The following is a 72,089-nucleotide window of genomic DNA, read 5'->3' as shown; positions in this document are numbered from 1 at the left end:
CTAAAGAATAGTACCAATGCACTAATTCAGGTTTTTTGCATACCTGCAATATTAGTCTTGTGTTAAAAATGATGTTATAAATGGGGTTATGCCCCACGGTGGGCGCCAAAAATGCGTGTTGGAAAAGTGGGGGGATGAAATGGAAAATGTGATTTCAAAATACTCCACATACCAATGGGACTCTTGGTGCAATTTATGGAGTTATATTGAATAAATCAACTTCCCAAGGGGTGTTCCATTGTTCTCTATCTCACAAGACCCCTCAAGCCAATGCCTTTTCTCTCAAATCACTGAGCAAAGTGACTTAGGGATGACAATCATGAAAACGAGGGATATTGATCAATCTAGCATGGATGCATTCCTAGCTATGCATGATACTAAGTCTAACATGATTTAAAATAGCATGTATATGATAACAAGATGAAAGGATTAGTAACAAAATTATCCTAGCATGCTATACTAGTCTACCATGATTATTATGTGATAATGCAATGCCTATTTAAGATGCTATGAAGATTATTTCTATCAAAGAGAGGCTAAATGCTTGATTAAAATGATTTAGATTAGATGCTTAGTAAAATATCTATAAGTTTGATACTAAAGCCTTGGATATGAAAATGGAGGAATGAGGGCTCCATTTATAGGAAAAACAGGGCAATGAAGGGTCAATATTGGATAATCTTAACGAGGGCCAGGATTGAAAGTTATCAATCCATGTTTTTAATTCTCACCAATGAAATGGTGACAATTGTCAACACAAGACTGCTTGAGAGGAGATGTAAGAAGAATTAAATTCTTGAGAAGACCTCATGTTTACCTTAGGAGGTAAGGGTTAAGGTTTGGTTAGGGTTATCCATTGGATAAAGCTTTTACCCAAAGGATAAACCCTTGTGCAAGGGTTAAAGGAATAACCATGGTCAAAGCAATGAATGCTTGATGAGACCCTTGGGTTAGATGAGGGTTGAGTTAGAGAGAAAGTCTCTAATCATGCAAGAGGCTTGAGTTAACCATTAATGGTTTGGAAGACTTTCAAGGTTAACATGTTGAAGACATAAAGCCTTTAATGGTTTTCAAAGAATTTGAGGGTTTGAGAAGTAACTTCCCTTTGTTTAGGGATGTGGCAATATTTAGGAGATGGGTTAGGCTAAATTAGAAGTGATTAGAAGAATCTAGAAGGGGGTTTAGAGAGGCAAGTGGGAGATGCAGAATTTTGCAAGTGGATGGAGGGTAATTTTAATTAAAATAAATTACTTTATTTCAAAATAGATGCAACTTGCATAAATACAAGTCAGAGATTTAAATAAATAAATTAGATTTATTTAATTGCATTGAATAATTTAATTAAATGTAAATTTAATTAAAAGGGGAAATAGGGAATTAATTACATAAAGTGTTTTATTTAATGAAAGGGGTAGAAAAGGCTTAGGGGAACTTAACTAAATAAATTGAGTAATTCATTTAATCAAATAGATGAATGTGAATAATTTAATTAAAATAGAATTTAATTAAATAGAGGAATGGCGTTAAAATGAATATTAAATATTCACTTAGGAAAGTGGTCATTTTATATGTCTACAGAAAGAAATTCTCATGTGATGGCATCACTAGGAACAAGATTCTGATTGTCATCATATAGATAACAAGGAATGTCAACAATTTTGGAAGAAATGAGATCAATCTAATCATCACCTTCCTTCCTTTCTCGGTCCAGATCTGCAATCATCAACCTTATTGTCTCTCTCTTGTGGGACAAGAATGATAAGATTTGGATATACTTCTCTCTTGTTGGAACTACTTTATTTTCTATGAGGATGTTTATCCTGAAGTCCTCCATTTTGTTTGAAAGAGTTGCACTTCTCTCAATATCTTCAATTTCTTGAGACAAGGAAGTCTTAATATTTTGCATTTGACTTTGAATTACTTTAAAATCAGTCAATAAATTAATTGTTGAACTTAAAAGATGAGATCTTTCTGATTTCAATCGTGCAATCCACTCATCTACTACTTGGACCTTGACTCCCACCTATTCAACCTTCTTTAGAGCTTTAGTATGTATCGAGGAACCAATAGACTCGACTTCTTGGGAGGATTGTGTAACCTTGAGAAGAACACTGGTTAATTTCTCACACTTTTGTTTTAACTCATTCTTCTCATCTCTTTCCTAATCAAATCTCTGCAACAAAGAATCAAATGGATTTGTATTTGTATTTTGGTTTTCCTAGCATAGGTTCTTGAGGTTCTTTTTTTATTTGAGTTAATTGTGCCAACAACACATGATCATCTTTGGCCGACTTGAACCTTGCCAGAAACAACGTTCTAAGAGTTGCCCAATTTGGGATACAATTATTTGGAAGATGATAGAACCAATCAGTAGTGGCTCCATGAAAATTTTCAATGAACAATCTCACTGAAAAATCTTCATGCTCAACACCCAGAACCCAATACGTGATGTACAAGACATCAATGTGTTTGTCCAGATGTTGAGAACCATCCCCCAAAAACTTAGGCAAATTTTTCCGTGTACCTTTGGGAAGTTCATGTAAAGGCACAATCAGGCTCAACGGACCAAAAGCAGTACCCCAAGTGCCAACAACAACCATCCTTAAGGGATTATATGGTGGTATTAGAAAACCATTTGCAAGTGGAACAACTAAAACTTGCAAACTTGACGCCTCACTTGGTATGGGAGATCTCTGTGCAGAAGGAGGCAAACTTTGTGTCTGTTGCAAAGGAGAACACGTCCATGGAGGTGTCACAAAGGGAAAATTATGTCGCTAAAAAAATCAAAAGTAGGATCAACAACTCCTTCTTATCATTGCCCACGAGTGTAACTTCGATCACCTAGATTAGGATTTTTGAGAAAATCAACAATATGGATATTACAATGAAAAGCGCATTGCAACTTAAAAGGAAAGTACCGGTTGCACATCGCTCCCTAGAAGAGTCGTCAAAAAATAGTTGGGTGAATATTTTGTCACTAACATACCAATGACAAATTATATGATTCACACATAGCTATGTTGAGAAATTAATCTCTTCTCTCATCAAGGAGAGGTTCCCTTTGAAATTTCTTCTCTAATTAACAAGAAATTAAAATCTGTGGGTTAGTTTCAGGCATATAACTCTCTTTTTTCAGAGTCTATGTATTCTCCCTCCACTTTTTTACAATTCCCTATCATTGTTGATACTTAAAGAAATGAACGAATTAATCCAACAAACTATACCAAAATTTACAAGCAAGAAGAACAAAGTCTTTCTTGAATGTAATACTAACTTAAACTAATTATCTCAAATGGTAAGAAATCCAACTTGCAACTCAAAGTCTTCAATTGTAGTTACCCAATCATTAAAACTACAAGTAATAGTAGCAATAAAAGCCTACCACTAATAACTTAACATTATAAAATTTCCCAAATATGCAAGGAGCACAAAGTCTCCTTCCACAATTTAAGAGCTCTCTTACCCACAAAACAATATCTCCAATATCAAGGAATTAAAGAGCATATATGAGCAATGAACATAGGAACATTAACTCATATAAACAATTTTTGACACAACAAAGTTTGAGATCAAATAGAAATGCTTTCTTTATTTTATTAATTGAATCTTCACAATAAAAGCTCAAAGTCTTAGTTGAGGAAAAAATTCGGCAAAGTTTTTCTTAGCATAATAAAAGATTAAAATATACAAATGAGGGGGCTCCTTATATATGAATAGAGTGGAGATAAATGTGGGCACAATTGACTAATTCAACTGCACAGTCCCACTTGATTAGAACTATAGCAGAAACAAATTATGCAGCTGCAAGAAAACTTGAAGCATCTAACAATGCAACTACATGAAAAGAAAATGTCAAAAGGGGACACTTTATTCATCTTTCTCCTTCTCGTTAGATTTGTGGAATTCTTCAAACTTGGTCAGGATGGACTCCATCTTAGCTTTGTCCGACATTGCACTAGAATCTATGATAATAGGAACACGAGAAATTGCATCCTCAGCCTTCACATATTTCTTTTTCCCATCTTTCAATATGGATGCATGGTCCTCAAAACTGACTTGAATCTCCAGCAACTTATCAAATGCACTTAGAGAGAAATCCTATTCTATATAGTGATCCATTAAGGAAAGAAATTCCTATGTGATGGCATTAGTAGTAACAAGATTCTGATTGTCATCATATAGATAATAAGGAATGCCAACAATTTTGGTAGAAATGAGATCAATCTCATCATCATCTTCCTTCTTTTCTCGATCCAGCTCTGCAATCATCAACCTTATTTTCTCTCTCTTGTGGGACAACAATGATAATATTTGGATATACTTCTCTCTTGTTGGGACTACTTTATTTTCCACAAGGATGTCTATCCTGAAGTCCTCCATTTTGTTCCAAAGAGTTGCACTTCTCTCAATATCTTCAATTTCTTGAGACAAGGAAGTCTTAATACTTTGCATTTGACTTTGAATTACTTCAAAATCAGTCAACAAATTAATTATTGAACTTAAAAGATGAGATCCTTCTTATTTCAATCATGCAATCCACTCATCTACTACTTGGCCCTTGACTCCCACCTGTTCAACCTTCTTTAGAGCTTCAGTATCTATTGAAGAACCAATAGGCTCGATTTCTTGGGAGGATTGTGTAACCTTGAGAATAACACTAGTTAATTGCTCACACTTTTGTTTTAACTCATTCTCCTCATCTCTTGTTGATCAAATCTCCACAAAAAAGAGTAAAAAGAATTTTGGGAATCCAGCTTAATGCTCTCATGCGTTTCCACTCCAAGCTCTACGGTTTGCATGGTATAGTCCTCAGGTTGTATATTATCTTTACTCTTATCTGATGACAACACCATGACCTCAACATATTTCCTCTTAGTAGCTGGATCTACTACTACTTGAGAAACAATCTTTGGCTTTTTTGTACCTTTGGGCTTTGGGGGAACCAACTGCTCAAAATCAAACTCATCCGGTGAAATTTCCTATTTCTTTCTCTTGGTTGCTACTACCTCCATCCAAGGTGGTAATTTTGGGTTGGTGGGTGGAGTAGTAGCTTCTTGCTGACTATCAATTGTTATTTTAGTAGAAAACTGACTTGAACTTGCAGCGGTTATGGATGTTGTTATTGGTACCAAAGTGGAAGTATCCAGTGTGATGCCAACTGATGTAGTAACAATAGTTGCTAGTGACACCCCTTTAGTTACAACCATAGATGGGAGAGTGGAAGGTGCAGTAGAAATAATCTTAGTACTTACCAGAGGTGGAACTTCTATTATGACCGTTGTAGAAGGTAAAGTCATCATCTACTATTCTGCAAATGCTTGCTCCATAGTTTCAGGAAAATCCAACATTGAGGATTCAATAGTGGTTGAAGGAATATCATCCAAACTAGAAAAATTGGATAATGTGAAAAACTATTGAGTAGCTTCTGACTATGTCATGTCCATATCTAATTCCTCATCCTCTCAATTTGAGTCAGATTCGAAAGAATGAATAACAACTCTTGAATGCGTTGGCACCTGTGAGGTGACAGGGATATTAATCTCACCATGATGTGCTGGCTCTTCAACCTATGCTTCCTCTTGATGAGGAATTTAACCTTCTTCTGGTTCCTTTTCTTTCTCAATCTCCTTAGTAGACTACTTCTCTAACTCTTTTTTGGTTGTCTCCTAAGTTGTTGAAGACAACTCATCTTGTTTAGACCCCTTAACTATGAATTTGATTTTGGGTCCTTTTCCTTTAGATTGTGTTGCATGAGCTAAGGATGGTGCTGGCTGATTTGCTTTGCTCTTGGTTCTTGTTTCAGTGATAGATGTCTTACTAACTGGACCATCACTATTGTCATCATCTCCAGAACTAGCAGGAAGTTGTTTCATTCTAAGATTCTTCTTCAACAACCATGCATTGGTATTTTCCAAAATGGGGGAAATTATTTGAGTAATAGATTTACTCTCATTTTTTGACCATTGCACTGGTGGGAGTGGAGAATCAACAATCTTCTTTTCATAACAGACTGGGTCTACTATGTCATCAGTATCCTCCATGGTCATTGGCATTTTTGCCAGATCCAGATTTTCAATCTGCTCTAGGGTAAGATTTCTGAAATCCATTCTTCTTATGTCTTCTTCATCTTGCCAATCTGCCCATACATCTTCAAACCTAAAAACATGGGTGTAGTTTCTTTTGAGCTTACTCTTCATGCCACAAAAATCAAAATTATTTTGTGCTTTGAACCTCATAGTATTCCATTGCATTTCCTCTTCCATGTTCTTAGCCTTGGGATTAGTCAAAACTGATTACTGGCCAATAAATTTTGGGGGAACTTCAATCTAGTCTTATGGTCTTGTGATTTATTTTCATGCACATAAATCAGTTGCTAACACAACTCCATGAGCATAATCTTGTCAGACAGATATCTTGGTAGAATAAAAGGTTCTCTTGAGAAACATCCAATCCAGATGTAAGTGAATGTTTGAAATTGAAGAAAAACACATCCAAAATGAGAAACCCTGTTATATGCCACCTCCAATAGCCTTTTCTTCTGCAAGTCTTTGTCAAACATACACTTCCATATAGCAAAGAATGCGCCATTGACTCTTCTGAAATGGTTCCCTTGATTATTGATCATGGGTTGATCATAATAATTCTGGATAGACATTAATCTCCTGTCACCTTTTGTAGATAAACCTGGTTATTGCCTCATGAAAGATGTTGTATATACTAGGTATGAGGTCATATAGAATTTCAATATTACTCAAATCCTAGCAACTCCTTTCCTGATTATATTCATATATTAACACATCTAGTTTTGGATATAATGAGAGTCTTTCAAACCTTTCACCCATGCCAACATGGTGACCATATCATTGTATTCCTCATTGAAGTCACTTCTACATAAATATTTAGGCCATCTGGAAGTAGTAGAATTTGTTGCAGCAGAGAGGTAAACTGTATTAATTACTTTCTTGCATTTTGCCTCATTTTTCTCATACTATTCCTGAGCACTTTCTTGAGAAATATCGACCACTTCCTCGACTGAAGAACCCTTGAATACACTGTTAAAGAAAACATTGTCCAATGTCATAACCACATTTTGATGAGCATCCTTAACCTATCTTTTATTTGGATCAAAATGATCTGCCACTGCAAGTACAAACTCTGGATCATGAGCTGCGATGGGGAAGGAAGCATATTTGTGCAACTCAGATCTGGTCAAGTTTGTCAGGTAGGTAGGAGCTTTCTCAACTTGATCAATAAACTGCTGCATATTAACATTACCAATCTCTCGTATCCTTTATTTCCTTGATGTTGGAATCTACTGGGCTTTTCGAGTACATATTCAAGTATTTATCATAATTGAACTTCATTTTCTTTGCTGATGACTTGCCTGGTGAGGATTCCAATTGACTGGAAGAAGGCTCTGATTTATTGTGAGTGGGTCTTGACATTTGCAAATTACTGCATTCAACACCAAAGATTTGTTTCTTCGACAATCATCATCATCAAAAAACCAAATTTTATCAACTGGATCAAACATTCGGAGTTAGAACGGGCTTGGGAATAAAATTTGTGAAAACTGGTAGGTCGAAGAAAAAAGTCCGACCTGCACCTTAGGAGTCAAAATTTTCACATCAGACTTTAAAGTCTGACATGCAAGGGTAAAACATATTACTTGCATATTAGACTTTAAAGTCCAATGTGCAAGTTGGAGAAAAACCATCAGCACATCGGACTTTAAAGTTCGATGTGCAAGTGAGGAAAATGCTATTAGTACATCAGACTTTAAAGTCTAATATGCAGGGAAGGGTCGTTCAGAGGATAAGAACATCAAAAAGTCCGATGTGCCTGGGGAAGATCAATGATTGACATGTTAGGTTTTGAAACCTAACATGTCAGTCAAACAAACCCATCCTACATATCGGACTTTAAAGTTTGATATGTAGGAGATATCTCAATCCGTTAGCTTGCATGTGGGGATTCAAAACCCAACAAGCAGGTGAAGGATAGGATGGACCAAGAGATCAAAAGGGCAATCAAACATTAAAGTCCGATGTACCCTTGACCTCAAAGAAAAGGGAAAAAATGTGAATGAAGAACAAAGGGAAAACAAACAACATAAAAAATAGAAAAGAACAAAAAGCTACCTCAATCCAAGCGATTGATGAAAATCTGATGAATCCACGAGTTGATCGGGAGCAAAAATGGAAGAGAGGAGCAGGAGAGCATGCGAGAAGGAGAGATTTTCAAAATGAAATGAGGAATAAAAACCTAAATTTTAATAAATAACCCAAAAATTAACAATTAATGCCCTCATTAATTGTTAAGCGCGCCATGCATGTCAGACTTTAAAGTCTGACATGCATGATTAAATCTCTTGCAAGTCAAACTTTAAAGTTTGACATGCAAGCCACAACAAACAACTTGCACATCGAACTTTAAAGTTTGACATGCATGATTAAACCTCTTGCAAGTCGGACTTTAAAGTCCGACATGCAAGCCACATCGAACAACCTGCACATTGGACTTTAAAGTCTGATTTGCAGCGGCAAAGACCCTGCAGGTTAGACTTTAAAGTCTGATCTATAGAAGAAATACTACCTATAGGTTGGACTTTAAAGTCCGATCTACAAAATAAAAACCAAAACATTGCACATTGGGCTTTAAAGTCTGATGTGCAATTCCTTCAAAAGGAAAAACCAGTCCGACCTGCAAGCAAAACTGTAAAAATAAAAGAACTTAAAAACAATAAAAACAAAAAGCAAAAAGCCAAAGGAGCTAACCGACGTAGTTAGTCAAGCTCTCCTGGAGGACATGAGGTATGAAATGGACTAGTTTTGTAGGTTTTCCTCATGATTTTAGCCACACTGAAATTGAGGACAACAGGTGGCTCTAACTGGGGAACAAGCTACACCACTTGAAGCTTGTAGAATCCAGAACTCTGAGTGCCTATATCCATTGGGCCATAGAGTCAAGTGACAAAAGGACTAAAAAGAAAAAACTATACAAATTTTACAATAAGTACAACTTCCTTTTACATTGCTCTTAATTGAGTAAAGAACTTCAAATGTTCTCAACTGTGAGGTAGCGAGAATGGGGTACCATCCGCATATGCAAGCAAGAAACTATACTCACCACATATTTCATGAATAGTGAAGGGACCTCTCCATAAGGAGTCAAACTTTCCATGCAAACCCTTTGGTTCCCTCCTCTTGTCCCATAACAAGACTTCAATCACCAACTAAGAACTAACGAGAAGTTGTTTTGTTATCAAATAACACCTTCACTTGGCTTTGGTGTGCAACAATCCTATCCACCACTTCTTCTCTTGTTTCTTCCAATTGAGAAAGAAACATAATTTGCTTATGAAGAAAATCTTGATAGGTTTCATCTTCAACGGCCTTAGCGAGCTTCAATGCTAGAAGTTCCACAGTGATAAGAATCTTGACATTCAACCCATATAGAAGTTGAAAAGATGACATACCGATTTCTCTTTTTGGAGTTATACGATCTGCCCATAGCACATCATAAAGAGCTTTATGCCAAGTCCATTGTCTCTCATCAACAAGCTTCCTTATAATAGTAACTAGATTCTTGTTTCTTCACTCGGCCTGACCATTTCCTTGCGGATAATAGTCAAATGAGTGAGAAAGAGTAATACCATAATTGAAGCGAAAGTCAATGATCTTATAAGATGAAAAACATGAAGTATTATCAGTTACTATCTTATGAGGATCACCAAACCTTGAAATGATGTTTTCCTTCAAAAATTGACAAACCACCACCAAAGTAGCTTGCTTTGTTGGAATTGCCTCCACCCATTTAGTAAAGTAATATGTTGCTATGAGAATGTACATGTGACGTGCACTATATGTTGGATTGATAGGTCCAATGAAATCCAATCCCCACTATTCAAAGGGCTCTTAAATTATCATTGGATTAAGAGGGAGTGCAACTAAGTTAGGCTTACCCACAAATTGCTGACATTGCTCACATTTGTGAACCCAACTATATGTGTCCTTAAACAATGTTGGCCAATAGTATATAGCATGCAAAATTTTATGTGTAATGATAGGGGCAGAAAAATGTCCACCACAAGAAAGATCATGAAAAGCTTGAAGTAACCTTACTTGTTGTTGTTTGTCCATGCAACACAAGAAATTACCATCTAAACCCTTCTTATACAAACCATTGTCCCATAGGAAAAAATTCACCTCTTTAAGCTTCAGGGTTTGCCTTTCATTACCTGACAAGTACGTAGGACAGTCTCCATATGTTAAGAGATATGCCAAGTCAGAATACCACTCATCAGTGGTGCTGACAAATAGAACCTTGGGAAGATCTTGATTCGTGCCTTCATTTTCTAGCACCACTTAATCAATTGATTTGTTGTCAGCTATTAACTAACATAGACCTTTCCCATGAACCAACTTAGTGGGCTTGATTTCCATGTCATACTACTAAATCTTAGCAACCCAGTTGCCCCTTTTAGTTCCAAACTCTTGTTGCGTTAAAATTGACTTGACAACAACATCAAGAACAAGAGAGATGACATGTGAATTTAGAATATAAAACTTGAAATGTTTCACCACTTTAACCACAAAAAAAGCATGCTTGTCCATTTCTGAGTACTTCAATTCATGAGCTTTTAGCAGATAACTCATGAATGCAATGGGTGATTCCATACCTTAATTATTTTTCCGCATCAGTATGGCTGAATAGGTATGATCTAATGCATAGCTATACATGATAAAATCTTTGGTATAATTAGGGCATACCAAGACTGGGGTGTTTTCCATGGCCTCCTTAATCTGATGGAAATATTTCTTTCCATCATGAGGCCACTTGAAAAGAGAATTACCTTTCATCATGTCAACTATGTGATGAGTCTGTTCTGCAAATTCTGGAATAAATCTTCATAAGAAATTTACTTTGCCAAAGAAAGAGTGGACAACAGTCTTGTTGGCATAGAATGATCACAGATAGCTTTTATGCTTTCAGCATCAATTTTTATACCCTCTTTTGAAACAAAATGCCCAAGTAACTTACCTTTGGTGACCCCAAAAATAAATTTATTGGGATTAAGGAAAACTCCATGCTGATGACACTTCCCCAATACTTGTTGCAAATGATAGAAATGATCTTGACATTTCTTAGAATAAATAGTCAAATCATCCAAATAGATTACAATGAACTTACCAGGGAAAATTTGAAAGGCCAAGTCCATTGTATGTTGGAAATTCGCTTATGCATTTATCAACCTAAAAGGCATTTTGTGATATTTAAAAGTGCTCCAAGGTGTGGTAAATGCAGTTTTGTGTTGATCTTGTTCAAGAACCTCCACTTGGTTGTAACCCGAAAATCTATCCAACATGGACATCATCTCTAATCTAGTAACAACTTGTAGGACGTGATCCATGACAGGTAAAGGGTAGTTATCTTTTAAGGATGCCTGATTCAAATTCCAAAAATCAACACATATCCGGATCTCACCATTCTTCTTATGTATAGGTACAATATTGGCTATCTAAGAAGAATGATGAATGGGGAAGATTATCCTTGCTTTCAACATCTTTTTAACTTCAACAAAGATAGTATCAAAGATCTTTGGTTTGTATTGCCTTTTCTTCTGATGGAAAGACATGATACCCGACTTTAATGGAATGTCATGATGAATCTCTTCGGGTTGAAAAGACTTTAGATCTTCATAGGAGTAGGCCAAGACATCAACATATTGTTGCAATATTGCAACAAATTTTTGCCTTTCTTCTTGTGAACAACACTTTCCAATGTTGATAATATTTGGATTGACTTCAGTCCTGATATTTACTTGCTCAAATTCCATTGAGCCTGTAGTTGATTTTTGTTTCTTTTTTACATAGTGGTCATGCTTGTCAAAAAGATTTTCTATATAAACTAGACCCTTAGGGATCTTGTTTCCTTTTAATTGTAGAAATTTCTCACTAGTTTCTGCATCAATAATTTCAATTGCATCCTTTGAAGGGTAGTGACTACCTTCAAAATACAGATCATCAAAATTGTTAGCAGTCTACAAGAAATTGATTACATGACAATTGTCATTAAACACTTGCCAATGATCGGAATTGTTAGGAACACTTGGTCGAAAGACCATTTTGATAATGTACATTGAACCTGAAAAAATATTTGTGTGGAACCAAAGAGGTTGTTGATACTGCTAATGAGTCTTCCCTGTCATTAAATTCATGGGAAACAACAGATATATCAAAGGCATCAAATACCTCAATCAAGTACCATACAAGATTACGATAATGTCATAGCCTATCGCTCCTTATTTGATATATGTTTTCCTGACTTGACAAACTATCAACTTAGCATCTCCTTGAGCATGTAAATTTTTAATCCCCTTCTTTTGGGCAACATTCATCCCCAAAAGAAGAGATTCATACTCAACAGTGTTATTTGTGTTGTCAAACTATAATTTGAAGGAGAAAGGGAAAAAAATTCCATCAAGAGACACCAAAACAATATTGGCTCTTGATCCAGTAGAAGAACAAATGCAATCAAATTCTTATGTCCAAACATCATTTGGACTACCAATATGGATAGTATCAAAATCGAGAATTTTTTGTTATGAAGTAGAAAATGCCTTGGATTCCACAACAATACTCTCACAATCAGATGAAACCTCATTGAGTGTAATGATATCTTCAATCTTAGGAACAACCTCTAACCCATCATCAACATGCAGGAAATAATTACCCATAGCTGATGACTCAAAAAGAATCTGAGCCCGCTGATCATCAGATTTGACAGTGATTTATTTTGATTCTTTTTTCGGAAGTAACTTTTGGATAACTCCCTTAAAAGGAATACGAGCTTCAGTCATATCCATGTTTAACTCTCCTCCCACATCTCTATAGAAATTTTGCCCCAACAATAGGCCATAGGAAGCCAACACATCAGCTACCAATATCGTCATCTTAATTTTCTTTTCCGGAAATGCAGCGAACACAAATTGTGCATCCTTGATCTGACCTATCAGCAGATCAACATAATTCATTGAATAAAAAGATGAATCGGCAATATGATTATTCCTAACCTTGTTAGGATCTCTCATCTTACCAGCGAGGGTAAGATCATCTTCAACCAATATGGCCATCTGTTGCATAGCGGCCAAATCTCTAGGATTATCCCTTCACAAAAGAAAACTCACCTCTGGCAATTGAGCATTAATAAAGAAGCATTTCAAATTTCCAGCAGTAGGTTGTGAAGCTACTGGAATGCAATTGTACAATTTGTTGAACTTTTCTATGAACTCACACATAGGTTCCTGAGGTTCTTTTTTCATTTGAGCTAATTGCCCCAACATCGCATGATCATCTTCAGCCGACTTGAACCTTGCCTCAAACAACATTCTAGGAGTTGCCCAATTTAAGATACAATTGGCTAGAAGATGACAGAACCAATCAACAACGGCTCCATGCAAAGTTTCAATGAACAATCTCACTGAAACATCTTCATGCTCAACACCCATAACCCCACATGCGATGTAGAAGACAACAATGTGTTCATTCGGATGTTGAGAACCATCCCCCAGGAACTTAGGAAAATTTTTCTGTGTGCCTTTGGGAAGTTCATGTAATGGCACAATCAAGCTCAATGGACCAAAAGAAGTACCCCAAGGGCCAACAACAACCATCCTTAACGGATTATATGGTGGTATTTTAAAATGATTTGCAAGTGGAACAACTGAAACTTGCAAACTTGAAGCCTCACTTGGTATGGGAGATCTCTGTGCAAAAGGAGGAAAACTTCATGTCCACTACAAAGGAGAACACATCCATGAAGGTGTCACAAAGGGAAAATTATGTTGCTGCAAAAACTCAAAATTCGGATCAACAACTCCTACTAATTGTTTCCCACGAGTGTAACTTCGATCAGCCAGATTAGGATTTATGAGAAAATCAACAATATGGATATTACAATGAAAAGCGCACTGCAACCCAAAATGAACGTACTGGTTGCACATCGCTCCCTAGTAGAGTCGCCAAATTTTTTTTAGGTAAATATTTTGTCACTAGCATACCAATGATGAAATATATGATTCACACACAACTATGTTGAGAAATTAATCTCTCCTATCATCAAGGGGAGGTTCCCTTTGAAATTTCTTCTCTAATTAACAAGAAATTAAAATTTGTGGGTTAGTTTCGGGAATATAACTCTCTTTTTTCAGAGTCTATGTATTCTCCCTCCACTTTGTTACAATTCCCTATCACTTTTGATGGTTAAAGAAGTGAAAAAATTAATCCCACAAACTATACCAAAATTTATAGGAAAGAAGCACAAAGTCTTTCTTGAATATAACACTAACTTAAACTAATTATCACAAATGGTAAGAAATCCAACTTGCAACTCAAAGTCTTCAAGTGTACTTCCCCAATCCTTAAAACTACAAGTAACAACAACAGTACAAAGCCTACCACTAATCACTTAACTTTAGAAAATTTCCCAAATATGCGAGGAGCACAAAGTCTACTTCCACAATTCAAGAGCTCTCTTACCCACATAACAATATCTCCAATATCAAGGAATTAAAGAACATATATAAGCAATGAACATAGGAAAATTAACTCATATAAACAATTTTTGACAAAAAACAAAGTTTGAGATCAAATAGAATTGCTTTCTTTATTTGCTTGATTGAATGTTCACAATAAAAGCTCAAAGTCTTAGTTGAGGCAAAAATTTGGCAAAGTTTTTCTTAGCATAATAAAAGATAAAACAATATACAAATGAGGGTCCTCCTTATATATGAAAAGAGAAAAGAAAATAGTGGGAACAATTGACTAATTTGACTGCATAGTCCCACTTGACTATAGCCACAACATAAACAAATTATGTAGCTGCAAGAAAACTTGCAGCATCTAACAATGCAACTACATGAAAAGAAAATGTCGAAAGGGGACACTTTATTCATATTTCTCCTCCTCATTAGATTTGTGGAATTCTTCAAACTTGGTCAGGATGGATTCCATCTCATCTTTGTTCGGCATTGGGGTAGAATCTATGATAATACAAACATGGGAAATTGCATCCTCAACCTTCACATATTTCTTTTTTCTATCTTTCAACATGGATGCAAGGACCTCAAAACTGATCTGAATCTCCAACAACTTATCAAATGCACTTATAGAGAAATCCTGTTCTATGCAATGATCCATTAAGGAAAGAAATTCCTGTGTGATGGTGTCACTAGTAAAAAGATTATGATTGTCATCATATAGATAAAAAAGGAATATCAGCAATTCTGGCAGAAATGAGATCAATCTCATCATCACCTTCCTTCCTTTCTTGATCCAACTCTGCAATCATCAGCCTTATTGTCTCTCTCTTGTGGGACAACAATGATAAGATATGGATATACTTCTCTCTTGTTGGAACTACTTTATTTTCCCCCAGGGCATCTATCCTAAAGTCCTCCATTTTATTCCAAAGAGTTGCACTTCTCTCAATATCTTCAATTTCTTGAGACAAGGAAGTCTTAATACTTTGCATTTGACTTTGAATTACTTCAAAATCAATCAAAAAATTAATTGTTGAACTTAGAAGATGAGATCCTTCTAATTTCAATCATGCAATCCACTCATTTGATATCTCACATACTAGCCTCATCATCAGAGGATAGACACACTGAAACAGGATATGTGGCAATCGAACCTGCAAAAATCAAACAATAGAGCATCAACAAGTCATCCAAATTGTTCTATGAAACATGTTAAACATCACACAAATCCAAATACACTAAATTCCAAATGAAAATTTCATGTTTTGACCCTTACAAATGCTCACTGTTTTCCATATGATTTTTCACAGTGTAAGCAAAAACTCGTACGAGTCAGGAACATATGCGGAACGATAAAAGATTCTCATACGACATATGGTATACTATCACACAATAATATAGGCTATGAAGAAAACTCTCGTATGATACATGGGACGAGTCCACATGACAAAATATATAGGCTAAAATGACAAACCACAAGACAGACAGTTTGTCGTACGATAGACAATGTCTTATTGCATGACAAAATGACATTGAAATATTTTCAACGACTTTAAAATAAGCAAAAAACTCAAAAAAAATTCAAATTTGATGAAATTAAAAGGCTTAAGATTGATTACTTACCCCTGGCTCGTAGTTCTGTGGTCGGTTATGTCATCTCTGGCACTCAAATCGATGCTTCTAGATCAGAATGGCCATTTTTCTTTGCAGAAGGCTTTTTAGATTTCAAACTTGGAGAGGTTAAAATGAATTGAAAATGACACTTGGACCCCTTATATAGCCAAAACCCTAATTTTTCAACTTGCTCCGATGAACATGAAAACTGTACCCTAGGCTAATTTGCCTGTCCTGATTCTATTTTTGGGATCAAAATCAAAATTCAAGATCATTCTCCTAGTCAATTTTGCACAACTTGAACCACTTAACACTTTAATCAAATGCTCATTCCTCAAATCAACTTAATGCTCAATTTCTCATCAACCATTCCTAAATCTTCAAATATTCCTTTGAATCTTTCTTGGTGCTGAAGTCATTTTCATCACCAAAAATTGCCTTACATTATCATGTACCCTCGCTATCTTTCGATTTCACTCCTGAGGGGGCATACTCATGACCTCATGACCTCTCATCTCCAATCTTGAGAAAAATTTTAAATCTTCATCAAAAGTTGAGCAAAAAATATTTTCAACTAAGTAAAATCAAACAAATCCTTATCACTAAGGGCATGTTGGGACTAATTAAAACTAAGTCAAGTTTGTAGGCCTATTTCAAATTTTTGTTCTGTATGTCAGAAAGGCACCCAAATAAGTCATTTTGAATGGCCTAGTTAGCAAGGGGGTAAAATGGAGCCGGTTGATTTTCAGAGGGTAAGGCTCGGGATTCATGTCCCACACCTTTCATTTGGCCTATTTAGTGTGTTGCAACTTTCAGAATTCAGTTTGGAGAAGTTTATCAAGTACCCATTTTGAGGGGTGAGCTGAAAGTGCATTCTAGGCACAAGTGCAAATTTTATTAAGTAGCCTACTTTGGGTGTTTATATCTTTTGCCATGTTTATTATCATGAATAATTTAAAAATGGATTGAATTTTATGCATAAATGTGAGTCAACATTCAAAATTTCAAGGTCTTATGAATCCGTTTGCTCAGTTTTCAAAGCTCAATCCGTTTGTAGTTTGTGATGTTTGCACAAGTGTAAAAATGTCCCGGTGAGCGTCATGTCAGAATGTTTGTTCCGGGATAATGTTGGTATAAATGGTGAGCTACATTTCAAATTTCAAGGCTCTACCAATCCGTTTGATCGGTTTTCAAAAGAGCTCATTTTGCCATAAAATTCAGTTATTCGCACTCCAGTGTTATATCAGTTAATGTAGCCGTTTTGGTGAGCGCACCATTTGCATCTTGTCAGTCTGATGATCGAACTAAGAATTCAAAGATTTAATATGTACTTTAAGGTACCTATTTTTCAAATTTGAGGACCCACGGAGGTCGTTTGATATTTTTGAGAAAGGCATCATGTGTTGCCAGAACATTGACTTCATCAGGTCCGTAGTGTCGACAAAGCCAGTTGGCCATTTTCGGAAATTAATATCTCTTCGCTCGGGACTCATCTTGAGAAACCATTTGGTAGATGTCATCCTTGTATATCAAAGTACATGCCTTTCAGATGGCGAGCTCCAGAAAGGTGTTTTGACAGGTTTGAAAATTACGTCTTCGCGATTAAATGCGAAAATTGTGGCGTAATTGCCTGAAGGTTGTAAAATGCAGATTAATAATCTGAAAGCGATGCTGATCATTTCCAGAGGTGTGTTTGAGGTTCCTGAAGCATTCCAAAGGTCAGTTGCACGAAAAAAAAAAAAATTTAGTCAGACCCACTTTGGGGCCCGACCTGGCTTGCCACTTCATGCATCTTTTCAGGAAAAGTTAAATTGTTATTTTCGCAATCATATGTTTATATGATTTAAATATGAAGGAATGGTATTTATATTGTTGAAAAGAAGAGATTTGCGGAGTTTGGGAAGTTTTAAAACTTCAAACAAGTGTATGTTGACAATTTAGGACCAGCCTCTTCCCCCAATGTGGTAGTTGAACAAGAAGCTTAAAAGCTTTTTAGCAAGATGAAATGGTAGCTACCAAAAGAGCTCAGCAAGGCTTAGTGGTTTTTTGTACCGAGCAGCGAGAACAAATATTGGTATACGAATAAATGTCAAATGGAACTCCAACAAAAAATCTCATTGGTGTAAATTTAATTCCACAACCTTTGCCAGTTCCTAGCCATGAAATGGAGGGCGATGGTTTAAAGAAAACTTTCAGCAAAGTGCACAATGTAAAGTTGTTAATAATGCATTTAGAAACCCTCAGGCAAATGCCAATTGATATGTGTATTGCACCAATCCTCCTAATGGCAGATGGAGTGATAATTGAAAGAGAATAAGAGTTTAAACTATGCAATTTTGTGCCTTTAAAAGAAAATATAATGGCAACCCTCCCTGTGGGTTACCATTTGAGCAAAAAATGAAATGAAACAGGTAGCATGGAGTGTAGAAGAGTGCTGGTTGGGAGGTAGCATCTACAACAGCAACAACAAACTCCAATCAATGCACATTGGCAGGTTGAAGGCACATCTCCAGTGCTCACATGGTGCGTTGGAAAGTTTGAAGCAACAAAGTAGAATTTGAAACATAAAATACACATTGGTAGGTGTAAATCAAATCCATGTTCTTCCCAAGTCTTCCCCTACATGGTGGATAAGGAACAACAAGCAATGTGTTTATTGAAGGAAGCTTTAGATAAATCTAAAATGAATGCAGCTCCTCGTGTAGTCTCCTTTTGGTAGCAGCTACAACAGCATGAAAAACTTTTAAACAAATGCACAGGGCAGCCTTCTCCATGACGTGGTGGATGGGGAAAGAAGTTTAATGCAAATTAATGTATATGGAAAATACAAATTCGACCCTGGTAGCAGTCTCTTTGTGTTTGGTATGAAGCAAAGGCCATCGAATTCCAAGCAAATGCAAAGAAATTGCCATGAAAGCACTCAGAAATTGCTTCAAAATCGCAGTCCCAGGCATAATGCATTATCCCACATTGGCTGGGAAGTGCACTATTTTGATGTTTATAAGCAAGAACACATAGTAATATAATGTCTAAGCCATAAAGGCTTTTGACAGATGGTGCCTATGGGCGCCCAAGGTGGGCCCACGCATGAGCACGGATCTCGAGGTGACAGAGGAGTTGACTAGATGGCGACCAGGTGGACCCCACATGGGCATGCTTCCGGAGGTAGACAGGCAAAATTTTGCAGAGAAAGGTCGGGTTAACGAGTGAGCAGGTTCGAGAGAGATCAACGGCTCGCGCTATTTCGTGAGAGGAAGATGCACGTTGTTTAAAACCAGCGAAATAGCGAAAGTGAACAAGAGTCATCCACGTGTCGTGATAGGTGGCAGTTCAGCAGGTGGGTCCCAGTGAGGTGGCACACAGTTGGTGCACAGGTGGCAGTCTAGTGGCGATGATGTGGCGGCCAGGTGGTAGCGATGAAGCAGATGACGTGGCGGTGATGAGGTGTCATCCCAGGTGGCGTCTGATCAACCCCATCGACCAATCAGAGGCCACCACATGGCAAGGCATCAGAGCACAAATGGAGGCAAAAATCAAAATTAAAATGAATAAATGATATAGTTCTGACTATATTAAAATTCAAAATATTTAAATGACTGAGCACAAATGGGAATTAATTCGCCCAGGGTTTAAATTTTGGCCAAAATATAAAGTATTATATATCGCCGGAAAGCTATCGGAGTGAGGAATCTGATTATGAGGTTAATTTTGATAAATGTGGGATATTTTGGAGGCAGTTTCCATGGGAACAAAATTCAGTTAGAGAGAAGACACTTGGCAATTCAGTTGCAGATTTGATTTTCTTCCCTCCTCTTTTTATTCCAAATTCTTCTTAGTTGTAAGGGTTCCAAAAATTTGGAAAATGCTCTAGATTTGATGTCTTCCATTTTCTGAAGATCTTGATCCAAGTTTGTAAATGCTTATGTTTGGTTTCAGGGTATAGAGATTGCAGTGCACTATTGTAAATATGGTTTTAATTGCAGGTCTTACTTGTGTCAGGCATGAGTAATTTCCCACAAGATTGTCTCTGTGATTTGTTTTTTCATTACTATGAATTCAATCCTCAAGGAGGATGAAATCTGTCATCTCAAGGAGATTGTCTAATTGTTTGTAGGCATTCTTCAATGAAGAGTTTAAATTCTATAGTCAGTCATAAATGATGAAATATGTATCCAGATCTGATGAATTTGTGAATGAATCAAATAGTGCATTAATATAAGGTATTGATGCATGAATATCTTGTTCAAGGAAAACAAACTTGCATCTATGATTCATATTTGTAGTTCTGTGAGTGACTCTGCTGCCCAATGGACAAGGCACTAGTCTTTGACAGATTTGGGAATGGTCTCAGATATACATTTTAAAAGACAAATCTATTTCCCTTTATGTTTAGGGGTTAATGTTCTATCCTTCCAAAGCTCTATTTCACCTATTATTTGTATAAGATCTAGCCCATCTGTACATGTTACCTGATTTGGTGAGCTTGTGGAATGGTTTGTCTGCTCATTGTTGATGCAGTCTTATGTTTGTGATCGTTGTATTCAATACATCAAAAGGGTGTCCCCCCCTAGGTCTAGCAGAACCTGAAGTGCAGGAGGATCATTAGGATCCTATGTTATGTTGTCCAAGCCCTGAGGTGTTTCATTGATTGAGATCGGCTATCTCATAGATAGATTTGCAGGTGTCTTGGGTTATCACTTTTGGTGAACAACAGAGCATCTTAGCTTCATCGCTTCATATCAAGTTGAGATCTCTCGATCATCTAAATCGAATCAATCACTAGGGGCATATCGGTATCATCACTTCAAATCAAGCCGATATTGTCTTCATCTAAATCAGTCTTTTAACGTTAATCAATTTCATCAATTTTCATCAAGCTGATTATTCGTTTAAACTCAATCAAAAGTTTAAAAAGTGTCTTTGATCGCACTCTCAATCTAAGCAGGTGTTCAGTTTCATCACATTGAATCAAGCTGGATAGTTTATCTTTGCTCATCGTGTCTTGATCCATGAAGTTCAAGATCAATTTGATCTTCGCTCACTGTTTCTAGTTCAATCAAGTCCTAGATCAATAAGATCCTCTTCTTGATTAATCAAGTTCAAGTTCAGTATGTTTTCTCTTAATCGGTCCTAGTTCAATAAAGTTTGGGATCTATATCACTTTAATCAACTCTATTTAGTTTCATTGCTCCAAAATAAGCTAAACACCTCTCTCTTCATCTGGTTCATGATCAATCAAGTTCAGAAATGGTATCTCCTAGACATCAACTATTATTTGAACCAATGCACTTCTCGCACATTAATTCAAAGAGGGGAAAATGTAATACCCAAAAAATGGTCATCTAAACCATGGGCCACTAATCTCGACAACATCACCAAGGTCCTAACCAAAGGCAATTAAATCAACCTTGAGCACACAATTAATTAATTCTTCAATCATTAAATGTCACATGGCAAGTGAATTATTCAATATTAATTCAATATTTATTTAATTAATTAAATCATTCCAAGTAAATCATTTTGATTAATTATCATATTTAATTTATTAAATATCCTAGCATATTTAATTAATTAATAAATTTGCCATTTAATCATCAAAAAGGAATTAATTTATTACAAAAGAGGAATTAATTACAAAGAAAGAGTTAAATTGAAAATAATATAAAAGAATTAAATTGAGAGAGAAATCAAACTTGAGATATTATTTCTTCTTCTAAATTGAGATAACATGAAATCAGAAAAGTAATTAAATTGAAATATTAATCTTCTCTAAAATTGGAACTCAAAGCTTTTGAGAAAAGAAGTTCAGTTGCATTGAAAATACTTTTTTCTTGAATAAATCAAAGAAATCGCATGGAATCACCTATTTTTATCTCAAGTGCATGGAATTAATTGAATTTTATCTCCAATACAAACTCAAACTTATAATCTAAATGCATTTCAATCAAGCTATAATTGGAATCTATCTCAAGGTTAACTGAATCTGATCCCTCAATTATTTCAAATATCCTCAATTGTGCTTGTTTTTGAATAATCTCAATCGATCATTGCTAATTGATCTTGACCGCTTTTCTCTCTTTTGAGTTTCTATAAATTCAGCCTTCGTCTCTCATTCAAAGCACCCTGGAGATTTATTGTTATTATGCAGTTTTTGCTTGGAGTCATTGAAGATATTGTGCTTTTTTGAGACTATTGCATTTTAGTTTAGCTTTTTGCATATTTAGTTCAATTATGATTGCTTGAATTCATTTAGCTTACTATTCATCCATCTAGCTTAAATCTTGCATCCATCTTGCATCCATTTAGCCTAATATCATGCTCATATAGATTAAATCCTTCAACTTGGTGTAGTCTAGTCACTGGTATTGCTTATACAAATCTGAGAGCAAGTCTATACTTGCATCTTTTAGAAGGCAATGGGTCAATTTGCTATGGTTTTATTATTCATGCTTATATCTGTCTAACCATACATGCAATGAATTAATTGAAGTGTTGTGTCTTACAGCTTGCCGATACTCATTCCACTTTTCACACACACATTTTCTGGCACCCACCATGGGGTAGAAGACTACATCTTTTGGCTTCGAAGAATAATTTTTTCTTATTTTTCAGATTTTTTGTCCATATAGTTACTGCAAAATCTCGTACGAGTTTTCCTACATGCTCGCACGACAAACTACAGGTATTTTATGGTGATGTACGAATTATCATATGGTTCAATGAGAATTGTCGTACGATATTCTATTTTTTTGTGCTAAAAGGAGACTACAATCTTCAGGTTCTTTATTGAATTTTTTTTTCTTCTAATCATACTAATGTTGACCCTGGCTAGTTGTCTGTTTGTGTGAGGAATTTTCACAGCCTAATCAATTTTTGCAGAACGCTTGTCGAAAAATATGCTTGTCAAACAGAGACAATATGATTATTGATTTGTTGTCTTTGCAGGTTGCCTAAGGAGATTCAAGTAAACATCGTGTATTCTTTAAATTCATTTTTAGGCACCTAAATTGCTATCCGGTTAATGAAAAAAAATTTCTTTTGTGTTTTAAGAAAATTCTAAGAGGTAGGAGAGTATGCTCTTGTCTACATAGACAACCAGAAATCCAGACCCCCTAGGCTTTTTCTAAGTTTGAGATTTGTGTACCTTTAGCAGGCCTGTCACTATGGGAAAAAGTAATCACCCTATGAGAATGACCCAAGTGAGTACAACCGGACTTGGGCATTCCAACTCACTATAATAAATAGGCCTCTGGTTGATTAAAGTTTCAGAGGATGGGATTATTTGAGTTTTCTCTTTGAGATCTCTCACATCGAGCATTTTGTAGGGCCTCTCAGTCTCAATCATGTTTATATGACTACAACTTATTTCGGTACCTTGTCGGGCTATAGGCCTCAATCATGCTTGCGTGACTTCAAGGGGTAATTTTGAACAAAATTCCTGACTAAGAACTATAAGATAGAGGCTACCCCATTCACCTCCGAAAGGGGGGATAATCTTTGTGCAAGAGAGATAGTAACTCTCCCAAGATACTTGTCATTTCATGCACCTATTAGCATTTGGAGTCAGCTAATACAATGTTGAGAATCCATTGCGTGAGACTCAATGACCATATTCTGATTAGCTATTGGGTGTGTACCCGAGTCTGCAAGCAAATATTTTCTTCTCTCACCAAATTCCATAGGGTTAGCATGCTATGATTGAAGTCATTATACATATTGTGTGTTTACTATGTTTTCATCCCTGAAATTGAAATTGGAATACTAAATATGGAGAAAACAATAAACAACTCAGTGATCAAAACTCTATCCGTATCAAAAACTAGTCTACCTCAATCATCAAAACTTTGTCTGTATCAAAAATTAGTCCACCTTAGTCATCAAAAATCTATCCGTATCAAAAACTCATCTACATCAGCCATCAAAAACTCAGTCCATCTCAAAACTAGTCATCATCAATCATTGAAAACTTTGTCTATCAGAATCTTGTCTTTGTCCAATAAACTTTCATACGAGCCTACTGAAATATCATCCTACCACATATATGTTGTGTTACAAAACTTCCTTAATCATCACAATTTGTGGTCTAACCCCTTATCAATTGTCGTATGAGTTCTGAGAAATTGTCGTCCTGGTCAAGGAAGTGTTGTCTGAGCCTATTTCTTGTGTTGTACGAAAAATATTCATATCCATCAATTTATCATCTAAGTCTACCCACTTGTCGTACGAACCTAGGTAGCAACTCATATGAAATACTTTTTTCATCCTCCATAAATCATTAAACTTTCGTCTGGTTCTGTAAACCCTGTCGTATGAATTCCTGATTTTGTCAGTCCAAAATAGTCAAACTTGCCTAAAATAGTCCACAGTGAGCATAAAAATGGTTATCATCATCCTGAGCATAAACAAATCTAAACAGTGTACCTTTGTTGTTGTGTTACACGATTTTGTCGATCATTTTTTAGCTAGTTAAATCAACTACTTATCAAACTTAAGTCACTTAGACCACACGATAGATCATTCCTAAAACCAAACTGAGTCTTAGTCACTTCTCTCAAATCAAACTAGGTAACTTAGATAAATGTCTTATACAGGATAGATCATTCTTGAAACCAAACTAAATCTTAGTTTCTTCTCTAAAACAATACGTTAAATGAACAACTAGCTCCAAATTTGATCTTGACTTCTACATCACATACAACTCTAGGTCAGATCAATCATAAAAATGCCTACTCAAACTAGAAGTTCTCGTAAGAAATATGATAGAGGCAAAGGACCATCCTTTTATATCAATATAATCCATTTTACATAGAGGACCCTGTCAGTAATAAACCTTCATCATCAAGTATACCAGTTTTTGATTAACCCTTGTCTCCCAGCATATCTAGAGCAAGGCGAGAAAGACAAGTTGCTAAACATAAAGATTTTGATAATCTCAATATTCATATCATTGACAATGATTCCTTGTCTGGTGATTCTGAAGCCTCTGAACCTACAGAAACTATTATAAATAAATGTATAAATGATAAACATTTCCAAAATGTGATGAAGAATATCATGTCTAGAGAGAAAGAAGACTATTTTCTAGAACTAGAAAAACAAGGTTCTAAACTTCCTACTGATTATAGCATTGAGACCCTCATCACTAAAGAGGAAGAGACACCCTTAGAAATGGTAAACAAACAATTACAAGCATTATAGAATGAGATCATTGAACTGAAAAACAAGGATAAATCATCAAAACAATATTCTCTAGATATGATATGCCCATTTCTATTTGACAAAGACCTTTACATGCCTCCATTTCCTTCATGAGTGGAGATTCCAAAATTTGACAAATATGATGGCAACTCAGATCCTCAAGACTATGTCCGAGAATTTTGTGCTTTATGTATGGAATTCATGCATGAACAAACATATCTCATGCACCTTTTCTCGAGAAGTTTAGGAGGGCAAGTTATGGAACAGTTCTCAAGCCTACCTATGGGAATCAAAATTTTTGAAGAATTAATCCAATTGTTTCTACAATAGTACTCCTATAACATTTTTCATCCGGTCACTATGACTGAGCTTTGCAATACCAAACAGAAAATAAGAGAGCCCTTTCTCACTTTCCTTCAATGTTGGAGAAAGATGTTCTCTAGATATTCACGACCTATTCCATATTTTGAGAAGATGGATATCTTCGTCAACAACTTGATCCCTGAATTGAAATACAGTATCCAAATGCAAGTGTACCCTTCATTCAACAAAATGGTTGATAGTATCATCAGAATGGAAGATATGCTTATAAAGAAAGGAGATATATCACTTTGGAAAGAAACACAACAAGGTTATAGTTCCAAAGAAAAGAACAAATATTGGAAATATGGCAAAGACAACAACATAAACATTGTTAATGATGGATTGGTAGACACTGTTAATGCAAAATCAAAATCCACAATATTTAAATTGGCTAGCGGCACACAAGAACTCAAAGTAGCTAAAACTGTAGTAGAAAATCCTCTAAAGAAATTAAAAGAGTGGTTTAAAGAGAAACCTTGGCTTTTGAAACCTAAATGTGACTTTACTCCTCTGGAAGAATCATATGAATCCACTTTTAAAACATTATTGGCAAATGACCTGATAACATTACCAGACAATTATAGGCCATATGATCCAGAAGTTAAACCAAAATGGTGGAGAGAAAATAAATACTATGAATACCATCAAAACAAAGGTCATAACACAAACAACTACATGAAGCTCAAACATGAGATTCAAAATCTCATCGGCACTGGCAAAATAGTCATTAGAAATCACACAACTAATGCTGATCACAAAGCTTTTAAAGATCCCTTACCTTTTTACGAACAAGGTGGTTCCTCAAAATCAAAACGAGGTGCCAAAGTTAATTACACCTATACCAACAATGACAATGTGATCAACATGATTGAGTCTTCCCATCCTAAATATTGCAATGTGATCATAATCAAAGATAAACAAAATGAATCATAAACTGCAAATGCTATGACCCATGCTCAAAGGAAGGTTACACTCCAAGGAGCTAGTTCCTCAACTCCTTCTCAAACAATGTCAAACCTACCAACTTCTTCAAATAGACAAACATATACAACCATGGCTAAATCTAAATAGCTAGCTTCATCATTCTCTCCTGGTTATAACATTATCGAACAATTGAAAAGAACGAATGCTCAAATCTCCATCTTCGAATTGCTTAAAATATCTTCTTCTCATAAAGAGATCATGGAAAAATCTTTGCTCACCACTAATGTCCCAAAATATTTAGATTTTGATTGGTTTCAATCTATGGTGGGTCACCTGACTTTGCTTCATTATCTCACTTTCTCTGAAGAAGATGATAACTCACCAAATCACCCACATAACTAGCCATTATACATTGAAGCTATGATCCATAAACACCAAGTTAAATGTGTTTTGATAGATGGAGGTGTTGGGTTGAATATTTGTACCTATAATTTGCTTACACAATTGGGCTTTTCTAAAAATGTCATTGATCTGACCAAGAAAATAACAATCAAAGCCTATAATAAAGAAGAAAGAACCTCTAAAGGTCTAGTACTATTACCAATCAGGGTAGGACCTGTAGAAAAAGATGTTATTTTTTAGGTGCTTGATCTCCCTCTTTCATACAACATCTTACTAGGTAGTCCATGGATTCATGAAATGAAGGCAGTTCCATCTACATATCATCAATGCTTAAAATATCCTTATAATGGAGTTGAAGTCAGTATTCTTGCTGATACAAAATCCCCCTATAATGCATTGACAAAGAGTGCTGACACTTTTGTGCCTCATAATAGAGAAGCCTCTCTAGATGAAAGTTCAAAAACCTTGATGAAGGATTTAGAAAGGAAATTGAAAATCACAGATACTGGCATGGATGGATACAAGATAGAACCAGTACTTTCACTAATCTCTCTTCCTCCGTCACCAAGATAGTTGAGAAAACCATCAGAGGCTATGAAGCCACAAACTTCAACTCCAAATGTCATATGTGATGGTCTCTTTGTACAATCCTCTACTTCCATTGCAAATGAAATAGAAGAGGATGTTGTTCTCAAATGGCTTTTCAAAGAAGATAGTGAAAACAAAGAAGTATGCCATTGTGAGATTTCTCTGACATAGTATGGTCTAGGCTATAAGATGATTCAATGCATGGGATATTCAGGTTCCGATCCTCTGGAAAAACATCACGAAGGTATTGTTGAACCTATTTAGCTACAAACTAAGTCTACAAATGATAAGGCTGGACTGAGATACAATCCAAGAAAGACATCATACCAGAAACATAATTCTATCATCACTCTAAGTGGAGGAAAAAGATACTACCTTCAACATCACAAGAAGTAAACACTCAACAGACTCAAGAAGAGCATGAAAAAGAACAAGAAGAACTAGAAATCAAGAGAGAGGAAACAACCACTAATCAAGTTCCAATGGTATCAGCTACAACACTACAAGGAGTAGAAATCCTAGAGGATATGAGAGAAGAGGTAGAAAGAATCAGAGAATTGTTTGCACCATTGAAAATTCCAGTCACATACACTGGTAGACAACAAGTAGATGATTCAGAAACTGACTCGAATGAGTATGAATGGGGTCCAGATCATCTCTCAGATACATCTACTACAAAAACTCCAGAAGATTATAATGATCTCATAGATGATGCACAAGAGCTGATACACTTAAAGATGCAAAAGGATATAAAATAGATCAGACTAAAAAGACAAGAAGACTATGAACAAAAGATGAAAGAAGGAAGAACATAAGAAAATTCTCCACCTACTATATCTCCCTCTAATAAGATAGAACAAATCAGGTATGGAACTACACAAGAAGAATTGGAAGCTACCAAAACAGAATCAGTAATTAGTCCAAAAGAAGTTGAATGGAGTAGAAGATAAAAATTAACAAAGCCATCAAGGTTATGTCAACATGTATGTCAGATACAAGCGATCAATGAACCAAATCACAAAGGAACTTGCAGCATCAAAGATGTAGGTATTGAGACTATACATACTTTTACCCAATCACTTGAAAAGAGTCAGAAACTTCATCCTATGACTTTGATGACTCCGACAATAGTTCTATTTATGACAATACCTATTCAACATCAAACTCTAACTCCTATCGAGAATCTATCTATTGATCCTGTTACTATCAAACCATGATATGTAGTCCAGTCTAGCATAGAGAACGATGCTAGGAGTAGGTCTTTTGGATTTGGTCAATTAAATATTAACGTGCACTTCAATGATCATGGTGTAACTCTTCCTGGTCTCGAGAAATTTATGCAAGGTAGTCTTCTGGAACTCGACTTGTCAGTCCAAAGTTATGATGATAATATTGTGAACTCCCTCGAACCTATTCAAACTTTATCCTTGGTACATCCTAAACTAATTGACTATAGTCTACAAAACCAACCTATGAATGTACCTATCTTTGCCAATGACTACACGCTAGCCTACTATCTTAATGCAGTTGAACCAATGGACTATTCCACTAGTGAGAAAAGTGGGGACATGATTGAAATAGCTATCAAGTATCTTAGTCGCAAAAATAAAAAAAAGAAAAATAAAAGAGCTGATGGCAAAAACCACATTGTGGCGGTGTTAGAATCAAAAATAGAGAAAAAAAGGACGTACCTAAGGGTGAAAACCTCTCTGAGGCACCTGAAGGTGAGATACTTGATATACTACCAAGTCACTTCCAAGAAAGCTCTTCTATATTGATTGAGCCAAATCAGCCAGTAAATATTCAGAGTCAAGGGACACCACATATCATCCACTTAGCTCAATCAATATCAGCAGAAGAGTTAAAATATTTCAGCAATCTCTTTTTAGAAAATAAGATCAACTTTGCATGGACATACTCTGATATGCCAAGCCTAGATCCTAATCTTATCATGCACCATCTTTCTATTACACTAGTAATTAAATCAGTCAAGGAAAAACTCTATAAGATGCACCCTCATGTGGCACTGCTAGTCAAGGATGAGCTAGAAAAATTGCTAAAAGATGGATTTTTCAGAGCTATAGACTATGACAAATGGATATCAAACATAGTACCTGTATCAAAGGTAGACAAATCTATTAGGGTTTGCATAGACTTCAGAGATCTCAACAAAGCTTGTCCGAAGGAAGATTTTCCATTTCCTAACATTGATATGATAGTGGATATGACTTCGAAGTATGAGATGTACTCATTAATGGATGGATTCTCCAGTTATAATCAGATCAAAATAGGTCCCGAGGATCAAGAAAAGACAACTTTCACCTGTGCATGGGGAACCTTTTGTTGGAACATCATGCCATTTGGGCTAAAGAATGCATGAGCAACTTACCAAAGAACTATAACTACTATCTTCCATGATATGATGCATAAAAATATGGAAGACTATGTTGATGACACCTTAGTAAAGACCATGAAGAGATCCAAACATATTCAAAGCTAGGCCTCATACTAGATAGAATGGAAAAATTCAAGCTCCGGCTAAATCCTAAAAAGTGTGCATTCAAAGTGACATCAAAGAAATTACTTGGTTACATTATCTCAAAGAAAGGAATTGAGGTTGATCCTGAGAAGGTCCAAGCTATAATGGAAATGCCACCTCCAAAGAATATTATTCAAATGAGAAGTTTACAAGGACATGTCCAGTCAATAAGATGCTTTATTTCTCAGCTAGCAGATAAAGCTCAACCCTTCACAAAAGTATTAAGGAAATTAGTAACATAAAACTAGGATCAGGAATGTGAACAACACCTTCAACGAATCAAAGGATACCTATCCAATCCACCAATATTTATTCCACCAATTCAAGGAAAACCATTGATTCTATACATATCATCTACCGATTCATCATTAGGGGCACTTTTGGCACAACAGGATGAGAATAAAAAGGAAAGAGCTATATATTATATAAGCATAACTTTGGTGTCTTATGAAATGAACTATACTATAATAGAAAAAGCATATTTGGCATTAGTCTTTGCATCACAAAAATTGAGACAGTACATGTTAGCACATTCATTCAAGCTGGTAGCTAAGATTGATCCACTCAAATATCTTCTCAGCAAAGCAACACATACAGGAAGATTGGGTAAATGGGTCATGGTTCTTATAGAATTTGATATTGAATATGTAGAACACAAATCCATCAAAGGATAGGTCTTTGCAGATCAACTTGTTGATGCTCCACTTGAAGACAGTCAACCTCTGCACATAGAATTTTTGGATGAATACATCATGCACCTTACTCAATAATCATGGAAGATGTTCTTTGATGGGTCTTTCACTCAACATGGTTCTGGTGCTGGAATAATTTTTATTACTCATAAAAAATATTCAATCCCAAAATCTTACAAGATTCTCTTTCCTTGGACAAATAACATTGCAAAATATGACGCTTTGGTAAATGGGATCAAGTTGGCTATTGAAAGGAAGGTTTTGGAATTACACATCTATGGAGATTCTCAGCTAATCATTAATCAAATCATGGATACATATCAGAGTCAAGATGAGAAACTGATGCCTTAGAAGAGAATGGTTGATGATCTCAAGAAATATTTTACTTTTGTATCATTTCAACAAATTCCCAAATCAGCAAATAGAGCAGAAGATGCTATGGCCACCTTGGCATCTATACCAGAGTTACAAGATGTTAGCATTATGTGAACCGGCATGAAGACATAATGACATTGTATGTTGTCATTGATGTCAATATGTGACATGGTGTGAAAGGGAACATGTGATAGGTGAAAAGAGAGAGGAACTGACATATGTATGAACCAGTTTATATGCCAAAGTAAAGTGGTATATTTGTTCAAGATGAATTGGCATGCAGTTACGGGAACCAGCACATGGAAGCATTGTGTTACTACCAGTTGGTAGATAGTTTACATGTCAGGATTTCTGGTTGGAGTACCTCAAGCCTCTATGACTCAATCGGTGCTCTTGGTGTGATGAGTTAGCAGTATAATGGAGAATAGATCATGTTGCCACGTAAGCTCTATGCGCGTGAAGGATCTTGCATGAAGAAGACTATTCCTATCTACCTCGGGAATGTGCGAAGTCTATCAAATGGTGATAACGCGTGATGGGTTATCAGCCGCCATGAAATTGGTGGATAATGGATGATGGAGAATGTCTTGAGATCGATTCAAGATTGTTGCATTTAATGTAGTATGATTCAATAGTCAGGATTGAACCACTTGAATTGCTTAACCCAACAGGTTTAGGATTTAGGGTTTTTTCTATCGACTTGTCTATTTCCTATAAGGTCAATGTTGTGTTTCTTTAAAAGGTTGTTGGAAAAAGTTGTGAGTGTGTATCCAAGGGAAGTGATACATGATTCTAGCCAGACCAAAGGAGAGAAGAGATACTTGCAAAGTGAATGTGCAGAAGGAGAAGAGGAGCCAAAATGGATCCGCATTAGCATTGAGTGCTATTATCAGATCATTGTAATTCCTGTTGATCTTTAACCACTTCAATAGTTGTAAAATCCCCTAGCAGGGTAGCCTTAACTGGCTTGATGAAAAATCCCCTAACAGGGTAGTCTTAACCAGTTTGATTCAAATCCCTTAACCAGGTAACTCAAGGTTAATGAGGTATGAGAAGCTATAGAGCTCAGGAGATCCTTTAGCTATTGAGTTCTTGAAATCCTCTAACAAGGTAACCCCAACCGGGTTTAACCCTTAACTAGGTATTATAGCCATCCCTTAACCAGGTGATCCCTAACAGGATTAGTTCCTAGCAGAACCTATTGTAATGTCTTTAATCGGACAAGGCTCCTAACAAAGTAGACTTCTAAAGAGTTCAAAAGTAGCTTGTGGGTATTCATCCTCACAATGGTTTTTCCCAGTTGGGTTTCCACGTGAAAAATATGTGTGTCATGTGTAATGCTTTTATCTTGTGATGCTTTGTTTTTACCTGTTGAGTATATGTTTTATGTCTGTCTATAAAACATATTAAACTCACTATTATGAAGATCCGATGTTAGTTTTCTTGTTCATGCATGAGAGTGTAATAGTACTATAGTATTGAGCTAAGAGGAAAGCTTAGTGAGTGACCGGTTTATGACTGTTTGAGTTGTACTGGAGGTTATCGGTTGCACTCTATTTTAATTAGTATCCCTATTTGTTAGTCATTTGGAGTATTTGCTATCAAACTGGTTTTGGACTATATTTGTGTTTGTACTGATTCACCCCCCCCCCCCTCTCAGTACCAGTTTGGTACTAGTGGTTCTTCATTGAGTTATCAATTGGTATCAGAGCACTTTAGGTCCTTTGTGTTGTAAGCTTAACTACTTGAGGAAAAGATCCTAGTCAAATGATGAAGAGGGAAGGTCCAAAGTTTAATAGGGAAAATTTCAGTATATGGAAAGATAGGATGAAGATATTCTTCAAAAGCATGGGTGTTCAACACTGGAGTTATGTTGAAAATGTATATGTTGTTCCTACCAGTACTCTCACTGATGACCAAAAGAGAGAGATACAAGAAAATGGGCAAGTCATGGAAGCCCTCATCAGTAGTCTATCTAACATTGAGTTTATTGATGTTCAGGACAAGGCAAATCCCAAAGAGGTATGGGATACTCTTGAAAATATCTATGGTGGTGATGAGCATATAAAATAGGCTAAGGAAGAAAGCCTGAGAGGGAAGTTTGAAGACATGGGGATGGTTGAAGGAGAGACCATTCAGTAGTATGGAATACGAATCAAAATGGTTGTTGGAGAAATCAAAAGTCTAGGTGGTGAAATAGAAGATGCCACTATGGTAAGCAAAGTCCTGAGTTCTCTGTTGCCGGTCTATGCAATAAGGGTTGCTGCTATTCAGGAGCTGAGATCAATAGAAAAGTCTAAGGTGTCCTTGGACTCCGTCATAGCCAAGTTGACAGCCTATGAGCTAAATAGTTTTGTTGGCAGTGTTCAAAAGATAGAATCAACTTTTAAAGCCTCTGCTATACCATCCAGAAAAGGAAAAAAGGCTAGCACTAGTGGAGAACCTAGTCAGAGCAGAGAAATGAATGATGAGGAGTTTCTGATGGAATTTGAAGCTCTTCTTGCTAGGAAATTTCCAAAAGGAACTGGTAAATACAAAGGTAAGCTCCCTTTGAAATGTTTTTCCTGTAACCAAATAGGACATATTGCTATGAACTGTCCTAATAGCGACAACAAGGATAAACTAGAGAGGTTGAAGAAATTCAAAGGAGGAAACCAGAGAAACTATTTTGTGGTAGTTGATGAAGGTGTCACAGATGAGGAATCAGAAGATGAAGAGAATGAAGACATTGTGTTTGTTGCTATAAAGGAAGATGTGGCAGACAAGAAGGCTCTTGTCTCCTGGTTTGATAATTCAAATGAATGGATCATTGACATTGGTTGTTCTCACCATATGACTAGTGACCGGAGCAAGTTTCTATCCTTAGAGGAATATGATGGTGGTGTGGTTTGCTTTGGCAATGATACACCATGCATGGTCAAAGGCAGAGGGTCCATCTCTCTGAATGGAAAGAGTAGTGCTGACAATGTGTACTGGGCTGATGGTCTCAAACACAACCTTCTAAGTGTTGCCTAGCTAAATGACAGTGGCCTCACTCTGCAATTCAAGAATGGAGTTTGCAGAATCAAAGGAAAAGATGGTAAATTGGTTGCCATAGGCATGCAAACCAAAGGTAACCTATTTCATTTGAATGCAAATGTAAGTACATGTCTTATGGCTAAGCTTGATGATAGTTGGATATGGCATAGGAGACTCTGCCATGTAAACTTTGAGCATTGTGAAGGCTAGTAAGATCAAGGCAGTTAGAGGGTTGCTGGTGCTAAGAAAATCGGATAATACCTTGTGTAGAGAGTGTCAATTGGGGAAAATGCCTTCCTCAACCTTTAAAGGTAAATCTTTCACTGCTGACAACTTGCTTGATCTTGTGCATACTAATTTGTGTGGTCCTATGAAAACTAGAAGTGTGCAGGGTGATAGGTACTTCATGATCCTCACTGATGACTACTCAAGAATGATGTGGGTCACATTCTTGAAAGACAAGTCTGAAGCTTCTAGGAAATTCAAAGCTTTCAGAGCATTAGTGGAGAAGGAAAGTGGTAAAAGGATCAAGTGTCTTAGAACTGATCAAGGGGAATTCACTTCTGGTGAATTCATCAAGTATTGTGAAGAATTTGGCATCAAGAGACAGCTGTCTGCCCCCCGGACTCCACAGCATAATGGCCTAGCAGAGAGGAATAACCAGACTGTGGTTGAAGCAACTAGAAACATGTTGATTCAAGGAAAGGTAGCTCACACCTTTTGGAGAGAAGCGGTGAGCACTGCAGTCTACACTATGAACCAAGTACTCATCAAAAAAGGTAAGGACAAAACTCCTTATGAGTATTGGACCGGTAAGACACCTATGGTTAGCTACTTTAGGGTATTTGGTAGCAAATGTTACATCAAGAGGAGTGAACATTAGGACAAATTTGAAGCTAAATGTGATGAGGGAATATTTATAGGATATTCCACCAAGAGTAAATCTTTCAAGTGCTTCAACAATAGGACTCAGAGAATTATGGAAAGTATCAATGTAAGAGTTGATGAATCCTCTGAGAAAACTAAGGAAACCAACAGTGAGAAAGCTATAAATGAACTAGTTGCAACCTTCTGGGAACTAGTTGTTAGTCAACCAAGTACCAGTAACAGTGTCCCTGAACTGGTGAATGCTGATACTGATGAAGATGAGGATGAAGAGGAAAAGCAAGAAGAACCAGTTAAGACCATTCCTCGATATGTCAAGTTGAATCATGATCCTAAGCAGATCATAGGTGATAAGGATGTAGGAATCCTTACAAGAAGAAAGATCAAAGAAACCTCATGTATGATCTCTGAATTTTAGCCTAAATAATTCAAAGAGGCTCATAAAGATGAAGACTGGATCAAGGCAATGGAAGAGGAACTTGACCAAATAGAGAAAAATGGTACACAGTCATTGGTACCCAGACCAAAGCATAAAAATGTCATTGATACCAAATGGGCATTCAGAAACAAGTTGAATGAGGATGGCATAGTGATTAGAAATAAAGCTAGATTGGTGTGCAAAGGATATGCTCAAGAAAAAGGAGAAGACTATGGAGAAACCTTTGCTCCTGTAGCCAGATTGGAAGGAGTTCGTATGCTTCTTGCATATGCAGCTTTTAAAAGGTTCAATGTATATCAAATGGATGTAAAATCTACTTTCCTAAATGGTTTACTTGAAGAGGAGGTATATATAGAGCAACTAGATGGGTTTTCCCTATCAGAAGATAGTGATATGGTGTGCAGACTACATAAAGCATTATATGGTCTAAAGCAAGCACCTAGGGCATGGTATGAGCACCTACATTCCCATCTTGTGAAGATTGGATTTGAGAGAACAAGTGAAGATAGAAATATCTAATTGAAGTCTAAAGGAGATCAGATCCTGATCTGTGAGGTTTTTGTTGATGACATTATCTTTGGAGGAGATGACAAGGTGAGTCATGAGTTTGCTGATGAGATGAAGAAAGAGTTTGAGATGTCACTCATAGGGGAGATTAAGTTCTTCATTAGACTATAGATCTAGCAGATGAAAGATGGAATCTTTATCACTCAATCCAAATATGTCAAAGAGGTGTTGAAGACCTTTGGCATGGAAATAGAAAACTAGTTGGTACACCAATGGTGACCAGTTGTAAATTGACAAAAGAGGATGATTCCACACTAGTTGATGATAAGGAATACCGATCAATGATTGGTAAGTTGCATTATGTAGTGCATAGCAAACCGGATATTGCACATACAGTTGGCATTACTGCAAGGTTCTAGAAAATTCTAAGAGAATCCCACTTGATTGCAGTCAAGCGGATTCTTAGGTATCTGAAGGGAACAATTGACTATGGATTGTGGTACCCATACAACAATGATTTCAATTTGAAAGTGTTCACAGATGTTGATTAGGCAGGTAATGTGGATGATCGGAAAAGCACAACCGGAGGAGCATTCTTTCTTGGTGATAGACTGGTCTCATGGATGAGTAAAAAGCAGAGTTGTATCTCTCGGTCTACAGTGGAAGCGGAGTATGTTGCAGCTTTCATGAACTGCACTCAGACAATTTGGATGAAGCATGTACTAGAAGGCTTCAAGATCCTTGTATCTAAACCGGTAAGTATATTCTATGATAACACAAGTGCTATCAATATATCAAAGAATCTAGTTTTACATTCTATAACCAAGCATTTTGAGCTTAAGTATCATGTCTTGAGGGAAAAGGTTCAGAATAAGGAGATTACACTAGAACATGTTTCCAGTAAGGAGCAGTTAGCAGACATATTCACCAAGCCTCTCCCAAAGACTACATTTGTGCACTTAAGAGGTGAATTAGGGGTATTTCCCCTTCAAAAGGTGAACTAAAAGTAATTGTTCCACATTAGTTAGGTATTGCAAAGTCAATTTATTGTTGATTGATGTGTTGAAGGATGCTACTCCTCAGAGGCAGCAGCATGGTGGAGCAAAGATGCTTGTGCCTCCAGTCTGGCATTGTTGTCAAAGGGGGAGAAGGAGTAAAGCAAAAAGATATCTGTAGCAAATGGGGGAGAAGATGTGAAGCAGAGAAGATATCTTTGTATATTGCCATCAATGCCAAAGGGGGAGATTGTTGGCATTATGTGAACTAGCATGAAGACATAATGACATTGTATGTTGTCATTGATGTCAATATGTGACATGGTGTGAACTGGCACATGTGATAGGTGAAAAGAGAGAGGAACTAGCATATGTATGAACCAGTTTATATACCAAAGTGAAGCGGCATATTTGTTCAAGATGAACCGGCATGTAGTTACAGGAACTGGCACATGGAAGCATTGTGTTACTACCAATTGGTAGGTAGTTTACACTTCAAGATTTCCAGTTGGAGTACCTCAAGCCTATATGACTCAATCGGTGATCTTGGTGTGATGAGTTAGTAGTATAATGGAGAACAGATCGTGTTTCCACGTAAGCTCTGTGCGCGTGAAGGATCTTGCATGAAGAAGACTATTCCTATCTACCTCGGGAATGTGCGAAGTCTATCAAATAGTGATAATGCGTGATGGGTTATCAACTGCCATGAAATCAGTGGATAATGGATGATGGAGAATGTCTTGAGATCAATTCAAGATTGTTGCAGTTAATGCAGTATGATTCAACAGTTAGGATTGAACCGCTTGAATTGCTTAACCCAACAGGTTTAGGGTTTAGGGTTTTTGCTATCGACTTGTCTATTTCCTATAAGGTCGATGTTGTGTTTCTTTCAAAGGTTGTTGGCAAAATTTATGAGTGTGTATCCAAGGGAAGTAATACGTGATTCTTTCTAGACCAAAGGAGAGAAGAGATACCTACAAAGTGAATGTGCAGAAGGAGAAGAGGAGCCAAAATGGATCTACATTAGCATTGAGTGCTATTATCAGATCATTGTAATTCCTATTGATCTTTAACCACTTCAATAGTTGTAAAATCCCCTAACAGGGTAGCCTTAACTGGCTTGATGCAAAATCCCCTAACAGGGTAGTCTTAACTGGCTTGATTCAAATCCCTTAACCGAGTAGCTCAAGGTTAATGAGTTCTGAGAAGCTATAGAGATCAAGAGATCCTTTAGCTATTGAGTTCTTGAAATCCTCTAACAAGGTAACCACAACCGGGTTTAACCCTTAACTAGGTATTATAGCCATCCCTTAACTGGGTGATGCCTAACAAGATCAGTTCCTAGCAGAACCTATTGTAATGTCTTTAACCAGATAAGGCTCCTAACAGAGTGAACTTCTAAAGAGTTCAAAAGTAGCTTGTGGGTATTCATCCCCACCGTGGTTTTTCCTAGTTGGGTTTCCACGTGAAAAATATGTGTGTCATGTGTAATGCTTTTATCTTTTGATGCTTTGTTTTTACCTGTTGAGTATATGTTTTATGTTTGTCTATAGAACATATTGAACTCATTGTTATGAAGATCTGATGTTAGTTTTCTTGTTTATGCATGAGAGCATAATAGTACTATAGTATTGAGCTAAGAGGAAAGCTTAGTGAGTGACCGGTTTATGACTGTTTGAGCTGTATTGGAGGTTACCGGTTGCACTCTATTTTAATCAGTATCCTTGCTTGTTAGTCATTTGGAGTATTTGATGTCAAACCGGTTTTGGACTATATTTGTGTTTGTACTGATTCATCCCCCCCCCTCTCAGTACCGGTTTCGTACTAGTGGTTCATCATTGAGTTATCACAAGAATACAGTTTTCTCTTTGAATTCCTGGTGAAAGAGTTACATTATCCCACCTATGATTCTCCTGAGTCCTAGATGGTTTGTTCTATTATCAGACATGACTCATCTCGTTACAACCACATTTACTCTCACTTGCGTGACCAAATTAACCCTGCTAATCTTAACCATAATGAGAAAAGGAACCTAACCCAAAATGCTTCACGGTATGTCATCATCGCTAACGATCTATTTAGGTGAGGTTTGGATAGTAATTTTCTTAGGTGTATAGAAACTAAAGAGTCCCAACATGCATTATCTGAAGTCCATGAAGGTATTTGTGGATCTCATTCAAACGGTCTAACTTTAGCTCAAAAACTACTAAGGGCTGACTACTATTGGCCACATATGGAGAAAAATGCTATAAAGTTTGATAAAACTTGTGAGAAGTGTCAGCTACATGGGAATCTCATACATTCTCTAGCAAGGGATCTCATACCCTTCATCACACATTAGCCTTTTCAACAATGGGCATTTGATCTCATTGGCCAAATGTATCCTACATCCTCTAGCAGACACAAGTTTATCATAATTGCCACTGAGTACTTCACTAAGTGGGTAGAAGAGGTTCCTCTCATCAAAGCAAACAGTAAACAAGTAGCTCTATTCATCCTCAACTATATCATCTGCAAGTATGGTATACCATCATCCATTGTAACTAACAATGGAGGGCAATTCAAGAATAAATATCTAGATGAGCTCTGTGAAAAATTCAAAATTAAATAACACTGTTCATCCATATATTATCATCAAGGTAATGGACAAGTTGAAGCATCTAACAAAAATCTGCAGACTATCTTACACAGAACAATAAATAAATCTGGGAGGGATTGGCATCTGCAGCTCAATTCTGCACTATGGGCTTATAAAACAAGTATCAGAACACCTACTGGTGCTACACCTTTTTCTTTGGTGTATGGATCCAAAGTAGTCTTACCTATTGAGGTGGAAATACCATCTCTAAGAGTTTCTTTGCAAGGTCTCATTACTGATGAAGACTACAAAATATCTAGATTGCAAGAACTCAAGCTACTGGATGAATGTTAGCAAGTGGTGTTTGAACATCTAAGAGTATATCAAAAGAGAATGTCTAAAGGATATAACAAGAAGGTTCGACAATGAGAATTTCAAGTTGGTGACCTCATTTTGAGAGAAAATCCTAAAAATCAATAGTTTCGAGACAACAAAGGGAAGTTTGAACCCAACTGGCTGGGTCTCCACATCGTTACTGGAGTCTTTGGCTCTAGTGCCTATCAACTCTCAACATCAAAAGGAGAACAACTCTGTGAATCGATAAACACCATCCACTTGAAAAAATTCTTCACTTAGTATTCTCTGCTCCAACAACCTATAGAGCTAAAAAGTCTTGAAAAAACAATCATGAAATGTCCTGAAAAAATTTTAAAAAATAAAAAATCTTTGCTAGTAGGTGAAAACCTAGCAAACAGGTGCCTCTTGTACTCAAGAGCTCCATCTATCAACACAATGTTGGCATTTCTTGCTTTTTTGCATCTTTGATTTTGCTTGTACATATCTTTTAGTCACTTTTGTGACATTCTAGTTCTTTTGGAACCCTCATGGCTTGAAACTGATCAATGTCTTAGTCTTAGGGTATGTTAGGTCCTAGAGACAACTGAGAGGGGGGGGGGGGTTGAATCATTTATCAAATAAATTCAAACCAAAAACAAATTAACCAACCTTAATGCTTAATACCGGTAAACCAAACTTTATGTTAGTAGACAATTTATCAGTTAATTACAGTACCGGTAAAGATTAATGCATGAAATAGAAAGACAATAGCATCCACAACACATAACACCAATATTTGTACATGGAAACCCTATAAGGGGAAAAACCATCAGAAACCTTACCCACAATTAGATGATACTACTGCAGATAGTATGTGTATACAAATGGGGTCTGCACATGCAGAAAGGCCAAGTGCCTAGTGCTCACTACTCAAACACAAATAGGAGTCACACTAACTACAATTGGATGGTTAAATCCAATAATGATGTACTGCTCAAAATAACATCTTTATATGCTGGATTCAATACTCGTGTAGTTCTGATTGCCTTTACAAAACCATCCAATTATGATGTACTGCTCAAAATAACATCTTTATATGCTGGATTCAATACTCATGTAGTTCTGATTGCCTTTACAAAAACCTTGCTTCACCTTCAAATGATGTCTGTGTGTATATCTCTACTTATTCTCGCATATAACTTCTTACAATCCTTTATCCTTATCGCCTATCAATCTTACAAATAAGATCTTACATATATACCATAACCTAAGACTAATTTTAGTAGGTCAGCTCTAAAAGATATTACAATAAAATAATTATAAGTAAATCAATAACCAATGTAATATCTGATTCAACATGTCATCTTAATGCATTTACAATAACAACAAAATCATCTCCAAAGTGTGTCGTGTTGATCTAGAATAGATAAGCCTGTTGGTGCTTATTCTGGACCTATTTGCCGGTAACAACAAATATGCAAATATGAATATGCCAATAAACAAGTCTCCAAGACAAAGTGTCCAAACAATGTCTTCAACATAACCAAGTGTTTTCCATGTCCTTCCAAGTGCCGGTGAACAATATATTCTGCCAGTGTACCAGATATCGATGACTGTGCATAAGTCACTTGCTTGTTGGTGAACATTGCTGATCCTCCAAAGTGTTAGAGTTGATAAGTGTTATAGGTGTTGACATCAATGATAAAACCATATCAACATAACCAAAATACCAACAATCTCCCCCTTTGGCATTGATGGCAACACAAGATGGAAAAACCATCAAAGTGCCAAAACAGAAATGCCAAAAACCAAAAAACCAACAATCTCCCAAAAGAGATCATAACCAGAATTCAAAATTCAGATACAGAGAGTAATCAATCTCTCCCAAAGTAACAATCTCTCCCCCTCAGAGTAACATGTGTTTTCCTTGTGTTTTTCCATATCAATCTCTCCCCCTTTGACATCAAATGCCAAAGCCAATACAAAAGCCAGGTTCAAATACAAAATACCAACCAATTCAGTATGCCAACTACTCCCCCTAAGAAGTATCTCTCCTCATCAAAACTGGAATAAAAGATTTCTCTATTAGTTCTGCCAATTGATGACAAACATCAACTGTCTAAGTCTCTACTGGTGGGGGTATGACCCCAAGTTGGTCTCTGAGATATTCAAAAGTCTCCTTAGGCAAAGGCTTAGTGAAAATATCCGCAATCTGCTCTTTAGTATTCACATAAACCATTTTACTTCTTTTGCTTCAACATTCTCTTTTAGAAAGTTCAATTAACATGTTTAGTTTTAGAATGTAGTACCAGATTCTTAGATATATCAATTGCTGTAGTGTTATCACAATAGATAGTTATAGGTTCCTTGCATTTTACCTTTATGTCCTTCAACATTTGCTTAAGCCATAATACCCATGTGCAATTAGTTGCTACTGCAAAATATTCTGATTCTGTTGTTGATAAAGATGTGCAACTTTATTTCTTACTCAACCAAGAAATTAATCTGTTTCCAAGAAAAAATGCTTTGCCGGTGGTGCTTTTTCTGTCATCCACATCTCTTTCCCAATTTGCATCTATGTATGCACATAATTCAAAGTTTTCATCTCTAGGATACCATAAACCAATATGTGTAGTGCCTTGTAAGTACCGGAAAATCCTTTTTACCACTGATTCATGATTTTATTAGGATTACTTTGAAATCTTGAAATAATACATACTGCATTCATAATATTAGGTCTTGTTTGTGTCAAATACAGTAGGCCTCCTATCATAGACTTGTACCTAGTTGGATTAATAGGTGTTGATTCATCCATTAGTGATACTTTGTCATTTGTAGGCATAGGTGTGCTTACCGGTTTAGAGTTTTCCATCCCAAATTTCTTTAGTAACTCCTTCAAGTACTTGGATTGACTTAAGAATGTACCTTTATCAGCTTGTGAGATCTACAATCCTAAAAAGAATTTTATCTCACCAATCATAGACATTTCAAATTCATGCTACATTTCAATAGAAAAGTCTATACATAATCCATCTTCTCCTCCAAAGATTATATCATCAACAAAAACTTCTATAACCAGAATGTCATCATTAGTCACTTTATAGTATAAGTTGTTGTTAGCATTACCTTTAGAAATACCAATCTTCAAAAGATATTTATCCAATCTAGCATACCAACCTCTTGGAGCTTGCTTCAACCCATACAAAGCTTTCCTTAACCTGAAAACCATATCTTTATTATCTGTTAAAGAAAATCCATCAGGTTGCTCAATCTAAACTTCTTCTTCAAGATCTCCATTCAAAAATTCACATTTAATATCCATTTGATATACTTTGTAGTTCTTGTGTGCTACAAAAGCCAAGAATAATCTGACTACCTCAATTCTAGCTACTGGTGCAAAGGTTTCATTATAATCAATTCCTTCTTTCTGAGAATATCCCTTATACACTAGTCTTTCTTTATTTTTGATTACCTTCCCATCTTCATTAAGTTTGTTTCTGAATACCCATTTAGTTCCAATCACATTTTTGTCTTTAGGCTGAGGAACTAATGTCCATGTGTTATTCTTCTCAATTTGTTCTAGTTCCTCTTCCATAGCTTTAATCCAGTGCTTATCTTCACATGCCTCATTAATTGATGATGGTTCAATTTGAGAAATATGACATACCTCTTCATTTGCCAATTTTCCTCTTGTCATAACTCCTTGATACTTGTTTCCAATTATCTTATTTTTAGAGTGGTTCAATCTTACATACTAGGGTGTCTTTATTTGTTGTTGTTCCTCAGTTACAGTGGAATTTTCAGATGATACTGGTGTAATTGGATCTTCATTCTATACTAGTGGATTCAATGTAGGTTCATTTGTCAGTATCTCTATTGCTAGTTTAGAGTCTATATACCTTAAAGTTCTTCTAAATTGTTCATCAATCTTCACATTTGTACTCTCAACAATTTTCTGCAATCTCTTGTTAAAACATCTATATGCTTTGCTCTTAGATGAATAACCAAGAAATATTCCTTCATCACTTCTAGGATCAAATTTGCCAATATACTCATCTCTTCTAATATAGCATTTACTTCCAAATATTTTGAAATATTTAAGAGTAGGAGTAATACCAAACCATAGTTCATGAGGGGTCTTACCGGTTTCTCCTTTGATGTGAACTTTGTTGAATGTATAGACTATTGTGCTTACTACCTCTCTCCAATATACATGTGGTAGATTTGCTTCAGATAACATACTTCTAGCTGCATCCAAGATAGTTATGTTTTTCCTTTCAACAACTCCATTCTGGAGTGGTTTCTAGGGTGCTGATAATTGTCTTCTGATTCCATTCACTTCACAGAATGGATTAAATTCATTAGATGTGAATTCACCTCCTTGATCTGATTTTAGACATTTGATTTTCTTACCAGTTTCATTTTCTACCATTGCTTTAAATAGTTTGAGCTTCCCAAGTGCTTCTGATTTTTCTCTAAGAAAAGTAACCCAACACATTATAGAATAGTCATCAATGATTAGCATGAAATATCTATCACCTTGCAAGCTTATAGTTCTAGTTGGACCACATAAATCAGTGTGAATTAAGTCAAGAGCATTATTGGATTTCTCTAGAATACTTTTAAAAGATGCTCTAACTCGTTTTCCAAATTGGCATTCCTTACATATTGGATTGTGAGGTTTAACAATCTTAGGTAAGTCTCTAACTGCCTTAGTAGTACTGATTTTTACCATGCAATCAAAATTTACATGACAGAGTCTCTTATGCCATAGCCAACTTTCATCAATGTGTGCAATCAAGCATGTCTTTTCACTGTATTCAAATGAAAGATATTACCTCTAGTTTGATTACCACTTGCAATTTCCAAACCAGTTCTGTTCATAATTTTGCATTTACCATTCTTGAATTGTAACTAAAATCCTTTCTCAACTAATTGACCAACACTCAAAAGATTATGCTTTAAACCTTCTAAATAGTAAACATTATCAGTATTATGCTTACCATCAAGAGATATAGTACCTTTTCCTTTGATCAAACAAGCTTTATCATCTCCAAATCTTACCATAACTCCATTGTATTCTTGAAAGGTCAAGAATTTACCTTTATCACTAGTCATATGATGTGAGCATACTTAATCAATGATCCATTCATCCTTAACTTCTACTTTAGCTGACAGGGCCTGCTCTACCGGTTGAACAATAGGTGCCAGTTGATCTTCTGTTAGAGCAACAAAAACCCATCCATTGTCTGTCAGATCTTCATCAAAATCATCAGGGACTCCTTCATCAGCAAGATAACAAGATTTATCTTTATTCTTCTTAAATCTATATCTCTGATATTTAGGGTTAGGCTTGTATGTTCTTCTAGCTTCTTCTCTTAGTCTAGCATGTCTATCAGGGCATCTTGAAGCCATATGACCAATCTTATTACAGTTAAAACATTTAAAGGGTTCTTTACCTTCATACTTACTTCCAACTGGACCTTTAGGCATTTTCCTTGCAAATAGTGCTTCAAGTTCTTCAAGTTCTCCATTTTCTCTCCTGCTTTCCTCAAGTTCTCTTGCATAAAAGGCTTTCCAGTCAGATTTGTCAAAAGATGGTGCAGATGGTGTTGATGCCTTAAAAGCTAAATATGTCTTTATAGTAGTAAGAAGGCCAAATTCCTCAATTTCAAAAGTTGAAAGTTTCCAATCAATGTATCCCTAGTTACTGATGTATTAGGCATTGTTCTCAACTCATTTATAGCAGTAACTTTCATTTTATATGCTGGTGGCAATCCTCTTAAAACTTTTAAAACAATTTCATCTTCACTTAAGGTTCCTCCACAACATTTAATACCCAAAAGAATTTCATTTACTCTTTCCATAAAAGCAGAAATCCTTTCATCTTCTTCCATTTTTAGATTTTCATACCTGACCCGAAAGCTTTCAAGTTTTGCAATTTTATCTATGGAATCTCCTTCATTCAATGTTTCCAAATGATCCCAAATAGCTTTAGCAGTAGACCTATCTGATAATCCCATGATTTGCTGATCTGATAATGCACTCAAAAGTGCTTCTCTTGCTTTGCAATCATTTTCTTCATCTTTTCCTAAGGTAGGTGGATTAGGCTGACTTTGAGTAGGAGCAATGTACCCATTCTTTGTAACATCCCAGGTGTCCTTTCCAATGCAATTTAGATAGGTCTCCATTCTGATCTTCCATATACGATAGTTGGTTCCATCAAGTTTAGGACTGTCCTTTCTGAAATAGTTAGTAGACATTGGATCTCCTCAAGCTGTTAAACTTCTGCAAAAAGAGGACTAAGCTCTGATACCAATTGTTAGGTCTTGGAGACAACTAAGAGGGGGGGGTAAATCAGTTGTCAAATAAATTCAAACCAAAAACAACTTAACTAACCTTAATGCTTAATACCGATAAACCAAACTTTATGTCGGTAGACAGTTTATCAGTTAATTACATTACCGGTAAAGACAATAGAATCCACAACACATAACACCAATATTTGTTTGTGGAAAGCCTATAAGGGGAAAAATCATGATGGGAAACCTTACCCACAATTAGATGATACTACTGCAGATAGTATGTGTATACAAATGGGGTCTGTACATGCAAAAAGGCCAAGTGCCTAGAGCTCACTGCTCAAACACAATAGGAGTCACACTGACTACAATTGGATGGTTAAATCCAATAATGATGTACTACTCAAAATAGCATCTTCATATGTTGGATTCAGTACCGATGTAGTTCTAATTGCCTTCACAAAAACCTTGCTTCACCTTCAAATGATGTCTACGTGTATAGCTCTGCTTATTCTCGCATATACCTTCTTACAATCCTTTATCCTTATCACATATCAATCTTACAAATAAGATCTTACATATATACCATAACCTAAGACCAATTTTAGTAGGTTGACTCTAAAAGATATTACAATAAAATAATTATATGTAAATCGATAACCAATGTAATATCCAATTCAACATGTCATCTTAATGCATTTACAATAACAACAAAATCATCTCCAAAGTGTGTCATGTTGATCTGGAATAGATAAGCCTGTCGGTGCTTATTTTTGACCTATTTGCTGGTAACAACAAATATGAAAATACGAATATGCCAATGAACAAGTCTCCAAGACAAAGTGTCTAAACCATGTCTTCAACATAACCTAGTGTTTTCCATGTCCTTCCAAGTGCTGGTTAACAATATATTGTGCCGGTGTACCATATACCGGTGCCTGTGCATAAGTCACTTGCTTGCCAGTGAACATTGTTGATCCTCCAAAGCACCAGAGTTGATAAGTGTTATAGGTGTTGACATCAATGACATAACCATATCAACATAACCAAAATACCAATAGGGTAATTGACTGAGCAATTTACGTGTCCTGAGTAGTATCAACCAATTCATCTTTCTATCAATGATACCTAGTCGTCCAATCTGAGTCAGTCACCTATCTCCTAACTATTGAAGAGTTTTATCACTAAGTAAACAAACAAAACAACATTACTAAAAACAATTACTAAATAGTTTGAGATATGCATGAAATTTTCTTTGTGTGTTGTCTTTTATATTGGTTTTCAATTATTATTCCCTCAAAGTAACTCGAGGCAGTCTATCGTGACTAAGAGGAGCAAGGATTGGCGGCATAATATTTTTTTATTTTTTATTTTTCTGCTTGTAGGAATGATTTTGATGATCTGGAAACATCTATTCAGCTGGGTGTCTATGATAAGTGCCTTCACATCAAGGTGAAATCGCCACACATACCTCAACTCCGCTTATTTGTATGCTAAAGGGAGGTTGGCATCATTTCTTTGTCTGTTTTGAGGGAATTTCTTTAATATGCAATCCAGATGCATGCATAACCTATCCAAGGATATGAACGAAAAAAGGGTCATTGCGGACAAGATAATTAATATTGTACATGAAAAGAAGGGAACTCTATTCTATCTGCTATGTTTGTAAATGCTCAGTGATAAAAATTAAGCATTCCAAATCCAGTGACTAGGTTTAGGTTGCATTCATTCTATATTTTATGTATTTCAAGTCATTTCGGCATGATAACAATGTTTTCTTTATCTTTTGAATGAGAGTTTTAAGAATCATCATTTCTCAGCTAAGTGGTCTCTTTTTCACCATTTCTCTGATTGAGTACTTGTGTATTGAGATGTTAGCTACATACATAAGCATCTTATATGGATCCATACATTTCATTATACACATTTATTTGCATTCATATTATTGCATAGAAAAAATAAAATTTGCATTACTAGTTACTCATTTTCATCAATTATTTGCATATGAAAAGAAACAAAAAAAGAACATCTAGATTCATCTGCATTACATACATCCATATTGAAAAGAAATATGCATACATATAGAATAAAGAATATAGAAAGAAATCTCATAAATCAATCAACACAAGTACAATGAAATCAAATCAAGATCTCATATATATCATAAAAGTCTCAAAGTACAAATGATATCAACTATCATATACAATGTCTCATCAGAGAAAGAATTGTATAGGCTACAAAAAATGGGGTATATAAGAAAATATAGGAGCTATAAAAAATCTATCTCTTTGCCTCTCCCTCATTGCCAGGTGGTGGAGGAGGTGGTGCCTGCTAACTAGCATCCTGCCTATGTACCCGAGCTCCCTCAGATCGAGCCATATACTGAGAATATGGGACACTATATGCTGCAGCATAATAAGCTTCTTAGCTAGTCTGATGTAACACCTTATACTAAAGAGCATCTCACTCTGCCCTCATCTCAGTGATTTGATGATCGTGCTCAGCTCTAAGCTCTAGTAGCTATTGGTCTCCCTCTACAAGATGTGTCTGAGGCACTGTCAACTATGATTGTATACCTACTACTTTGGCTCTCATCGACCATAGTGGGTCCACTGCCCCCTGATCTCTCATAGGCTCCTCACCTCCCTCTCCACCTCCATCTCCACCCTACTCATCCCTCCACTGTCACACCTATCTAGGAGCTTCTCACACCTCGTCACCTCTACCCTCCGCTGCCCTGACACCACTAGTGCCCACACCAATATCTCCAAGGGATCCACCTTCCCCTCTCTACTGTTGTCTCCCCCCAGCTAGTACCCTACTGCTCCTAGCACTAGGATCACCTCCTACCCACCTAAGAACCATTTATATCCATCCCTATACCTATTCTTGTGCTTGTGCCTATGTAGGGGCCTCATCCTCAGCCTCCTCTATGAGAGGTGCATGCTCTATAGGATTTGTAAATCTTGGGAAGGGATGTCTCTGGAACCAATCCCTGTACTGGGGAAATACCCCCACATCTACAATATCTTCTAGATAGTCCCATCACTGTCGTTGCAATCTGACTAGCTTCTACATGCTCAACGGGTAGGACAACCTAGGGCCCCATCCTCATCTCTCCTCCTCACCATATCAGGCATAGGTGGTGAACTCCTGTGATATCCCATGAGGTCTGCCATATTGCCTCATAACCCTCGATACAACTAATCACTCAATAATGGTCATCGGTCTACCAATAAGAGGACGAGTCATGAACATGTCTCTCCGCTGAGCTCTCTAGTCATCCCACAGCTCTAGACCCCTATATGGTCTTCGTACTACAATGATTGGATCATCGAGATAGCATCTCCAATACTTTGTCTTTCCTAGATGGGGCTGAGTAACATATCTAGAATATCTATATACAATCGACTAATGTGGATCTTTGGCATCATCAATAATAGGTCTACAAACTGGGATATGCTCCCATGCCCATATCTAAAAAACCAAGACTCCTACCTCCATGCTCTTCCCATCCCTATATGCAATCTCATGCATCTCATGATACATGTGGGCTAACAAGAAAGATCCCCACCCTAATCTCTTAGGCTCAGTTAGTAGTCTCTCAAGCATCCTAGCCTAGCCACAAAGAAAGCCTTATGGTCCCCTGTCTGGCATAACAAAATAACTAATGAAACTTGCTAATACACATGCCAACAAAAACTGCTTGTTGTACCTAGCCATCATATCATCCTAGGTGATAGCTTGCTTAAGAATGTCCTCATCATGAAATATGCCTCTCAAGGCTAAGATATCAGGTCGCTAAGAAGAATCATAGTCAACCTTATCCCTAGCAAATAGAATCCTCAAAATCCTATACACATCATCAGGTGTAATGGTTATCTCTCCAACTGGTAGATGGAAGGTGTTATGCTCTGAATGGAAACACTCAACTAGCATAGTAAGCATCCCATGATTCACATGGATATCAGACATCTCTAAAAGGTGAGTAAAGCCATACAAATCAATATGTTCTCTATTTATATCTGATAGCTCGCGGACTGGCCTCATCGTCAAAGGATAGACACACCAAAATAGGATATGTGGCAATTCAACCTACAAAAATCAAACAATAGAGCATCAACAAGTCATCCAAATTGTGCTATGAAACATGTTAAACATCATGCAAATCAAAATGCAAAAAATGCCAAATCAAAATTTCATGTTTTGACCCTTACAAATGCTCATTGTTTTCCATATGAGTTTTCATAGTGTAAGTAGAAACTTGTACGAGTCATGAATATATGCCAAACGATAAAAGATTCTCATATGACATATGGTATACTATCACATGATAATATGGGCTATGAAGAAAACTCTCGTACGATACATGGGATGATTCCACATGACAAAACATATAGGCTAAAATGACAAACCACAAGATAGACAGTTTGTCGTACGACATACATTGTCTTATCACATGAAAAAATGACATTGAATGATTTTCAATAACTTTAAAAAAAACAAAAAACTCAACAAAAATTCAAATTTGATGAAATGAAAAGGCTTAAGATTTATTACTTACCGTTGGCTCGTAGTTCCATGGTTGGTTATGTCATCTTTGGTGCTTGAATCGATGCTCCTAGATCAGAATGGCCATTTTTCTTCATAGAAGGATTTTCAAATTTCAAACTTGGAGAGGTTAAAATGAATTGAAAATGACACTTGGACCCCTTATATAGCCAAAACCCTAATTTTTAAACTTGCTCCGATGAACATGAAAACTATACCCTAGGCTAATTTGCCCATCCTGGTTCCATTTTTAGGATCAAATTTAAAATTTGAGATCATTATCCTAGTCAATTTTGCATAACTTGAACCACTTAGTGCTTTCATCAAATGCTCATTCCTCAAATCAACTTAATGCTCAATTTCTCATCAATCATCGCTAAATATTCAAATATTCCTTTGAATATTTCTTGGTGCTCATGTCATTTTCATCACCAAAGATTGCCTAACAATATCATGTACCCTCGCTATCTTTCGATTTCTCTCCCAAGGGGGCATACTCATGACCTCATGACCTCTCATCTCCAATGTCAAGAAAAATTTCAAATCTTCATCAAAAGTCGAGCAAAAAATCTTTTCAACTAAGAAAAATCAAATAAATCCTTATCACTAAGGGCATATCAACTTCATCGCTTCATATAAAGTTGAGATCTCTTGATCATCTAAATCGAATCAATCGCTAGGGGCATATTGGTTTCATCACTTCAAATCAAGCTGATATTGTCTTCATCTGAATCAGTCTCTTAACGTTAATCGGTTTCATCACTTTTCCAAGCTGATTATTCATTTAAACTCAATCAAAAGTTTACAGAGTATCTTTGATCATACTCTTAATCTAAGTAGGTGTTAAGTTTCATTACATCAAATCAAGCTAGATAATTTATCTTCACTCATCGTGTCTTGATCCATCAAGTTCAAGAGCGATTTTATCTTCACTCATTGTGTCTAGTTCAATCAAGTCCTAGATCAGTAAGATCCACTTCTTGATCAATCAAGTTCAAGTTTGGTATCTTTTCTCTTGATTTTTCCTAGTTCAATCAAGTTTGGGATCGGTATTTCTTTAATCAACTCTATTCAGTTTCATTGCTTCAAAATAAGCTAAACACCTCTCTCTTCATCTGAATCATGATCAATCAAGTGTAGAACTGGTATCTCCTAGACATCAACTATTCTTTGAACCAATGCTTTTCTCACACATTAATTCAAAGAGGGGAAAATGGAATACCCTAAAATATGGTCACCTAAACCATGGGCCCCTAATCTCAACAACATCACCAAGGTCCTAACCAAAGGCAATTAAATCAACCTTGAGCATACAATTAATTAATTGTTCAATCATTAAATGTCACATGACAAGTGAATTATTCAATATTAATTAAATATTTATTTAATTAATTAAATCATTCCTAGTAAATCATTTTGATCAATTATCCTATTTAATTTATTAAATATCCTAGCATATTTAATTAATTAATAAATTTTCCATTTAATCATAAAAAAGGAATTAATTTATTACAAAAGAGAAATTAATGACAAAGAAAGAGTTAAATTGAAAATAAAATTAAAAAATTGAATTGAGAGAGAAATCAAACTTGAGATATTTATTCTTCTTCTAGATTGAGATAACTTGAAATAAGAAAAGTAATTAAATTGAAATATTAATCTTCTCTAAAATTGGAACTCAAAGCTTTTGAGAAAAGAAGTTTAGTTGCATTGAAAAGACTTTTTTCTTGATTAAATCAAATAAATCGCATGGAAACACCTATTTTTATCTCAAGTGCATGGAAATAATTGAATTTTATCTCTACTGAAAACTCCAACTTATAATCTGAATGCATTTCAATCAAGCTATAATTGGAATCTATCTCAAGGTTAACTAAATCCAGTCCCTCAATTATTTCAATTATCCTAAATTGTGCTTTTTCTTGAATAATCTCAACCACTCGTTGCTAATTGATCTTGACCATTGGTCTCTCTTTTGAGTTTCTATAAATTCATCCTTCATCTCTCATTCAAAACACCCTGGAGATTTATTGTTATTATGCTTTTTTTGCTCTGGAGTCATTGAAGATATTGTGCTTTTTTTATAGTATTGCATTTTAGATTAGCTTTTTGCATATTTAGTTCAATTATAATTGCTTGAATTCATTTATCTTACTATTCATCCATGCATCCATCTTGCATCCATTTAACTTAATATCATGCTCATATAGATTAAATCCTTCATCTTGGTGTAGTCTAGTCACTGGTATTGCTTATACAAATCTGAGAGCAAGTCTATACTCACATATTTTAGAAGGTAATGGGTCGATTTGTTATGGTTTTATTATTCATGCTTATATTTGTCTAACCATACATGCAATCACTTAATTGAAGTGTTTTGTTTTACAACCTTGAGATACTTATTCCACTTTTCACACACACAGCTGGATGCTTGAAGAAATATTGATCAATTTAGGGAAGATTAAAGGTGAGAAGAAGGGCACCTTCTAGTATGCAAATATTTTGGTCTGCTTAATGCTATACATTTTGAATGATACTCCCGATTCTAGAAGGAAGCAATGGGCTTTTGACATCTCGATAGGAAGACAACTAAAACAATCAATTGTTGCATTGGAAAGTCTTAGAGATGATAAGGTATGGGGTTACTTCAAAGCTTTTTAGAAATCTATGAGGTCTAGAATAAGAGTACCTAAGCATATATTAGAGAAATACTCTACTAACATACGTTTCATGGTCAAGAAAGATGAGACCCTCATGGAGGTAGTCAAAACCTCAAAGATTTGGATAGCTAAAATGGGCTATGAGGTGGATACATTAATTCTTGATGCATATGTGAAAATTCTACTTGATGGAGATATAGATGAAGCAGAAAAATCATGTGGAACTGCACAACAAAAGACTCTTGAGGTTGAAATTAAGGACATGCAGTTTCAAAGGACATTAAGGAACTCATTGATGCTATCTCAGAGAAAGGGAGAAAGAGGAAGGATCCAGTAGTTCATATTGAACCTATGACTACAGATTCTAAGTTTGAGGATGATACACAATTAGCATTCAGAAGGGTTGTGAGGAAGAAACTGGAAGAACCTAAGGTGGAAGCAAAGAAACAACTAGTTAGGAAGGTTACCATCAAATTACTGACACAAAAGAAGGCACCCAAGGCCGCACCATCAGCTACATCTGGTACTACTAGAAGGAGGAAGAAGAGTGACATTGATTTGGCACTGGAGACTGGTAATGTAACAATTATTCCGCCTAAGACTTGTGCTGAAATTTTTGATGAAATTACTAAGGATGGGATGCTGAAAAATGTTAAGTTTTATTATGATACATTAGAAGTTGATGAACAAAGAGAGGTAGAGGAAGAAATTCTTCTATATTTGGATATCTATAAGAAAGCATTGATTGAAATAGAAAATCAAATACCGACAAATCTATACAACATGTTAGATTCTAGAAGGTTATCTATAGTGCAAGAAGACAAACATATTAAGATGCAATAAATTTTAGCTATATATGTTGCTATAACTCCAGATGAGATGGAAAAGACAATTGAGGCTATAGATAGGATGGTATTCAATAGCAAACATAGGATAACTAGCCTGATGTTAGGAAGGATGAATGAGATAATAAAGGAAACACAAAAGGCTTGGATAAATTTTTTGGGGAGCATAGAGGATTATTCACTTCACTAGAGACAAAGACTGATACTATAGATACACCAATTGAAGGGAAAGGTAAAGGAATTATGGGTACTCCACCCTCAGTTTTGAAGAATATCAAGATAGTGGAAATTGAGCCACCAGTTAACACAAATGTACAGACAAACATAGAGACACTAGTTAATGCTAAGAACATTGTACAAGATAATAACATTGAGGACAATTGTCCTCCTGATACTAATGTACAAGTTGATGATATTGTTCCTAGAGAGGAATTGATAGTTGCACAAACTGCACCAAGTGGAGAAGCCACCAGTGCAAGTGAGGAGGTATTAAAAGTTAAATCACTAGAGAAAACAAGGGAATCTAGTAGGGAACTAGTTGCTGGCACATGATTATTGAAAATTGACACTTCTCTAGTTGAGAAGAAAAACATCATAGAGATGAGTCCCACATAACTAATGATGATGGCTGCTCAAAAAATGATGAAGGAAGGAGCCATAGACAAAGGAATTATAGATCAATCCATAACTATTTTGCACAGATTGGTCCCAGAATATAAGATCGAGAATGAAGCAAACCATTTCAACAAGCTTAAGGTAATAACAGAGCACATCTCTAAATATTTTCAATCATTACAATAGATCTCTAACTGGCTAGCACTTGAAAAATTCACTTTGGCTAAGAGAGCCACTTTTGATTAGATCATTGAGAGAGAGAAGAAAAAGATTGAGGAGAAGCTAATTTTGATAAAAAATTATTTAAAACAAGGTACTAATATATATAGGGTATGTTGCAATATAAAGATTCTTACAACAAATGTAGATGAAAAGATAAAGGAGTTACATGAAAAGATTACTAATATTGCTAACTCTTTTGATGGACTAACTTCATTGACCACATATAGTGATGGACAAATTTTGACCTCGGAGAACCAACTTTCTTCTCTTGAAAAGGAAAGAGATAAGATCATTTGAAGAGCCAAAAGTTTTAGAGGTTTGGTGAGTCCAAGATTGGATTCACTTGGTTTACATAAGAGGGAATGCATGGATATGCTTGGTAAGCCCACATTGACAGAAGTCACTGAGAAAGAACCACTCGCATATTTATTGAGTGGACTTGTATCCATCTCTAAAACATTCAAAACTGGCTAGGATACTTATGTAGAGTTATTAGAGAAATATTACCTGGGAATTTTGAAATTAGTCAAGCTTCGGTAAGACATTTTTGGAGGTATTCAATGTATGGTTATTATTCTTTGACATTCTTCTTACAATGTTTTGGGCATTGATGTCAGAGGGGGAGTAGTATGCATGTGAAAAAAAGGAATGAAGAGTTTCATACATTAGGTGGAGCTATAGAGTTTTTCAAATTTTGGAGTATTGGAGTACTTTGCATATTCATCTCAGGGGGAGTAGGGTAGGATGAAACTGGTAGTTGGAACCATGACCATTTTTCACGTGAGTGTTGCCATCAATACCAAAGGGGGAGATTGTTGGCAATTAACACTCTATTGGTTAGGTTTCATTATGTTTTCATTGATGGCAACATTATTTTGGGTTCCGGCTTCATATGGTGTACCGACAGGCACTTCACAGAGTCTACACTGGCACCGGTACGATATAAGATTTCTTTAGTCATTAGCAATGCATTTCGACTTGGTATAGCAAAGGTCATCGGTATTGGAGGCCGACACATCTTGGATCCAACATAAGAAAATTGTTTTAATCTTTATTCACTTATGTTATATGGCCGACATCTAATCTGATATTGTGTAAGCTGACATAAGGCATATATTTGTATAGGGTATATAGGGCAGATTGAATAGATCATTTTGTATTAAGGATAGGCATGTAGGATGGATATGTGAATTCAATGTAATTTGAAATATATTAGAGAGACTATGTATGTGAAGAATTAATTGTAAGGGTTATTCCGGTATTGAGGTTTAGGGTTTCAACCAGAATAGATAGAGCTGAAACTAGAATTGTATTCTGGCATAGAAGATGCTATCTTAGCAGTTCTCACTTCTCTGGATTGTTGTCTAGAATTTTATGTAGTCAGTGAGGCTCATTTTTTGATGAGAAGTGTGCTCTAGGTTGTAAGCATTTCTGCAAGTGCAGGCCCATCATATATTGTAATATCTCTTCATATGGCTAATGAATTGATATTGTGGGTCACAAATCCCACTGTGGTTTTTCCTCATTGAGGTTTTTCAAGTATAAATTTGTGTGTTATGGTTCTAATTTATGTGTTTGGATTATTGGTTTCTTTACTTCTTTCAATTGTGTTTATACTGGTATACCAGTTGGTGTATGAATGTTTTGTTAAGGCTAAAATCTACTATTTCGATATAACACTGATTGCCCCCCGCCTCTCAGTGTTATTGGTTTGCAACAGATACACCTTCTGGTTTGGCAACCAATCACACTTATACTTAACCAAAATTTCCAACACTACAACAAATTAAATCATCGACCTTATAAGCAAAACATTAGGTCGATAACAAATCACAAACCTAAGATCTCATAGAGATTACAAAAAAATCAGTTCAAGTATGACCATTGGATTAAATAGAAATAATTTCACATTGTTCAAGATAACCTCAACCACTCCTTGATCACCGCTTCATCGATCCATGTAGCTCATCATGCGGTTTCTACTTCATGCAATGTACTCACTCATTCCCAAGATAAAACCGTTATCTCTATGCGCCAAAAACATTTGAAACTCTTCACATAGAACATCCATATGTGGCATAATCATTACCATTCATCATTTGATCATAAACCAATACAACTGATTCACTAAGCTCCATCAATTAGGGTTTAGCATATCAACAGGTAGGGTTACCATTTGATCTCACTGCTTCTCAAGTAATACTAGTTTCCTTCACTAACTCACCTACCGGTATCAAGACAACATCATAACAACATCATTACCAGTTATAATTGACATCAATGATAACATAATAGTTCATCAATACAATCTTCATGAAAATTCTTGTTGGGATCCAAGAACACTAAGAGGGGGGGGCGGGTGAATCAGTGTTCTATCGGTAAGATACAATTTTACCCTTTTATAACATACACATATAAACTGGTAAATAAAGAAACATATAAATTGAATCAAATAAACCATCCACATAAATGAACACCATAACACACATAATTTATACGTGGAAAACCTCAAAGAGGAAAAACCACGGTGAGATTTTTGACCCACAATATCAGTTCATTGGCCATATGAATGGATATTACATAAAATGGGGGCCTGCACATGCAGGAAGGCACACTGCCTAGAGTACACTTCTCATCACAAAAAAAGTCTCACTGACTACAAGTTTCTGCTAAAATAAAACAGTAATAATGAACTCACAAAATGCATTTGTTGTGCCAAAAAGAGTTTCGGTTATAGTTCTTCTTTATACCAATTCATAAACCTTGTACACTTCTACCAGTATCTCCTTTCCTCCAAGAATGCTTTCCAAACTATCTACAGATCATTGCATGATATAACATTCACATACAAATGATCTACATATATATACTTCACATTAAATAGTCTCCTATATCCTTATTACAATCTTTCTCATCTATATCTATAATGAACTTAACAAACTGACCTATATACCCTTCATAGACAATATGCCTTACGATAGTTTACAATACATTACAAAAGATATAAAATGTTGGCCTTATACAATAATTACAAAATTATTTTATAAATAAAACTTCCTTCGGGTCCAAGCCTAATGTCGGCTTCACTGAAGTGTTGGATGCTGGTGCCGGTGTAACCCTAGATTCTCCAATGTCGGTGTCTATCGATGAATGCCTCCTAATGCCGGTGTATGCCAGTGTATTCTTCCTTATGAATCTTGTTGCCAAGTTACCATGTTGCCATGTTGCCATGTTCCCATCAATGACAACATATGAATCCAATGACTGTCAATCGCCAACAATCTCCCCCTTTAGCATTGATGACAACACTCATGTGAAAAATGGATTCCGTGCTGGTTCAACCTAAAGTATGCTCCCCCTGAGAAATACACTCCTTTTTGATATCCTTCCCATATTTTTTTGATATTTTTCACATTATATACACTCCCCCTTTGGCATCAATGCCAAAGACCGGTGAAAGAATTGAAAGAATGAATAAATACAAATTACTTTACCAGAGCTTGACCAATTTCAAAATTTATAGGTAAGCCTTATTTAGCAACTATAAATATGTATCCCAACCAGTTCTGAATGTATCAGATATGGATACAACTCCACTTAGTAAGTGTGCAAATGTTTCCTTCTCTTTGACTTCTACCGGTGGGGGCTTAGAAATCATATCCATACATTCCCTCTTATGTACACAAAGTGAATCCAATCTTGGACTCATCAATCCTCTAAGACTCCTTGGTCTTCGAATGATCTTGTCTCTTTCCTTTTCAAAAGCAAAAATTTGGTTCTCCAAAGACAATTTGTCCATCAACAAATGTTGTTAGTGAGGTTAATCCATCAAAAGAATTTGTAATATTGGCAACCTTATCATGTGACTCCTTTAATCTGTTATCTACATTTGTTGTAAGAGTTTCTATGTTACAATGGAACCTGTAGATATTTATACACCGTTTCAAACAATTCTGAATAAGAATAAATTTTCCTTCAATTTTCCTCTTCTCTGTTGAAATAATCTAATCAAAAGTAGCTCTCTTAGCCATGGTAAATCTCTTAAGTGCCTATTGGTCTGAAATTTGCTGCAAAGATTGAAAGTTGTTAGATATATGCTCAGTTAATTCCTTAAGATTGCTAGAAGGGCTTACTTCATTTTCAATCTGACAATCAGGAATTAGTCTATGCAAAACTATGATTGAATGATCTATTATTCCTTTATCTACCAGTCCCTCCTTTATTAGTTTATGAGTATCCATCATCACTAACTCAGTGGGACTCATCTCAGTGATTGATTTCTTCTCAACTTGAGAAGTGTCAATTGCCAAAACCTTATCTGAGGAATCAATATTAACTATCGGTATAGTCTTAGTTCCCTTTGCCTTATCCTCCTTAGCACCGGTGGCTTTGCCACTTGATGTAGTATCAATTACTATCAGTGGAGTATTATCCATAATATTGTCATTACCCTGTACATTGCCTTGTTCAAAAGTTATCTTTGCCGGTATTGACTATACACTCTGCTTTACTTCCGGTGGTGTCTGTATACCTATAGTTACTGGTAGTTTATTCAAAATTGGAGCTGAACTATCCAAAATACCTTTCCCTTTAGATCTATCCAAGATGGTTGAAGTTGTTGCTTTTAAAAATTCTTCTTGGGAGGTGAGAAAATCAAGATTCTTTTGGAATAATTTGGTCCAACCCTCTTTGGTCTCATTTACTACCTCATTTACCCTACCCATCATTAGGCTTATTTGCCAGCATTTGCTACTAAAAATTGTTCTGTTTGCAACATCAATGCATCATTTCATTTCCTCATTGTTTATTGAACCACACATACCCAAAAGTTTGACTTCCTTAATTTCTCTATCGCTCTTGACTACATCAAGTCTTCTAGCATCTAATTTATTGTACAGTGATAGAGGAATTTCCTTAAAAATTTCTAGTAAGGATTTCTTATATATATCTAAGTATAAAAAAATTTCCGCTTCAATCTCATTCTACTCATTATCCTCTAAATCTTCAAAATAAATGGATGTATTCTTCAAAATTTCATCCTTGCTTATTTCATCAATCAATTCAACATAGGTCATTGTAGCCTTAACAGATTCAGTAACATCATCACTCTTCTTATTCATGTTGTGGGTTGCCGGAGTGGATGTGACTAGTTTCCTCTTCTGAATAGGTTTCCTTGCCGGAGGTGGGGGTGTAGTAGGTTTTGTTACTTTTCTCACAAGCTTCCTCCTTGGATCCACCTTCTTCTCCTCTACCAAAGGTTGGCCAGCTTTCTTTCTTTGTACCCTTCTAAATGCTATATGTTCATTATCCTCTAGATTAGAGTCAAAAGTGACAGAAGAAATGAAAGTTTAAGGCCTCTTTGCCTCAGGAGCACTAACCATTTCCAGTTCCTTTGTCAGTTTCACAGTCTTATGCCGGGTAAACATTTATCAATTATTAAGACAACTCTCTAGATCTCTTTTAGATTTCCTCCAAGGAATATGCAAGATTTACAATAGATTTTCCAACCCCTAAGGCATATGCCTCAGTTACTGGTGGAATTTCCTATCGGTGTAGGAATGCTCTATTCTATCGGTGGATCTACCAGTGTAGATCCATCTCCTCTTGGTTATTCAGACTTTATAACTCATCTCTTGGTTTTATCTTGTTGTATTCCATCTACCTTCTTCTTTCCTTTCTTATTTTCTTTATCATTACTAACCGGTTGAGTCTTGCTTCTGTAGTACTTAGCAATATGACCTATTTTTTTGCATGCATAACATGTAACATTGTTCTTTTGAATTTATTTAACATATCTGATGTCATTACTTGACCTACATTGATTAGCCAAATGACCAAACTTTCTGAATGCATGACAATTGACATTCATTCTGCAATCTTTTGATTTATGACCATATTTCTTGCAATTTGTGCATTGACCGACAACATAATTGTAGTTTTGATTTTCTCTATTTCTACATTGTTTAGCCATATGCCCAAATTTATTACAAACAAAGCATCTACCATTGAACTTATAAGCATTAGATTGCCTTACCGGTTTCCACCAGTCTCATGAGTTCTACATACCGATTGTCTGATCTTTATTTGTAGTACCAAAGCTTTCACCTTGTACAAATCCAAGTCCTCTAGAATCATCATTCTACCTTTGTCTTTTCAATAAGTCATCCAACTGTGCAAAACTAATCCTAATTTTTTCTTTATACTCACTTGCAGTAGTTAGATCATCTCTGAGAGAAGTTATTTGTCTTTCAAGATCTTGTTCATTATTTTGGGAGTGTACCAAATCAGTTCTCAATAGATTATTCTCATGAGTCAATCTACCACATTCATCAAATTTGTTCTTCAGAGATATAACAAGATTTTCTTCCTCTTTCTTTCTGTCCTCAATATCTTTTGATAACCTCATAGTCAGGTCTTGCATCTCATTCTTCCTGAGCATGTTTTCTTGACTCAGTTTCTGACATTGTTCCTTAAGTGCATTTTTCTCTTCATCATCCTGGTTTTGCAAAAGTCCCTTTCTCTTGGCTTGAGCATATGATAACCTTTCTTGCAAGACAAGAATGAATTTATTAGCATAATTCAATTCATCTTGCAATTTTAAATTCTTCATCCTTTCACCATCATAATTCTCAAGAGCCATCTCAAGTTGCTTCTCCATAGCCATGTTCAATGATTTCGGTTTCACGATCTTCCTCAAGCTGTTAAAATTATTTTGAGGAACTAGGCTTTGATACCAATTTTTGGGATCCAAGAACACTGAGAGGGGGGTGAATCAGTGTTCTGTCGGTAAGATATAATTTTACCCTTTTATAACATACACATATAAACTGGTAAATGAAGAAACATATAACTTGAAGCAAATAAACCATCCACATAAATGAACACCATACCACACATAATTTATACATGGAAAACCTCAAAGAGGAAAAACCATGGTGGGATTTGTGACCTAGAATATCAGCTCACTAGCCATATCAAAGGATATTACATAAAATGGGGGCCTGCACATGCAGAAAGGCACACTGCCTGGAGAACATTGTTCATCACAAAAAGAGTCTCAGTGACTACAAGCTTCTGCTGAAATAAAATAGTAATAATGAACGCACAAAATGCATCTGCTATGCCAAAAAGAGTTCTGGTTATAGTTCTTCTCTATAATGGTTCATAAACCCTAAACACATATACCAGTATCTCCTCTCATCCAAGAATGCTTTCCAAACTATCTATAGATCATTGCATGATATAAAATTCACATACAAATGATCTACATATATATACTTTGCATTACATAGTCTCCTATATCCTTATTACAATCTTTCTCATCTATATCTATAATGACCTTAACAAACTGACCTATATACCCTTCACAAACAATATGCCTTATATCAGCTTAAAATGCACTACAAAATATATACAATGTTGGCCTTATACAATAATTATAAAATGATTTTACAAATAAAACTTCCTTCGGTTCCAAGCCTGATGTCGGCTTCACTGAAGTGTTGGTTTCCGATGTCGGTGCTGGTGTTGGAGTAACCTTGGATTTTCCAATGTTGGTGTCTTCTAGTGAATGCCTCCTAATGTCAGTGTATGCTTCCTTATAAATCTATTTGCCAAGCTACCATGTTACCATGTTTCCATGTTACCATGTTACCATGTTACCATCAATGAAAACATATGAATCCAATGAGTGTCAATTGCCAACAATGCTAACAACCTCACCCATTCATTTTCATCGAATGACAAAAAGTTCACGAATTGGGTGAAACCCTTTCTCTGCAACTACACAAATTCTGTCTTAGGGTTACCAATTTTGTCCATGAACTATCGATATAGAGGTCCAAAATATCCTCAATGCCAATTTCTATGATCTCACAGTGAATATATGCCCTTATATGGTCAACGTGTAGAACTCTGTGTGGAATGGAAGAGAAAGCTCCAGCCGGGTTGACTTCCATGGATTTGTAAGGGTGATTCTTAAACAAAGGATGGGTTCTATCCTTGACCTCAACAACCAATGGTGTAGCAATGGAAGGAGAGAATGCCATTTCAACTTTTTAGAAATCCAAACTCAGAAATGTTCTTTAAAAAATACCTCAACTATCTATCGAATGCCCTAGATCAATTGTCGCATCACTTTTAGCTCTATGATTGCCTGGATGTCTTGATTTCCTTATTCTGTAGCTTGAAAACACTATTTAAAAATGAAGAATAACTCTCATATTTTTCCTTTTAACTTTGTAAACCCTAATTTTACTTTGAAATAAATGCACTTCAGATATCCAACTGGATGCCCTACACCAAAATTAGCCATCTGAATCTTGGATATCAACTGCAATTTAATTCTTACCATCTGTAATCCATTGACTATAGATCTCATCAAGAGGTACTGCAAGATTTGCATGATTTTTTATTCCCTTAAGGCCAAAAGCCCTAGTTACCGAATGAAGGTAAAGATCCACCATCTTCCTTAGACTCATCCTTCTTTACCCATATCTTCTTATGCTGATCTTTGATCTCATCTACCTTAGATTCATCCTTCTTTACCCACATCTTCTTATGTTGACTTCTGTAGTACTTTGCAATGTGACCGGTTTTATAGCATGCTCTGCAAACAACATTATTCGACATAGGTATGAAGTTCACCTAATTTGATCTCCTCTTGCACTAATTAGAAATATGTCCAAACATTCCACAAGAATAGAATCTCTTGTTTTGAAACTTATTTATTACTACTCTACACATATTTGACTTATGACCAAAAATATTGCATATAAAACATTGACCAGTAAAGGTAGGAACATTATTTATGTTGTTCATCATTCCATTATTCATCTTACTTCTGCACTAACTTTCCATATGACCAAACATATTGTAAGTAAAGAATCTACCATTGAATTTATGAGCATTAGGTTGTCTTACCAGAGAATTCTTTCTCTTCTTGTGATCGGTTTTGTATTGCCTTGTCCAGAGCCATAGGATTCACCTTTCTCAAATCCTAGGCCTCACATATCCTTTCCATGCCTTTGAATTTTTAGCATCTCATCAAGCCTTGCTAAGCTAGTCTTGAATTTGTCTTTGTATTCATTAGCAATAGCAAGTTCATCCCTCAAGGTAGAAATCTATCTTTCAAGTTCTTGACCATTATTCCTTAATTGTGTCAACTCAAGCTTCAACTGATCATTCTCATAGGTAAGCCTGAAGCATTACCAACTCTTTCCTTCAATGATTGTGCTAGATTCTCTTCATTCTTCTTTCGGTCCTCAATCTCCTTAGTCAACCTCATCACAATGGATTACATCTCATTCTTCAAAGATGCATTCTCTCTCTCTCTCTCAATCTTGTTAACTTCATCAGTTTTGTCCTGGTATACCATGATCTGATCATCTTTCTCCTTAATCTTGTCCATTAATTCCTTCCTCTTCTCTCTATAGACACTTGCTTGATCCTTCAACTCACTAATGAATTCATCAACAACATTCAGGCTCTTCAAAGTATAGTTCTCATTACTAGCTGCATCAAGATCCTCAAATGCGACATGAGTTATCTCTGAAAACTGGAATCCATTGAATCAATCTCTTAGATCTTCCTCAAGTGGTTAAGCTTCCTCAGAGGAAGTAGGATTTGATACCAATTGTTAGAACCAGGGATCACTAAGAGGGGGGTGAATCAGTGATCTTCCAGAAATAAAATCCACAAACTTATTCTTTATCCACCAATTAGCAATGTATAACACTAAAGAACATAAACAAGCAATAAATAAACCATAAATCCACAACACCAGAATTTTTACGTGGAAATACGGAAAGGGAAAAACCACGGTGGGGTTGGTACCCACAATATTCATATACTATGTCCAGGAGTACATAAATATTACATAGATGGGGAATGCACTTGCATTTAGGCTCACTGCCTAGAGCTCACTGCTCAATTACAATAACCCAAAAGGCTACAACCTTCAAGGAAGTCTCACTGACTTACAATTTGATTACAATGAGGAAATATAATGAAATGAACTCTAAAATAACATCTGATAATGCAAGAATGAGTTCTGGTTAAGCACTAGACTTCTGACTATCCTCTCTCTACAAATACTCTATTTCTGTCTCAATCAGCTACCAGATTATCTATGAACCAAATGCGCACATGAAACTACACTCAATCGCACAAAAATGGATCTCCACAATAGTAATACATCGAAAACTAATTTCCAATTTGATCTTATATATCTGGTCTTAACAAAAGTAATCTCCTTCAAGTCGACTTCAAGAAGAGTAATGTGTAGCTTCAAGTCAACTTCAATCTTTAACAAAACATAACACTGGACCAAAAGAATATAATCACACATTTCCTAAGGATCTTCCCATTCAAGAAGATCAAAAATCAATCACCAAAATCACTGCAATCATTATAAATCTTTCTGGACCAAAACATCACCGAGATTGCCCTATTTTACTGGTTAACTTCCTACCCTTTAACTTCTGCTTCAGGATAGGAGGAATCATGACTATCAGATCAAATCTCCAAGAAGAGTTGCCATCAGTGAAAACCCTAGACCAAAAAGAAACTAATGGAATTCACTGGATCAGTGTCAATTGCCAATAAACTAAAAGTCATCGCCACTTGCCTCTTGATTCCTTTCACCAGATTCTGCACTCTCTCGCTATCTTGGGTAAAATTTCTCCTACATAATATCAACCACCTATTCCTTCTTGGATGAATTCAAACTCAATCGTTGATCTATTTATCTCCAATTTTTAAATTTGAATCTTTTCTTTCATTTTCTCTTTAACCATTGACTTTGCACTTTTCTTTTATCTAATTGTTTGCTTGTAGATTTTTTAGGGCACATATTCCTACAATTTGTAAGAAGACTCAAAGACTATGGAGACTTTTAAGGGAGTTCTTATCTTGTTTTTATTGTTTAAATGTTGTTTTATTTGATATTTTGAATGTTACTATGATTGTGCACTCTCACTTCTTACATTCTTCATAGAGTATTTTGGTTTAGCATATATTTGAGGAATAGGTGGTGCTTTGTTGATAATTTATGCGCTCTAGAGTTTAGGATACATTTTTTTTGAACTTGATGTGAATCTAATGTTTATTGTAGAAAATCTTACACATTTTCTTGAAAATTTTCTTTTAAACCCATGTTGCTCTTTCATTCATATAAAATTTTACATGCAAAATTTTGGAAAATGGTTTCATGGGGTTTTTAGAATTCAGTTTTAGCTTTCCAAATAATTTTACAATTTGAAGTTTTATATATAATTTAAAAAGTTATTGCTATTTTACTATTGCAACTATAATTGCTCCATCAAATTGTAATTTTTTTCAAATCCTTGTTGTTCTTTCATTCATGAAAAAATTTACATGCAAAATTTTGGAAAATGGTTTCATGGGTTTTTTAGAGGTAACTTTTATCTCTCCAAATTATTTACAGTTTGAATTTTCATTTAGATTTGAGAAACTTATCATTATTTTATTATAGAAGCTATGATTGCTCCATCAAAAGGTATGAAAGTATTTGGTTTTGAAATTAATGGATTTGATCTATGTTTTTTGGCTCCTAACTATTTGTGCAGGTTGTATTTCATTTGTCAAAGGCCTCATTGTGAACTACTAACAATTTTAGTTTAGAGCCAAAATGTTGACAGGGGGTGCTTTTTGAAACTTCTAATCCATGGTCTTGCATGATTTAAATTGTCCTCGTTAACTTTGCTTGCTTCATAAATTATAAAACATTTCAATTTGGTGCACTAAAATAAACTTTGTCTTCTATGTCTTGCATACTTGTGCTTCTTTTTAAGGGTGGGCCCACATTTATGTATGCATCCTTTCCCCTCTCCTTCATGAATCTAGGATGCACATGAAGTGCATAATGATGCCCTACTTTTATTTTTTTTAAAGAGACTTCCTTGGGAGTTTCATCACCCCTTCGCTTGACCTCGAGTTGTATTTCATTTAGGCCACTATATAAAAAGGGTGAGAGTAAAATTTGTATCCCATCTCGTGATCATGTTCTAATGGGTTTCAATTGGGATAGGGATGTAAGGGCCCTTCCAGATTGACATGGTGACTTAAATTTCTCAACTATCAAATGGATATGTACTAGTTTCCCTGAATATTGACTAAGAACACTTGTTATTAGAGGCCAACCTTATGCTTGATAGTTCAGAGAGTGCAGATCATACCTCATAGATACTCTACATATACCTGTCATAGTAAAATAGAAATTCCTCGGTTCATAAGGTCTTCAGATCTTTAGGCTAAGGGGAAAGGTGTGCTAATGTTTACTGAGTGTATACTACTAGGCCTATGCCACTAGACCTCTATCTATATGTTGTGGGTAAGTATTTTATTACATTAGGAGCTTTATCAAGTAGTATCCTTTGTCTCCTTGAGTAGTAAAATTTCTTTCTCATGAGTGTTTGTTAAATTCAATGTGTTATACCAGTAGAGTTAGTTAATTTTGTGGCCTAATTTAGGCCCCTCTTGCAAACTGTAGATCGTGGAGTTATCTTAGTCCAAGACAAACAACCTATTTGTATTTTATGCTTGTCAAGTGTTTTGTTTCTTTGGAAACAACTCATTTTAGACACTTGTAGACTTTGATCACAATTGACCTAAAATTCAAACATAGTTGTGAGTAGTAAGATTGTACCTTTCATTTCCTCGTATTTGTCATGCATCTGTAGAATTAATCATAATTCCCTTGCATCTAGAGCAATTTTATTTGATAAAAACCTTGGGTTAGTCATTTGTTGTTGAAAACCTTGAGCTCTTTTCATCATCAATTTGGCATAATTCAACCTTCATCTTGGGTCTTTCTAGTCTACCTCTTATCTATTGGTCTTTCACTCATCAATCTAGTGTAAGTATAGCTAAGAAATCATTATCAAATTTCATTATCCAAGGTATAGATAATACTTTTACAATCATAGGCTGCCTTTTCTTTTCTATATTCTTAACCTCAAAAATCCCAACATTTGAAAATTCTCCAAAATCAAAAAAATAAAATCATAAAATTTCAAAAATCTAAAAACATAGTCTTTAGATTATATATAGCTTGCATCTCATCTCTAAGGTCTATGATCCTCTTTTATGCCTCCTATCACTAGGTCTCAAAGGACAGGAAAAAAAATGGACAACAAACCCATAACAAACCTTCTCCAAACATCAACATGAAAATACACTAATCTTGGAGAACGAATAGAATCTTTCCTAAGAAATTTGATTTGGACAAACATCATTACATTACCCAAAATTATTCACTATGAACCTCATATCAAACCAACATGGTGGCAAGATACAAAATTTTGTGAATACTATAGGACCAAAGGACATATAACTCCTTATTGATAAAATTGAAAAACCTCATCATGGACCTTATTGATCAAGGTGACATTACTGTTAAATAACATCTAAATAATTCACCTAATGAGAAAGACATCATTTCCAACCATGATAAATATCATATACCTATGTCTAGAAATGACTCATTCCAAAATCCCTTTCTTGATACCAATCACCTCTATGATTTAAAATTCTAGATCTAATGCCATCACACACTCTAGTCAGACCCACTCTAGAGATTCTTATTCAAAATTCATTCCCATCATGCTAAAATATTGACTCGATTCAAGAACCCTGCATACATGTCCAAACTCATACCCCATTATTAGAATTAGATATATGCCCTAGAGAAACAAGTTATAAAATAAATCAAGATCAAGATCCAAAATACTTCCCATTCTATAGACAATTGTTGACCAAGATCACATCTTCCCAAAACCTCATGATGATCCCACCATCTCTTTTCATTCTATTCAAGATTATTTCCTTCCATATCAAGAGAAAAGTGTCCATCCAAATTCTATTCATAATCTACTTCCTAAGAAAGATCATGTTATCCCTTCCATCCAGTCCAATTATCCCATTCAAAATCAAGAGAAAAGCACCCTTTTCACTCCATCAAATGATCCTCTTCCATGTAAAGGTCAAAATACCGCTTCATCTCCATGTCATAATCCTTCATCTCCACATCAAGATCCCATTATTCCTCCTAATCCCACTCTTGATCCTAATCCTCCTGAAGATCCCTTAATCCCTCATAATACCCCTCATGATCCTAGCCTTCCTTAAGGTCCCATCACTTCTAGCCAAGGCATTCATGAGAACCTTACTTATCAAATGGGTTCATCCACTTTCATATAATTTGGTTTCCTCCATGAGTTTATCATTTCTTTCTATACCATATTCCCCTCAAAATGGCCTTGCATCTTGTTTTAAAAGCAATCAGTGTCCCATTGGTAAAAAGATATTTCATGGCATACATTACCATGGAAAAGGGATAGGAATCAATGAACAAGATATATTAGAATCCCTTCATATGAAAGAGAGTTCCAATTATCATGGCCTTGGCTATATAGATCACTTTAGCGACATTGGTATCTCTATTAAATCCTACATGATTTTACATATATGGATGTCTTTGTTGTCATTTATCTCAAACATTTGTTAATCCTATATGAACCAATTTTTGCTGGTTATCTAGATGTTGGAATCCAATAACACATGGGGGGGGGGCTGAATCAGTGTCATACTGGGAAGTCCAATTTTAACCTTATTAAAACATGCATACACCAACTGATATACTGATACATACAAAATTGAAAGAATTAAATCAACCAATAAGCCAATCACATAAATGAGAACCATAACACACAAAATTATACGTGTAAAATCTCAAAGAGGAAAACCCACAGTGGGATTTGTGATCCATAATATCAATCCATTGGCCATATGAACAGATATTATAAAATATAAGGGGCCTACACTTGCAGGAAAGCTTACAGCCTAGAGCACACTTCTTAATCACAAAAGGAGCCTCACTAACTACATATAAATCCAAACTATAATCTAGAGAAGTGGTGAATTGTAAAAGATAGCATCTTCTATGCCAGAATACAGTTTCAGTTTAAGCTCCGTCTGTTCTGGTCTGAAACCCTAAACCCTTTGATGTAATAACCCTTACATAAATATCCTCAAATACATAATCTCTCTGATATATTTTGCATTACATCACATCCACACTTCCATTACCATCTCTATTTTTTTATTATTATCAAAATGAACTAATCCAACTGACCTATATACCCTATACAACTTATCATGTCAACTTTCAAAGATTATTACAATATCAAATTAGATGCCAACTAGATAACATAAATAGATGAATATAAAAAACAATTGCAGATGCTGGATCCAAGAGATGTCGACTTCCCATACCGATAACAATATTTTAAACCATGCCAGCCTGCATTGCTGGTAACCAAATAAATTTTTCTATCCCACCAGTACCGGTATCGATGTTGGTACTAGTTTCGATGAAGTGTCTTGTGAAGGGCCTGTTGGTACACAATTGAACCAAAACATGAAGCCAAAACAAAATACCATGTTGCCATCAATGACAACATAGTGAAACCAACCAATTGAGTGTCAATTTTTAAAATCTCCCCCTTTGGCATTGATGGCAACACTCATGTGAAAAAGGGTCAAGGTTTCATCTGTTGACTTCATCCTTCCTGCTCCCCCTGGTTTGAATATTCATCAATGAAAAATACTCCATACTCTATGTCTCCCCCTAATGTATACAAATTGTCTTTTCTTTTTCACATCTATATCACTCCCCCTTTGACATCAATGCCATCAAAATTTCAAAAGAATGTCAAAGATCTAAAACTGTACAATGAATATCCCAAAAATATCTTACCAGAGCTGAACAAATTTGAATTTTTTTGGATATGCCTTCTCCAATAGATCAAGATAAGTATCCCACCCAGATTTGAATGTGTCGAAAATAGATACAAGTCCATTCAGTATATGTGCAAAGGACTCTTTCTCATTTAGCTTTGTTGGTGTTGGCTTCCCAATCATATCCATACATTCCTTCTTATGTACACTAAGTGAATCCAATCAGGGACTCACCAAGCCTCTAATACTTCTGGCTCTTCTTATGATTTTGTCTTTTTCTTTCTCAAGAACGGAAATTTGGGCTTCCAAAACCAAAATTTGACCATCAATGGATGTAATCAATGAAGTCAGTTCATGAAAAGAATTAGCTATACTTGCAATTTTCTCTTGAAATTCCTTTATCTTCTTATCCACATTAACTATAAGTATATATGTGTTACAACACACCCTATAAATATTTGTACACTACTTCAAATAATTATCTATGAGTTTCATCTTCTCATCAATCTTCTTCTTCTCAGATTCAATCACCTGATCAAAAGCGGCTCTTTTAGCCTGAGTGAACCTCTCTAGTGCTTGTTGGTTTTAAATTTGCTGCAAGGATTGAAAATCCTTTGAAATATGCTTAGTAATTATCTTAAGCTTGCCAGATGGGCTTGCTTCATTATCAATCTTTCACTCTAGGACTAGTCTATGTAAAATAGTGATACACTAATCAATAATCCCTTTATCTGTATATCCCTCCTTCATTAATTTTTGTGTAACCATCAACATGAGTTAAGTAGGACTTATCTTGATTATGTTTTTCTTTACAACCTGTCAATTGACAATAATGATGGACCAACTACCGGTTCCCTGCCAGATTCTCCTTTCTTGTCCTCTAATGATTTATCATTAATAGCTTCCTCACTTGCATTAGTGGCTTTTCCACTTGGTGCAATCTCTATAACTCCCAGTTCCTCTCTAGGAACTGTAACCTAAACCTATACATTTGTATCCTGTGCATTAGTATCCTATACTATATCAACCTTTTCACTCTCTGTATTTGTCAGTGTCTCAACATTTGTCTGTACACTTGTATCTACCAGGGGCTTAATTTCCACTATCTTAATGTTTTTCAAAATTGAGGGTGAAGTACCC

Source organism: Cryptomeria japonica, chromosome 5, assembly GCF_030272615.1.
Source record: "Cryptomeria japonica chromosome 5, Sugi_1.0, whole genome shotgun sequence".
Classification (NCBI taxonomy): Eukaryota; Viridiplantae; Streptophyta; class Pinopsida; order Cupressales; family Cupressaceae; genus Cryptomeria; species Cryptomeria japonica.
Note: the sequence above shows the minus strand (reverse complement) of the source record.